The 72089-nt window shown below is 38.3% G+C and overlaps 1 protein-coding gene across 2 annotated transcripts; it reads right to left on the bottom strand.

Moving 5' to 3' along the window:
• Nucleotides 1-16184: 16184 nt before the first annotated feature.
• Nucleotides 16185-69800, bottom strand: NDUFS4 (NADH:ubiquinone oxidoreductase subunit S4). 2 transcript variants are annotated; one of them, XM_086629585.1, is made up of 5 exons: nt 69692-69800; nt 46567-46645; nt 25272-25444; nt 20954-21027; nt 16185-16391 (listed from the first exon to the last, which is right to left on the bottom strand). In XM_086629585.1, the coding sequence occupies exons 1-5, from the start codon at nt 69775-69777 to the stop codon at nt 16288-16290; spliced, it is 516 nt and encodes a 171-aa protein (XP_086485711.1). In that variant the 5' UTR covers nt 69778-69800; the 3' UTR covers nt 16185-16287. The 2 variants fall into 2 exon arrangements, with proteins under 2 accessions (XP_086485711.1, XP_086485710.1); XM_086629584.1 differs by lacking the exon at nt 16185-16391 and adding an exon at nt 20094-20290 and having other exon boundaries at nt 69692-69781.
• Nucleotides 69801-72089: the final 2289 nt, after the last annotated feature.

Genomic DNA, 72089 nt, shown 5'->3' with positions numbered 1-72089 from the left:
CTGTGTGAGTTTTAGTTGCTGGATCAGCCTGCCTAAAACCACGACAAAAGTGTTCAGTGTGAGTATCATGAAACTAAAAGTTTACTACCTTACATCTGTGATAAGCAACCACTTTAATTTCTTGACACAATTTTTTGAAAACATGCACACACAAACCAGAAGTGTTGCTAATACCATCTGATTGATTGGTAGTTTCCAAAACCACTTTAATGCCAGAACAAAAAGGAACTTCTTCTGACCATAGTCGAGTTTCAGCTCTTCACACACTTCCCTCTCCCCTTCCCTCATTTAACACAGAATATATATATATGTCTATCTCATCTGCCATCCTCCTCTGTAAAAAACCTACCCCTCATCATTACACTGCAATGCATTTAAAGGACTTATTCCTGAAAGCTGTTTTAGTAAAGCAACTAATTAAAATAGCTGTGTGCTATACAGTAACCTATTCAGTATACTGCTGTTGTCAGTTTTTGAGAAACAGCAAGTTCAAAGGATAAATTTTGCCATAGAACTTTCGAATTTCAAGTTAAAGCTCATACTCTGTTTGTCAGCCTGACAAAAGTGAACTTTGCTTGGATTCGGATAAAAATTGACTTTACTTACATTCTTTGCTTCTTTTAGAAGAAAATGTTGTTGTTAGTGTTGTGGAAGAAGCTAAAATCTTTATCCACTGGAAAAAGGCAGTTTGATAATTTAACTGAGTAGTTAATATTAATTTCATACAAACCTACAGATTTAGTTATGGTGTTCTTAGCTCTAAGATGAAGTTACAGTTCGTTTAGCTGCCTGATCAAGGCAATAACCTTTTGATGAAAGTTTACACTTTTTATAATAAACACTTCTTTCTTCATTCATTAAATAAGGAATAGAATAGTAAAGCTATCAAAGGAATATTTTAACACATTGTCTTTCCTAAACAATTTGAGCTTAGCAAATCAGCATTTGTTTCAGCAGTATACATTGACCACTGTCACACTGCAGTCTGCAGTCTTGATGAACAGCTTCCCTTTCTCCTTCATCTATCTTATTTGTGACTACACACAAAGAATCATCAGATTAGCAGCTGTGTTGCAAATGGAAGATAAATACTAGTAGTCCCATCACCACCATGGGCACTGTCACTCTAGTAAGAAAACAACTCCCATTTGCTGCTTGTTGACCATATTCAGCCGACTTTTTCCTTGTTGTTTTGAAGGTTGTAAGACAAAGTTTGCAGAGAGAGGTGATAACATTTTTAGGCCAACTGATGACAGAATTTTCTTTAAAAAACCCACCAAATCAACAAAGAAAGTGAATGGAGATCTACTTTTAATACTCTAAATTTCTCTCTGTGTTAAGATGAATTTCTTATTTTCCCACTTAATCTAATCTAGGTCCATGGAAATGTCTCCCATATAGAAATAAAATTACTAGATCCAATGTATTTCAGTGCTGTCAGAAGCCAGTTAAAAACTACTGGCTTAATCAATTCCATATTTGATTGCAACTTGTTAATGAGTTATAAGTAATTTCCTTGAATGCAACAGTAAAAATCAGAACAGTAATTTCTTTTTCCCAGTACTTATCTCAAAAGTTTCAGTTTCTGCATTCGATAGATTGACCAGACTGGTATTCCAGACTCCTTACAATGACAGTTCAGAATTTGATTTGTAAGTCACTGCCAACTTTCAGACATTTTCTACTCTGGAGAAAATTCTTAGGCTGTCATGTTTCATACTTACATTACCAAATGCCAGCTCGGGTTAACTGCACTTTGTGGCAGAAACAAGTTTCTTTCATTTCCAGAGCATCATCAACTCTAATGACAACAAACTAATTTCTGTTCCCATTCTGAATAATGTTTTGGCTTTGCATTGAGCATGATTTATGGATGAAAGGAAACTGGCTGAATAGAAACCTTCAGGTAAGCCTTTCCTTTATACTTTAAGTATAGGAAGAGGCTCATTCTTTATGTATGGCCCTGCAAAACACAAATGTTCTACAGATACATTTATCTTCTAACATTGCCTGGAGACAAAGCTATAGAGAAAACTCCTGTCAAAAGGAAAAAGCGCCAGTGGCTAAAATTGTGTATGCTTAACTTGGCGGTGCTTGTCTTGCTGCCTAGTAGACTCGCTGGTCTTAATAATATTGAAGACAACTATACTCTGCTGTGACATTATTAGTGCTCTGAAAGTGAACGGCATCAAAAGCTCTTACCACATATTTTAGGAAAAGAGTAATTTAACACAACAATGGCTACTAAAATGATTTGGGAAATGGCAAGCCATTGGCATGAGAGGAGATTAATGAAAGAGTTTGATGTGTTTAGTTTAGTAATCAAAGGCTAAAAAGGAATCTGATTAGTTACTTTAATTCAGAAAGCACTTACCAGAAAGGGAATATTGGCTCAATAAATGGAAAGGTGTATGAACTAGCTGTAAGTAAAACTAGTCTGGAAATAAGAATAGAAAAATCAGTATTTCAGGGATGAGCCGTTTGAGACTGGTCTTTGAAATGCAATAAGGACCACAAGGAATAAAATGTTTCATGCTAGCAACTCACAAGTATGTAAGTGGGATTTGATGACAGAAGTGATCCTGCTGTTGAAAATTAAAATTTGTGATTTGTATCTTTGCATCTTTGCGTGGTTAACTTCTTGTATCTGTAAGGGAGGCTTGAAAGGAGACTGCATTTCCATATACCTTTTTTTTCACCGTATTTTAAATACTTTAATCCTACCAGCTGTTTACCTTCAGGGGCCAGAGAGATTTACATTTGCCCTCAGTGCATAATTTGGCTTTTGGGGAATGAAGGTAAGCAATGTAACCTTCTTTTGAAGCATCAGATAATGGCCACAGAAAGTGAGGGGATATTGGGACAGAATTTGCTGGTATTTTCGTGATATTGAAAAAAAACTTTTCCTGCCTCTGCTCAATTGCTTAGGAAGACCTTGATTGTCAGGTTTGGATACACATAGATTCTCTCCCCAAATTCAGTGTGTTGTCAGAGTCTGTTATTAGACTTTTCTGTTATCTGCGTTTCTACATGGTGTTAGGCAGTGCTTTTTTTTCTAGGATTCCCTAGGCATTTTCTCTTCACAAATGCCCTGCTATTGCAAATGCCATGGTTGATACCTCATATTTAATTTTCCTATTTTATTTTTGCATATTATCCTCTGTGATGATTTTTTGTCTTTATACGGAATGTTTTGCGTTAGTTATAGAGGGACAGAAACTTTTATCCAAGGTTTTGAGGTTTCATGGGTAAGTGCATGGTTGCATACTTGGGGCAGTCAGAGGAGATATTTTTGTAGGCAGCTGTGGAGTATCTGTTCATGGCTGGCTGTGATTGATTCCAGGTCCCTCTGAAGACCTATGTTTCTTAGTATTTAAGTTCACCAAATAGTTGTTGAATTTCTGTGACTGTGACTAGTTGGAATATGTTTGATGCCCTAAAGAACATTAAATATTTGGAACTGTTCTGTATGTCCTTTACTTCAACATACCAAGAAAATGCAGTTTACAGTGGAGATGTGATTTTTTTTACATAATATAGGCGCTCTTGTAATAAAACCTCCTAGGCTCCGTTTTACCGGTTCATCAGCTAGAAGGGTAAGTTCTAGATTCTGGGGATGCAGGAATATAATAGACACTTCATCTAGGTTTCCATTCTAACTCTATCATGTAGGCAGGTTGACAACAGCAGGATTTAGTCTTTGGGTAGTGATGCTGATGATGTGATGTTAGAGTCATAGCCTTCTATGCCAGATAACACAAAAAACCTCTCTGCAACATACATGGCATTATTTTTGGTACCATTCCAAAAGCAGTGTAAAAGATTGGACAACCTACAGTAGAGACCTTGCTCAGCTTTGTAAGGTGTCACTTGTCACCTCCTACCCTCAGTCTGGACACTTGGAAAGGATAGGCCACTTTGTTTATTGCTTCCAGATGTAAAAAGTCAACCTCTGGATCTATAAGTAGATTTATGATAAGTGAGCTATTTTTTGAAGGAATAACTGTAACTCCTACTAACCCAGCTCATTCTAAGTGTTTATCTGCACCTTCATGGTGCTGCTGTGCACACAGCAACAGGAAACCCTGTTCTTCCTAGAACATAAGAAATTCTGGATAGGGCTTTTCCAATGTAGTATGAATTCTCTGTTAAGCATACTGACTGACCAAAACAGATCTGTTATTCAAGAAAGGATCGGTCTTGGAAAACCACCATGAATCACCCTGCTGGAGCTAATATGATATCCACTCACTGAGCAGAGTTGTGAAGATCCCCTGAAAGAAAAAGCATCTGTGTATCCTTATTGAATAAGTAGCATCTATTTGGAACTACAGCTCTGCTGTGGATAAAATGAGATGGGATGTAGAAAGAATACCCAGCACTGTTAACAGCATGCAGACATCAAACCAGTTGGATGCCCTTAGGGAAACATTTGAACATAAGCTAATTTGATTAAGCAGCACTTCAATCTTTATTTAGCTAGACGGAAAGCATCTCTTCCTCTCACTGGATTAGCATTTGCAAGGTACCAACAGTGAAATACATAAACACGTTCTCAAAGGAGACCAAACTGTTGCTCCTCCTATGGTTGCAGGCTTGTAAAATCTATTTGTGCAATAAATCTTCACCTGTTGTACATATGCCATAGATGCAGACTCAGAATACTTAATCCTGAGCTGTTAGATGGTCCCAGATATTTCCTTCACTTATAAATCTGGTAAAAGCTTTGTAACAGCAAAGTACTGAATACATGTATACAGCACGATGAACAGTTCGTTTGTGGAAATAATGCAAAGGAGAGAGAAAAGGTATCCTGTATTTCACTCTTGGACATGACTTCAGTGGCAGGAGGTAATTGCTTAGTGTCTGACTGAAGATTAAAGTACCACTTTATCAAAATAATCATACAACCCAGACTTGTCCCGCAGGGAGCAGTGTTTCATAAATGCATGAACAGGTGGCATAGCGCATACTCCAAAGATGGGAATACTTCCAAAAGAAGTTGCGGAAGCTTTTATGGAGTAAATCTTTATCTGACTGGGGAGAAGGTTCTCATTTAGCTATCTGTTAACGTAGAGTATTTGAGTTAGCAATCCATATGGATTCATTTTGGGAGAAAATCTGCAGCACTGCTTGCAAAATGGTTTCTCCTTTTACTCTTTCAACAAAGCCAGTCACCTCAATCAGGTTGTGGATGTTTTGGTAAGATGCAAGTCATCAAAAAGTGTTCTAATGCATACAGTGTATGAAGACCTTTTTAATAGTAATTAAGCAATTGACACGGAAAGCTACAACTATTTTAAGGAGAAATTTTGCTTGGGGATTAAGGTAAAGTGGACTTCTATTGGTTCTCAATAAGCAGAACTAAAATGCTCATAAAATGTCGTATATTCACACAAAGATAATTTAAGAAACAAAATTAATGAGTCAAAAAAACAGTCCCCATTCATTTCATCTATGATGCTAGAAAGGAAGGACTCAGTAACTGCAGAGTACACACAAGACAATTTTTTTGAGACTATAACAAGCTGAATGGATTGCTGCTAACTTAAGTACAAAGAAACCTTGATACTTGATCAGACTCCCCAGGTCTCAGGGAAAGAGGAGAGCTTATTTTGATGAACATAAGATTGCAAATATTTTTATCAGCATCACTGCAGGTGAAGGTTGTGAGAACAACCTTATATATACTGAAACAGAATCCTTCCTCCAGACATGCCTGAATGTTTCAGTCTCTGAATCAGGATGCCAGGCCAGAAATTCTTGCATATATAAGGCAAAATCTGGATTCAAGAGAAATAGATGTGCCCAATGGCACATGACTAAATATTCTCAGATTCAGGCTTATTACTGCCCAGGGATTTCTCTAAAACTGAAGTGAGTTTTACTGATTCCTGTTGATGCTCTGAAATCCAAAGTTTGCAAATTCTATTCTGCAAGATGGCATTAGAAATTATATTTCTTTTTCATTCTAAGCCAAAATTTGGCAGAGATTTGAGAGGCGGCATATTCTGTCTGTGATCTGGCAAAGAAGATACTCTAAATTAACTAGAAGTGGGTGGGGAAATATCACCCCTGAGGATCTTGCCTGGAAATAAAACCTGTAGCTTTTGAAGTTCCCTGCAAAGAAAAATAGAAAAGAGCAACAGAGAAACTAGAGCAAATAACAGTCACAGCAGCTACCTAGGAGACATAGAGCCAGACTTAAGTTCTGGCTCCAAATCAGACCTCAGGGCCTGGGTCATTTGCATATGAGATGAGTGTCCTAACAGTATCTAGAGTCCTTGCTTCAGTCACTTCTTTGGAGCAGTCCTATTTTGTGCAGATAACTGGGTGTTAGTCGGGTCATAAAAATGCGAGGAATTCCTTAGCCTAACAGTTAGGAATTCAGCTGAGATGTAGCAGCAGCAGGTGCCAGTCTCACAACTGTACCTTCCCAGGCATTGTACTTTCTCATGCAAGTTCAGTGGTTTTGATCTGAAGTTATGCCTGGCTGCAAAGTATTTAAAAAATAATGTTTACTTCAGCCAGAATTTTCTCACAAATCACAATGACTTCAACAACTCAACATTTCCCAATATTACTTAATTTTTTTAGAGAATATTTCCAAGCTGCCAAAATTCAGAGAACTTTTTGTGTTGTTGACAAATCAAACAGCAGGACTCTTAACAGGTTAAAAAAATTCAAAATGAGGCCTAAAAATAAAAGCTTTTTGAGCTAGCCTAGTGCTAGATTAATGATATGCCACAGATAAAAAGAGTTAAGCACCTAGACATGACTAGCAATTCTAATCACAGATGAGACAGTTGGCTACACTGCCATTTTATGCCCTCAGGAGATCGTGAAGGTCATTTAAGTGCACAGATGTGGGATGCTAGGCCTACTGGCCAAAAAAAGAAATTCCAAACTCCAGAAAACATAGCACCAGGATGGAGCACGCATAACCACATCACTCGAAGACTGACTGTGAATCTTTAAGGCAATGCCTATGGAAAAGAGTAAGAGGCCCAACAGGCGCCAGTAAGAACTGGATTTTTGTTTCTGTGACACCATTTGTTTTCTATTATGGATATTTGCGTCTTAGGTTAACATTCCTCTGAGATAAGACCTCATACCTGATAACATTCATCCCCAGGCCAGGCCATGGATCTATGTCCCTGGCACCATACAACTATTTCTGTCTGGAATCCAAAATACTCCCAAGAACCACATCACTTTGTTTTTAAGTTTGGGTGGTTTTTTTTGTTTGTTTTGTGGGTTTGTTGTTTTTTTTTTTTGTACGGAGACCTGATCAGAAAAATTGTCCGGGAAGAGAAAATAAATTGTGATCCTGGAAAGAGACCCTGAGCACGTATGAAAGACCATATGGTAATGATCAAAGTTGAGGAAAAACAAAAAGCTGCCTTCCACCTGCAAAACAGAATTGTCTGAAGATAGTGAAATGGGAATGCTTTGAAGATAAGCCATCATGTAGTGTGGGAAAAGGAGGCAAGAAGTGAAACCTGGTATTGAGACAATTTCCTACGGTGCACTCTGTGATTGGTGAGTGGGGGAGCCAGGTGCTGATTATTTTCTGCCCTGTTCTAACATGTAAAAGTCAGCAGAAGAAGTGCTAATTGTATTTGTTACCTGCTTTTCCTCATAACCTGCCTTCCAGTGGATAAAAAGCAGGCAGGGGAGGAACTGAAAATGATCTCGGCTCTTTCTTTCAAAATATTTCAGGCAGTAAGTCATCCGCCTTCCTGAAACGGGATTCCTATATTGTCTTCCACAGTCTTCTCCTGGCTCTCTTCAGGAAGATAAAGGCTTAAGTTCAAGCACGAGCTCTCCAATTTCTCTCTCCTGTGCTTCTTAATCAGTCTGAAATCCGAAAGTAGGCACTGATGGGAAGTGAGGATGCTATTTTTGAGGTCACATCAAGAGAAGTGAGTATACCTAACTCTCTCCACTCCTCTACTGCACTCACGGGTAGCATCTATGCCTCCTTCAGAAAGCATACGGAATCTTGAGACATAGACAGGACTTCAATATTGAACCAAACTACTAGTCTGGAGGAAAAAAGTTAAAAAGGCATTTCTTAGCCATTCTGTGTAGCAGTGGTGGATACTTTAGCCATCATGTTTAAAGGAGGCAGAAACAAACCTGAAGGAACTGGAGATAAAAAGTTGAGATAAACTTGAGATAAACTTGACAAAAAAAAAAAAAAAAGTAATTCAATCTTAAACTGTGTAAAGCAAGGAGATTCAGACACAGAGATATAAATTCAACAGTTTCAACATCGCTCAGTCAGATGACATTTCACTTATCAGAAATTAATTATCTCTCAGACATGAAGAGTGGTATTGATGGTTGAACTTCAGGTGTTTACAGTGGAAATGGCACTAGTTTAACTGGTCTCTGTTTATAGTCATGTAAGTGGTTACAAGAACATAAAGGTGGTTATGTCTAGCCCAGGTCCTGTTTCTGATGGGGAGCGAATGTAGACAGCTGTCTAGATCTGTAAGGATGCCTGCCAAGTCGTCTACCTTTGCATATTCTCACAGCATCCAGCCATTTGTACTTTAGGAACTTCTGTGATGGAGCAGGCTTCTATGTGTTTAATAACCCTTAATATTTTTTTCCCCAGTAACTTTTTTAGTCTCTCTTTTGAGACATGAACATTTAGCACTCACGTCACACCCATGGCAACAGACAAAAAGGTACTTCTAAAGCTCACTGCATCTTACCTTTTCAGATTTCTACACCAGCTAAGTGAATCAAAGCCCATCAGCTATTGAAGGAATCCAGTTTGAGCGTGGATCTCCACATTGTGGACGTATCACCTCACTTTAAAGCAGATACTGTAAGATGTTGGCATTTGCAGTTTTACACCAAGTTACAGTGATGGGCTGCAGTGAAGTTGTTTCCAATTTACTGTTATTTTTAAAATTTGGATTATATTCAGAGTGGCAGGTTTTGCTTTTTTTTATAGACTAGTTATTTAAAGTAATTTTGTTTAAATCATTTTACTTGCACAGATATTACACTTGAGCGAGTGTCGCTCGTGGTATCTAGTTACTGCACGTTCTCAGTGCTGTGGTTCAGTACTCCCTGTTGAGGCAAACGTACCTTTTGCTCCCAAGTTCTGTTTTACGTGTAGCTGCAAAGAGCAGTTGCGAACTAAGGATCGTGAAAGTGGAAAAAAAAAAAGTTATTTAGTTGAAGTGGTAAAATATTTAGTAGTTTCTTTTACAGTGTCTCAGTGAAGCTTCCTCATTTGTTATGAGATTTTATGTCTGTTCCAGTTATCAGGTATTTTATACATTTGAAGGCTATACTTTAGAATGATGACTGGTAAAGAAACTTTGGTGTCCATACTGCAATAATAAACTGGAAATCTGTCTTGCCAGAGAGAGAGAAAAAATGCCCCACCAGAAAGCTAAGACTTGAATGACCCATGCAACAGATCAGTGAATAAGACAGTGTGCAAGGTAAAGGGTACTGTAACTGCAGCATTTCCCCAGCCAAGTGTATCACTCAAAAATATTTTCTCAAACACTGTGCAGCCATCCCAAGTGAAGCAATAAAAGTGGTCAGGTGGGGGAAAGGGGAAGAAAGCAAAACCAAATTTCATTGCTGAGCAGCTTTGTAATTTTGGCAAAACACCGATTTGGCAACATCATCAGATCATATGTAAACCGCAATAGTGAAACATCCAAGAACTGATCAGAAAAGGTGCTGTCATAAGCAGAAAATTTATTAGACACTGCTTGTAATAAGTGGTATGTTCTCGTCTTAAATTTACAGTATTTCTCATTTTGATGTTTTACTTCCCTTAGCTTGTAAAGGCAGAAGGCAGCAATAAAGTTTTAGAAAAATCATCTCAGTAGACTGATTACAACTTTGCATACATATCCTTGTAACGGATAAACAAGGCAGGCTACAAGACAACTGCTTTACTTGACAGACATGCTAAGAATTTTCTCATTTACTCTACCCAATACAGGGAAATTAAAATATCTTTCAGTATTTATAGGAACAATACCAGAATTAAGAGTTTTCTTCACTTCTTCTGGCTACCTGATACCTCTTTAAGAATAATCGTACATATTTACCAAGTCAAGCCATTGTTTTACTGGGATGTTTTAGGAGGGTAAACTGTACATACAGTATGAAAATATTATATCTTCAATTAAATATTTCTGAAATCTTAGACAATAATTTTGAATCTGTGGAATTTAGCCACGCTTAGGTATCCTGAGTATGATAATCTGTTCTGAAAAATCTGATGATCACTGAAGATCATCAGGGTCAGCAGTAAATCTCATCAGCTTCGAAGGGGAAATTGTGTGGGGGCATTTCTTTGCTCTGAAGAATGTATTTAATTAATCACAAAACACTGACAAACACAAAAGCATGAAATGTTTGAACACCATACTGGCAAACAGTACGAAGAATGGCCATTCTGTGCCAGACCAGGATATCCACCTCAACAAACTCAGCTTTGGCAGTGGCTACTCGTGACTGCCGAAGAAGGAACATAAAAACAGGGCAACTCCAAGGATATACCTTCCCAGCTGTCAGCAGCCATTAGCTCAGGTATTTTTCTAAACAATATACTGTTTTATGTTTAATGTAAACTTTTATTGCATGCCTTTCCTGTGTTGAATTTGAGCTAGTGTAAAGTTAGCTTTGGTAGTCAAAAAGTTGCCAATGAATTTCAAAATTTGCTACGTGAAAATGTACTTGTTTATTTTTAAGCTACATCCTCACAAGTTTGTTGCTCTGCTGCCATATGAAAAGGAACAAATAATTATACACTATTCTCTGCACCACTTGTGATTTTAGAGGTCGCTACCATACTCATGCTCAGTTCTTTCTCCTGTAGACTGAAGAGCTAATTCCACCCTACAGATTTGCTCCTCAAACAAAAGATGCTTATGTCTTTAAGTACACTCTTGCCTCTCTCTGTAACTTGATAAGAGATGTTTTTGAAAGCGCTCTGTAAATCCAAATGGACTACTCGAATCACCTTATCTCCATATTCACCAGCTCCTCTGAAGAACACACAAGTGAATTACGTCTGAAATAGCCAAATTGACGCATCATTTTTATATCGTATCTGTTCACAGCACTATTTATAGAGACTTTTCTGGGGGGGGAACCCCTCTCCAAACCTCCCAAAAATCAAATAAACAAAATCTGTCACCTGTTTTGCAGGTAGAGATAGTTTTAAGCAAAACGTTTAAGCCACAGGTAATAGTTACACAGTTTCAAGTTTGAATTTCTTCAGGACTCTCGCAAGACTATTGTCTGACCTTTGTATTTATTCCGATGAACTTGTCTGAAAGGTTTTCATCAACATTTTCTGCGCAGGAAGGGCTCAAGACAGGGACCATTCTACCTTCCCTCATGATGAACATGGATGTGAAAAATCTGTATTTTAAATCCAACTGAAATCCATGTTTTAATAGAATTTCAAAGCAATTTGCCTTTTTTTTCTTTGTTGTTCTGTAAGTTGCTGTAGGGACATTTATTTCAGCAATCTTGTGATGCTGGTGATATATATACTCCAGCATTAATCAAGTACCAATTAAAAATAAATCCCTCTCAGAATGTAGGAATAACAACAAGGGCTTATCAAAGCAAGCTGCCTTACCAGACATACTATTACTTACTATACAACTGTCTAAAGTTTTTTTTTAAGGTTATTTCAGGTTTCTTTATTTGCAATTTTTTTCTTTTGAAATAAAAAAATATATTGGCATGCCCAGTAACCAAACATAAGGTCAGATAACCGTATCATCTCTGGCAAAACCAAACTACACAAGTTACTGGTGTGCAATTATAGGCAAAAGCTAAAAATTATTCCAAATTAGCTTTTCCTTTTCTACCACATGACAAAACTTTGCAGATAAGGGTAATTAAATTTTCCATTTCACAGTATCACTTAATAGTCTGATTTGTTTTAAATTATCCATCAAACTGCACAGTTAAGGAATACATTGCTAGAAATCTGAAACTGTGCTTTTAGTTTCCTGACAGTCTTTAGGTTCCATTACACCATCATGACTTTGAGAGTTGCAGGGCCTTTGTTATAACAAAAAAAAAAATTGATCTGTGGAATTACAAATGCTGCCAATCTTCAAAGTAACTTGGTATCCTGCAAATGTCATTTCATCACAACAGAACTATGCAAAATACATTGAAGTATTTGCAGGTATGCATCCACATTTTTTAGGGAGTCAGTCCTATACTGCAAAGAAGATACTGTTATCTGTAGTAAGCAACAGAATGGGGAACATTTACATCTAGCATTTCAGTTTGGCTTAGGTAAAAGAAATGTCATAAAATATAGAGATTAGGACTATTGTGAGCATTCAGAAGACAGCTAAACAGAGTTGGTTTAGGTTTTGTTTCTCTGTGGCTCATCACTGAATTGATGTAAACAGGCATACATTTAACAACAGAATTCATTGCAAGTAACTTCGGAGAAAAAGTGGCAGGAAGAGGGAAATGCAAACATAGGATTAAATAAAAATAGGGGGTTTATTAATAAAGTTAAATTTACAGCAATACATTCCTGCTTTTAAACAGAAATTTCCGCACTGGAGTAGCCAACCTTTCAAAACTCATGTATGAAGATTTTCATGTGGTCAAAAGACATATGTGCCACATACCTTGTGTAGCTGATGGGAGTAAAACTAGTAGCATATGGGAGGAAAAGGATTATGATGTTATGATTATTATGTTTTGTAAAAGAAGGAACTTTCACCCGGACTTGACAGCAATAACCCAAATCTCATTGGGACATTTAGCTGGCTGAGACAGCAAGGACAGATAATAAGCATTTTTCAGAAAACTGGTGATACTGTGGACTAATTTGCTAGAAGTGGGAAAGGACTTTGTCCTTTAGTAGCAGAGTTCTGCCTCCAGAACTTCACACAATGTATCGACACACTTCCAAGTGTAAACTACTTCAGATCAGCCCCTGTTAATTTTGTGCCTTTTCACACTTTTCACAATAATGGAAGCTACAAAACCATGAAGAAACCTCTTAAATCTACACAGCTCAATGACAGAATGTAAATGTAACATCTACATAAGGCTCGTCTGCAATGCTGGCATGCAATTATCTTGTAATTCGTAATCATTCAGGTTGGAAGAGACCTTGAAGATCATATATGGAGTCCAACTGCTAACCCAGCACTGCCAAGTCCACCACTAAACCATGTCCCCAAGAAGCATATCCACACATTTTTTAAATACCTCTAGGAATGGTGACTCAACCACTTCCCTGGGCAGCCTGTGTTCCAGTGCTTCACAACCCTTTTGGTGAAGAAATTTTTCCTAATATCTAATCTAAACCTCCCCAGCACCACTTGAGGCCTTTCCTCTTGTCCTGTCACTTGTTACTTGGGAGAAAAGACCAACACCCACCTTGCTGCGACCTCCTTTCAGGTAGTTGTAGAGAGCAGTAAGGTCTCCCCTCAGCCTCCCTTTCTCCAGGCTTAACAACCCCAGTTCCCGCAGCTGCTCCTCATAAGTCTTGTGCTCCAGACCCTTCACCAGCTTTGTTGCCCTTCTGTGGACACGCTCCAGCACCTCAATGTCTTTCTTGTAGTGAGGGACCCAAAACTAAACACAGCATTTGAGGTGCGACCTCACCAGTGCTGAGTACAGAGGGACAATCCCTTCCCTAGTCCTGCTGGCCACACTGCTTCTGATACAATTCTTTAATACTCTTTTGGTTGTTACTTCCATGTAAGGTGGTAAGATACCTCAGATGCATGCAAATCCCTCTGGGTAAAGAACATGTTCTATTTGTTTGAGAGCTTTAAACTTTTTCTTTCTCCATTAATGATTTTGATACTTACAGAGGTTTGAAATACTACTGACATGAAAAATTTTGATTAGTTGGATGCAGCACAGCTACATCTACCACCAAGATGAATCTTCAATCTCATCCAGCATTTGTATTAGCCTTCAGTTCTCAACATTTCTTCAGATTTCCATTTTCAGCTCAATGGTTGAGGATACTAAAAAATCTAGTAAAGGTAGTTTACCTATTGCGCCTTTTGTTTTGACGTATTCTAGATCTGGGAGCAATTTTACCTGTCATAACACACTGCAGAGTAGACAGAAGCTGGAGTTCACCAATGAAACATTCACTTTTGATGGTACTTAACTAAAGACAGTCGGATCATCTTGTACAATTTCAGTTCCAGCCTAGTGCTGTAGTACTCTATAAGTTAATGAAAGAGCAATGAAGTTAAGTATTGAGTAGGTTTTTTTGTTCTCTAAAATATATTCCTGTTGGCACTGGTCCTCTGCAAGCTCTTGCACTCAATTTCATTCAATTTCATCTCCAGAGTTTGAAGAATATAGTGATGATAATCTCTTCCACTGTCAGCATGCTCATTCTTAAGAAGCGATCCAATAGGAGAAAAAAAAGAAAACCAAGTCCTAGGAAAATGATCGGAGGAAAAGAAGGCCTGGGCTCACCTATGCACTGAAAAAAAAAAAAAAAAAGCTTTCTTCCTCAGCAAGGGAAGGGGACTTTCAAAAATTCTCATAATTGAATATTTCCATTATCTCAGCAGAAGAAAGAAAAAAAAGAAACTGTGCTGTATGTGAAACTGATTCTAGTTATGGGAAGAATAGATTTACATACAGCAATTTCATATATTAGGTGTCCACAGATAATGTTAGGTATCTACCATTTACCAGTCATTTCCCTGGACTACGTAATTTCAAAAATCAGGCTGTCCATCTGCTGCATTAGCTATCCGAGCACTTTTCAATTTTAATGTTGACAATCATATAAAGCTTGAAGACCAATAAATTAAGATCTTGCTGCTCTTCACTTATAAAAAACAGAAGAAAAAAAATGACTGGCTTTTCTTGTTACTGCCTCCTTAGTAAGATCAGCATATTAAGCTTAGCTGGTACAGAAAGAGATGCAGTAGATTCTGGACTGTTAAGATTCCAGTTATTCCAAATGAATTGGAATAACAGTTCGTGTCTGTGATAGGAAAATAGCGACATCGGCCAACTGGTTCATTACACTGAAACTGGGTCAAAAACAATGCTTTAAACAAATGTTAGCCAGCATATAGGGCAGCTGGTTAAAACTGAAACAAGAATATAATCAAATCTGGGCAACACAAGGTAGTTTTATGCCTTTTTTTAGCCAGAATTCAGTGCATAGCACTTCCCCCATTCTTTAGATCTATGTGGACAGAGCTGTCTCAACTGTTTCTTTTGTGACAGTTGGGATAAAACTCTCAGTTGCATATGAAAAAGCTGTATCCCCTCCCCCCCCTCCAATTTGTAATAGATTTAACTGATCACATGTTGGTATTTTGATTTGTTAAGTAGTTAAAGTGAATAAATCAAAAAACGTGGATATGTAACCAAGGATTTCAAACACAATATTGTGTATTATTAAAATTAATGATTTCATGCCATGTAAGACAAACTGAGTTTAGGCTACGTATTCAATTTTAAGGCTGAGTTGCTATCACCACATCTTTTGTTAGGCAACTGGAAACTTCAATGAAGATAAACATGTAACTAACAATAAAAAACCAGAATTATAATCATATAATCACTATATACTGATGCTGTGTGAGGCACTCGATGCTATTCTGACTTAATTTGTGAATATTTAACTGGCTTAGTTTCATTTTTGAAGAGCACCACAGAGATACCATTGCAATCTCAAATCTTTTGGACTAAACCTCCCCCATATCCAGCATAAAAACCAGTGCTTTCTATTCCAGTCATGAATACTTATGGAATATTGACAATATTAATTTGGGCAGAAAGGAGATTATATAGTAAACATTTATACAGAATAGTCTAAGTTATACTCTAATGTTAAGTTTTATATATTATACTTGGCTCCTTACTTGACAAACTTCTTTTGAATAGAAAGAAAAAACCCCAGCTTCTATTGAGAGAATTTGTATATGCAAGGCTGGTAAGTTTAAACAAGACAGTGAATATAGAATTACCATCAAAGATAAACCATAATCTTTAAAGTTGCAGATGATTTCGAACATTCCTTTTGATAGATTCCTAGTACAGCAATTTTTTAGAAGTATGAACACTCCAAATCTCCTCTATTTATAGGGAAGTTTGTAACAGGTTCAATTGGAGACATCAAAAACATTTTAAATAGACATCACAAGATGCATCTGTAGTTTAAAGGTCGAATTTATTAGGAGATTAAGAGATGTATTATACATGGACTATAAATACAGCACAGCTGACTTTATTCACAGTCAGACAGCCAATGCCAACCTATTTTGTAGACACCCTTGTTCTTTTGTTCCAAGAAAAGTTTGCACCATAAGACTTGGATTTAGGTTTTGGAATCTTCTTCTCTTCAACGTCATAGCTCCAGCCTGCAGGTTACAGGGGAAATGGTGGGGGGAGACAAGAAACAAAGACAATTCTAAATATTCTCAGCATACAATATAGCACAAATGCAACTTAAACCTTTTAACTTTATTTTTTTTCTCCATATAGGCATCCACTAGTTTTTTCCTTTGTAGTTGACAGCAGAGAATACTGAAATGCCATAGACGTGACACATGCCTGTTCACTCAGTTAGTAAGACTTCATCATACTATGTACCTCTATTTTCTTTACTCCTGCAAAAAACTTGACGGTTACCAGCGAAAAGCCCAACAGGTCCACTGACTGTCCTGTAGGGTTGGTTCCACAACTCCATAGCATCACAGAAGCACTAAGGCTCTGTATATGTCGGGACAGGAAATGAAAATAAAGATAAGGAAATATGGAAAAAATAGCATACAGAAGATCAATCCAAAAGGCTGGGAGAGAATGGAGATCTTGGAAAGCTGGAGAAAAAAGAAGGGTGGGAGGACCAAAGAAAGCAAGAGCAAAGAAAAAACTTCAGCATTAGAAAGGAGCTTAATACTTCACATTTTTATAAGAACATAAAAAATTAGGAGTAAAGAAAAGGGAATGAAGTGATAGAAGACAAGTAAATTATGGATAGTTAAGCAAGAGAAATGCTAAAAAATGTCAGAAAAGAGGAGGTGGAGACATTAGTGTTTATGTAAATCAAAATGCAAATTGGTTGCAGTCTCCAGGTGCCTGGAAAGTTGCCAGGGCAGCACTCAGTATTCCAAAGTTTGGTCTCTTTAGCTGCAACATTTCACTCAAAGTTGAGATACCTGAGTTAAAGCTAGAAGTGGTTAAGTATGTAGTTTTAACTGATACTAATAAGATAAAATTTTCTTCCTCAGTTTTAAAACAAAAACTTGCCACGTCCTAAAAGGTTTAACATATATCTGAATTTCTACATTTAAGATGTTCACAGAAAACACTCAAGATACATCTACACATCAAAACATGTTTCATAAGATACGTAAGCTGCCATGTCACTGGGCCTCAATTTTATGTATTCATAAATGTCACACAAACATTTTATTCATGTTTATTAGGCTGAACCAATCTTAATTTCCGAGCAAACTATTCTCCGTAAGAAATACTGGAATAAACATCTGTGAGAACACTGGCTTTTGTCTCCTGTTCTTATTAATAATATAAGCTTGAGTAAACAGCCAGAACTCGATCCAGAGACAGACTGTGGTATTGCGACATTCAACATAGTAACACCTAACTTTGAGGCACTTGGCTGCTGGAATGGAATCTACAGCCCCAAGTTATTGCTTCATCTTTTTATATGCTAGATAGAGAGGAGCCGAGTGCCTCCAAAAGAGATTTGCAACTGCCAGCACAATGACTTGGGCTGCCATAGCTATCCAAAATCCATCAAGTTAGTTACATCTAACTTCAGATTGCAGGAGGCCACCATATGTGATAAGGTTTCACGCTCTGGAGAAGTTTCCTTGAGTTAGGCACCTTCAGTTGCTCATGACAGGGTGCAGAGACCACCTTTAGAAAAATATCGCAATGGTGAGGGAGGTTATTCTTGCCCAGAACCTTGTCATACAAGCCACGTGGGTAGAAAGCAGATTTCATCGTCTCTGGAAGAACACCCTCATCACCCGACTAAAAGTTACTGTGGAGTAGAAAAACGCTCCATCTTTGTTACTAAAACTGTATTTTTTTAAAAACTGCCTTGGTGATGTCAGACAGGACAAAAAATAATTCAGATTGACGGGCTAAACTTTTAATTTCATCCAGTTACAAGTGTTTCCTTCTTGCCTCAATTTCAGACCATCCTCAGCTGTCATATTTTGGATTGAGATCTCTCCCATTACTGTATTGAGTGCTGTTATTCCTACATTAGAAAACACATCAGATGGGGCAGGCAGAAAGATAGCTTGCCTCAGGTTCCTGAAGTTCTTAGGTAAGAAAGAACTCTTAGACTTCCCAATCGCATCAAAATACCTGAAATATCTATGATTTGCAGAAATTAAACTCAAGATTCTTAAGGAATTTTGTAATGGAAAACCTGGCTGGTTCAAATGGGAAGGAAAGAGGTAAATATTTGTGTTTCTAGACTTAAGATGTGTTTCAACCACACGTCAGTTTAGAAGCTAAGTCCTATTGTAAATGTGAGCCTAAGTTTCTCGTTTCTGTCTAAAAGCAGAACAAAATATAGTAAAATTTGTATTTCCAGCTACATCTGACACTGAAGCCATGACCACTGAAAATGTTATGCACATACCACACACATAACACTACTCCACTTTAAATAAAAACAGAATAATAATTTGGGCAAGCCGGTATCCACAGAAAAGTCTGGTAAATCTCAATTATGGTAAAATTAAGGGTGCGACCTAAGTGAATATTGAACTAGTAATACTAAGTCACAGTCTTAGTTTAGTTGGTAGATTTTTTTTTGTAGTTTTCCCACACAATGGAGATTCATTACTAATTCAGTAAAAGCATAAACTTTCTACACTGAACAAATTAAGTATTTTACTTGAATCTGTCTTTTGAAAGGACAAAATATAACATGTCCAAAGAGATGACGTAAGTAGCTCATTAATATAGTGACATTTGGGCCAGGATTCAGTTTTTTTCTCTTACGGGCTGTATTTTCCAAGAAATAGAAATAGCATGAACAATGCAGAAGCATAAATAACACAACACCAGATCCCCCAAAATTTCGTATTTGTTCACAAAACATTACAAGATACTATTAAAATTGCACAGTAATTGGTATATCCAACGCAAGTATCATGATACTATTAATTTCTTCGTGAATACAATTTATTTTTCAATAAAATTAAGAATATTAACTTAAAAAAAAGAGACCCATTCAAACAGGAATAGAGGAATTAAATACAAGCTTTTACCTTAAAATGTGCAAATAAATTGCACATTAAATAGTTTAACATCTGAACTGTAAAAGTTAACGGACTTACCCTGTTTTTTGGGGCATACAATGTAAGCCATCTGACAACTTTGCACAATTCGGTCTGACCAAGAAACTTCACTATCTATTTACACAAGCTAAATATAGTTGAAAGCTGTAGACCACAGGGAAGGCATTATTTCTGGCTTTAACTCAGTGCAATCAATCTTTCTCACATCCATGAGCACTAAAGCATCAAGCCTAGCTCTTTAAGGAAAATGAAACTGATTTTAAAAAGACAAAAAAATCCACTGAGAAATTCATACCAACACATAAAAAGAATGCTGAATATTCAAAAGGCTATTATTATGGGTACTGCTTGCAGTATCATAGAATCATAGAATGGCATAGGCTGGAAGGGACCTCAGAGATCATCTAATCCAACCTCCCTGTCATGGGCAGGGACGCCTCTCAACTAGACCAGGCTACTCAAGGCTCCGTCCAACCTGGCCTTGAACACCTCCAGGGAGGGGGCATCCACAACTTCTCTGGGCAATTTATTCCAAAGTCTTACCACCCTCATACTGAAGAATTTCTTCCTAAGATCTAATCTAAATCTGTTCTCCTTCAACTTAAACCCATTTCTCCTTGTCCTATCAGTGGACACTCTTGTACAAAGTCCCTCCCCAGCCTTCCTATAGGTTGCCTTCAGGTATTGGAAGGCAGCTATTAGGTCCCCCCAAAGTCTTCTCTTTTCGAGGCTGAACAATCCCAACTCCTGCGACCTGTCCTCGTAGAAGAGGTGCTCCAGCCCCTGGATCATCTTTGTGTAGGAGAGGGGGAGGTGCTGATCTCCTCTCTCTGGTCACCAGTAATAGGACATGAGGAAACGAAACGAGGCTGCATCAGGGGAAGTTCAGGCTGGACATGAGGAAAAGGTTCTTCACCAAAAGGGTGGTCAGTCACTGAAAGAGGCTGCCCAGGGAGCTGGTCACGGCACCAAGCCTGTCAAAGTTCAAGGAGCATCTGGATGACGTTCTTGGTCATATGGTTTAGTTTTAGGTAGTCCTGCAAGAAGCAGGGAGTTGGACTAGTTGATCCTTATGGGTGCCTTCCAACTTGAGGTATTCTGTGATTCTATGATAAATTCATTCTTCAATGTGGCCAAAACTAAAGTCCAACAAGCTTACTTGGTAGTCACTGAATTTTCATTTTTCTGATTATCAAACATTCACAAGGGTTCTGATAGTCTTTCCTTAACTAGAATTCAGATCCTTATGTCAAGCCATAAGGCAAAAATCCCACTGCCATGTACCTGGGACTCCCAGCCAGCCTGAGATACTATGAAAGTACAAATATTAATTTTCCTCCAAGACTTGAGCAAGGCTCAGTTCTTATTCAAAACATGGATACTTGCAGAAGCATTGCAATAGTAGTGCTAAGAGGCTGGAACACTCTTCCAGAAAGTGGAAGGCCTAGATTCAACGTCTTCAGCACCCTGGGAAATATTCCCCCTCATTTTCCTCTTCCTCAAGTAGACCACTAATGGTCTACCAATTTTGTGGAGGGAAGGTACTTTATCCTGACCTTTTTCTGTTTTTAATACTTTGAGATCAAGATTGCCTATAGAAAGCTGAATCCCTTATGCCCAATATGTACAATACGTACCATTCTTTTCAGCAAAGGCAATGGCATCTTCTTTAGTAGAGAAAGTGAGAACCATGTTGGATAAAGGATCAGCTCTGAAATAAATCAGATGACAAATTTTAGGCACATTTGAAATAAAAAATACTTATATCTGTATCTCAAATGGTAGTCAAATGCTGTATTACACAACTTTTTGTAGTACACCACCTCACAGACCATTCAAAATCCCTTTATTTTTAATTATTTCCAGGATTAACACTTGCTTTCTACACAGTATTGTTTCACTCTCTCGGTCTGTTAAACTTCCCTGCCAACTCTTTGCAGAAATTAGTGTTTTAAGTTTTTTATTAGACAAACATGTCTCATCACCTGCTGAGGTTATAATAAGTGCTCTGTAACAATCTTTTTGATTTTTGAAGCTGTGTAGTCCCTCTCTTTTTGGAAGATCAGGAGGCTTATGGTAATTTTGAACATTTCAAGGAAACCAGGAGTCTGTAGAGCAGCTAGGGGAAGAATAATCATATACAGAAAAGAGCAGAATATCAAAGTAAGCAGAGCAGGAATTAACAGAGACTGAAAACTACATTAAAAAAACCTCAACAGTTCCTCTTTGGCTGAGGTCACATGACCTTCATGAATTATTCCAGTACAGCAAGCAGCTAGCAGGTCACCACTGAAAACGAAGCTCAGAAACGCAAACTGCTAGCTAACTAAATGCACAGTGGTTAGTTGTAGATGATCAGCTATTCGTCAACTGCATTTCTGAAAGGAACCAAACAGCAAAAAGCTTTTTGACACAAATTAAAATCTCAGTTAAAAAAACCAAACTGATTTATTTGTTCCTATAAAAGCTCAATTTAAGAATAATGACAAAAGATGAAAAAAAAAAAAGAGTTCTAAAAATTAATCTACAAACTTTTAGAGAAATAAGATACAGTTGTAGCAGCACAACGATTAGATAATGCTCCCCTGAGACAACACTGCACATGAGCCTGGGAGACAGCTGGAAAGACATGACCAAATAGCAACCATTGAAGGAGCTGCCTCTTAACTGTTCTCTCTTTGAAGCTAGAATGGTAAATGAAGAGAAAAAGCAACCAAAGATAACTGAACTCTCTACAATGAAGAACAAAGCCTGTGACTGGCAGAGGGGGAGGGTAAGAGGGGGAATCTAGCTTCCAGCAAAGGCAACAATGTAATTTTATCTGATGTACACATGGAAAAACGGAGTTCACTATATATCCAATATATTCCTCAATTAAAAAAAAAAACAACCAACCAAAGAGGATAAAGGTAGAAATTACACTTTCACAAGCCACTAAGATGGGCTCTCTTAAGACATTTCAAGATTCCTCTTATAAAGCCAGTAAGAAGAATTAGGAACTAACAATTAGTGCATGACGTGATCAGTGGAGAATCAAATGACCCCAAAATACCGCAATATTTGACTACTTTTTCTTATCATTCTCTTCCATGATTGGGGTTGTCTCAATACTACTAAGTGGGAACAAAGAAGTTTAAGCCTGAAGTGTAGCGAGGGATTGGTGCCTCCTCAGTACCACAAGTTTGGCAAAAACCTTCCAGAAGAGAGGCAGTTGGGAAATCAGGATTGCACAGAAATGGTTTGTTCTGATTTCACGTGTGATCATCTTTCACCCAATCTAAATACAGCTTCTTGATTTCCTTCCATAAAGGAACTATCCATGTGTCAAGTTTGTGATAATCTGTGAGCAACCTGGAGTTCAGGATGGCCAGTATGATGTCCTGATAGCATCAGCAACAGCAGTGCTGCAGGATTTCCTATGCCAGCCCTAAACTGTTTTACCGGTCACTACAAACTGGGATTCCACATTTTGTTCTCTTATGAGATCTACAATGGAAATCATGCGCTTCCCATGTTTTTTTGTTTACAGCTTTATATTAAAAGATGTACTCAAGAATGATGCATGTGCATTCCTGTAATGAAACCTCCCAATTAAAAAAAAAAATGTCATGAGTCCATTTTATTTAGGTCTACAACTAGGTAATTCTCACTGAATAAAAACTATATCCAAGAAACAACAAATGTAACAAAAAAAGCAAACAAGACTTTAAAATGACAGAAATATAGCAAAGACCTGCAGGTAATTAAGTATACTGAGTTCAGAGGAAAAGGGCTCTAATCCCTAGACTTTAAAGGGCTCTAATCCAGTAATCCCATTACATTATTCAAAAGAAAACAGGAAAAAATTCTAAGAACTGTTCTTCACAGAAATTAAACCTGAAGAGAATAAACTTCTTAGGAATTTCTGGGTGTTGAACAGTAATTTGAAATTACCAGAATGTCCACTAATGATTTTTGTGAGAATTTCTTAAAAAATGAAGAGATACACTAGTTTTCAAAACCCTTAACCTAGCAGTGTAAATTCTCAACGCAGTACTAGCTTTTGGCCTACCTGGAGCTTGCTTAGACAGGAAATATTCCTTTTGCTACACCAAAATAAAAATGCAAGCAGAGATGGATTAATTCAAAACAACCGTTCCTTTTTAAATGCCCACAATAAGCTCACTCCAGGACAAGCTAATGGACAGGCAAACTCTTAATACCAGATCTCATTTTTCTAGCTGGTTTATTTAGCACAAATGGTTATAACTGTCAGAAAGGTTAAAAGCCATTGTTTTGGCTGAGATCACGCAAAATCCCACCCAGAAAATAACTTGCCTGGGGAGGTTAAAGTCAGCTGAAAAGCAAAAGGAACGAGAAGGAAAGTTAAGTTGAGCCTGAACTAAAGCAGGTGTTACTGGCACCTGCTGCAATGTTATAATCTGTGCAGTGGTATAGATAGACCACCCTTTAGTGGGCAGACACTGGGGGGGCACACAAGACAGGAGGGAAAGGTGCATCCCTGGTCAACAGTCTATCACTTAAATAATTTAGGCCCTGTGAAACAACCTGGTCATTACTTGCTAAATGTCGTAGCTACTTGCAGTCGTCCAGTTACCCAAGGCATACTTGTACTCAATCATTGAAATCTTATCCTCTGAAACAGCAATTTAAATATGCTTAAGACAAAATGGTGAAAAACCCCAGGACGTGCTTAAGATGAGGTCATTGTTATATGCAGGCTTAAAGTTTTAAAATAGGTATTTTAACAGACTTCTAATACAATTAATATTTTAATTCATATTCAGTATTTTTTCTCATCTAACCATAGTTGAGCTTGGCTTCCGTAATGCTTTGCAATACCACTACAACCAAAATGTTACAGATGTGAGCCTCCTCAATTCTTTATGGGAAAACAACATAACATGAAGACTTGATTTTAGAGTTCTTTTAAACTAATATTTCTGGATACATTTATTGTATAAATAAATACAAAAAAGAAAAAATAACTTATTCTGTCACCAGATTTAAAATGTTAATAAATCTCAAAAAATGCATTCTCAAATTATTTCACATTTAAGGTTTTATTTTTTTTCATAGAATTTTGTGTTCTTTGATCGTAAGTACTAATATGACTGCAGCCAGACATTATTGAAACAACACACTTCAAGGCATCCTTTTTGAAGTTTCAAAAATAATCTCTAGTGGTTGATTTTTGTTTATGTAGAATAATTAACTTTTCTGAACATGCCTCAAACAAGACAGCCTCAAATCAAACTCACAATATTGTCAGAATTGCTGGCACAGTCCTCACAGTTTACAGGAATTCTAACCACACTGTAAAATGTAGGTAGTATATTTACATAGAGGAAAAAAAAAAGAAATTAGCTGCATCCAAGTTATACTTACATGTCCAAATTATAGCATATTTAGCTAAGATTAGCAGTTTTCTGGATTTTGGCATATTTAAGAGTTTTTACTACTACTATTAGCAACACAAACAGTGTAATATTTTAACAGGTTTGGTGGGTTTTTTTAATTAATTATGGCTCCTCATTTCAGATCTTCAGGATATTTATAAAACTTTATAAAAAAAAAATCCAGAAGCTAATTATTGTTATCTTATGTTTACCCAAATTTAAAAGATGCATCTGAGAAGGATTTACTGCTTCAGGTAACTAATAACCTTTTCTCCCTCATGCTGCCATACAGTAACGTGCCTATAAATGTAATTGTTGAAATTTCCGGTTGTTAACACTTTTTCCAAACTCTTCCAGATGATGTTGTGAGCCAAAATCTGCTTTTAAACATAACAAATGATTAATCATACAACTAATGAACCCAACCACTTACCGTAAATACTGTTAAAACACAAGTCGATTTACAGGTACAAGGGACATTTCAGACTTACAATTTACATGAATATTAAGAACCACAAGTAGAAGAAAAGTCTTTCCAAATTCAGAAACTACTCACGTAGATGCCCAGCCCATTAAAGGGTTCTCCCAGCGCTCCCTGTTATCAAATTCCATCTTCCATTTCTTTGTATTGTTAACTCCTGCCTGCATTGCATTACGTGCTGGAACAAAAATGTGAACTTTTCTGGTTTTGATGTGTTCTTCTGGAACACCAGTTAAAGCAGTGATATCCTATGAAAAACACAACGGAACTTGTTAAAAAAGGGTTCATGTAAAAGGCTTGTAAAATAATACTGCTTATGCTTTTAACATAATTTCATGCTTCATTTGTAAGTTACAAAAAAAGAAAAAAAAATAGCAGAAAAGTATGTTATGAGTCCAGCTGTATAAAAGTGAAGCTGATACATGTTGGGGCTGCTATCATCCTGCTTCCCCTGGCTGAGAATTCGCATGGATCAATTACCTGAACTCGCTCATCTCCCAGACAGACAACGGCTAGTGACAGACAAGGGACAGGACATTCCCTCCCATTCTCTGACTACAGCTGCAAAGTCAACACTGCTCCAACTTGCACCAACTAAAACCAATGTGGAAATGTATAAATTCTTCCTTCTCCCTTAAAGAAAATATTAGAGCGCAGATTGAAACATCGACAAATCTCAAAATTTTACATTACCATTAGGAGCCTAAACTTCCCATGAACAGGACTACTCGCCAAAACCCTAGCCAGCCAACTATGTACTGCAGCGCCAGTGCTTTCGCTTGGCTGAGGTCTGTATGTAACTAAGAGGCATCAACATCCACACGGACTCAAGAAGCTATGCTTAGCGTGAAGGATGAGGCAAGAGGTTATCTCTCCCACAAGAAGTGATTGATTGTTTGAGACTGCAGAGCAGGTACTAGAACTCAGCTCTCTTAATTCTCTATTAGTTATTACATACAATTGACCCCGTGTTTTTCAAGCTATGAATATCAACTTTTCAGAGTCAACTCTTCTGTTGATGTTCAAGATCAAGAGAGGAATATTTGGTACTGGTAAGGTTTCTTTGGTATTTTTCTGAAGGATAAAAGGGTTCAGGAGATTCCAACCTTCAAAGGAAAAAAAAACAGGCTTGTAACATTGTATACGGTCAGTAGTAGGATGCCCTCTACTAAGGCTTGGCTTGTCAGCCCCTCAACAAATAAACCTAACAAAGATAAAAACTGAAGAATCACAAAAATAGCCTAAAAATATTAACTGACTTTAACAAAGAATAAGATAGGGAAAAACCTCACAAGAACTGCTGTAAAAAAATTACACTCAGCAGCATCTGATACAATCAAAGTGAACTTTCTCTTTAAAAACTAAACAGTAATTACATAAAATTAACCTGTCAGTTCACCCTAGTAGAGCAAAGAGTGAAATCAAACATCAAATCCATCTCTAAGGATGCTGAACTACTCCTGTTCCTTACATACTTAAAAGGCCAGTGGGAGCTCAATGGTCTCCCCCTCCCTGCCCTCCCCTCCTCTCCTCTCTCCAGGAACAAACAGTACACTGGTAAAAGTCAAAAAAATTGCAGGAAAACTTTGGGCATATTGAACTCATCTCGCCAGTACCGCCATGACTTGAATTAAAAGGCAAACAAGTTTAAATAAAACACTGTGGCTTTACATGTCTGTAGCTACTAACTTTGTGGGATTTCATTTTGTGGCAAACTCAAAAGCTCTTGGTGCTGTCACCAGATCATCCTTTGAAATGAAGCAAGTCTCATTTTTCATTTTAGTTCAGAAAATAGATTTGGGGAGATCACTCCCTCAAAACTACACAAGGGAGCAAGTTTAAAGCATTTGACTCGTATTTGCAATTAGAACAGCAGGGGAAACAAACAAGCATGCACACTAATTTTCCAACTTCGGACATTTCTACCCAGACTACCAAAAGAAACTGTCAAAATATCTTAACAATTCCATTATATATGCTTTCATTAGGACCAAGTAATGTTTATTTTTAATACAAGTCCAGCAGTGATATGAAAAAGAAACACTACCAGTCACTGGAATGTTGCAACATGGATGTAAAACACCTCCTGACAGACTGGCGTTTCTGCCGGCTGAAAATTAAACCAAAGTTTTAGAAGGAAATAGCTTAAAGTTTTCTTATTCGAAATGGCAAAGTGCTTTGTTTAACAAAAAGCTTTTTTTACCTACAGTAAAGTTTGGTGGGGCTTCAACATTTCAGCCTGCCTACGTGTAGGAAAAGGCCACTATACTAGCCTTTATTTCTGTATTTAACAAACATGCCTACTGAGAAAACATAAGGATATTCACACAAAAAATCTCTTTTTCCCCACTGAAATAATCTGCTACATGCAAAAATTCTGGGTTTGTTATGATCAAATACCTCCAAATATGCAAGCTTCAAAATAGCTCAAAAATATGATTTTTTTTCACCATTATTAATCTCAGCAAATCGTATGTCCATTCTGAATTTTATGCTTCAGATTTAGAGGCTTTTGAATTGTTCTGGAATTATATGGAATTACTGAAGTAAGATACTATGTTAAATAACATGGATATATACAATTTCCTCTTTTGAAGCCTCCACACCAGGGAATCATAAAAATACTACACATTAGTGCATACAGAATGCAATCTAAAAAGAGTATTAAAAACCAGCAAATGCTATTTTTATGAGGTAACCGCAGAAAAGAAATGCCTAGACTTGTTCATCTGGATGAAAATAAAACCACCACTGGGCACTCAGTTGGCTCCCAATCAACGTTATTTCACTAATAATACAGGATTCATCCCATAAAAATATTTTCAAGGTGAAAATTAAAACCTGCCTACTTTCCAAAATGAAAATATACACATGGTGTTGCTAGCTCTTCATACTTTGATTCATTATAGCTAAAGTTTTCATGCCTTCTGGGAATCTAGCAATTGTTTATTGATATCTTCCCCATTTTAAAGCTGGCAATTGAACAGACAGTTGTTAGGACAATGAGTTTCTGGTTTCTGAAGCCCAAGTTGTCCTGACATAAAATCACTGTTTTTGCTTGCTGTAGACATGTAAGGTACTGTAGCATAGCCGAGCTGTTGCCAAAGATATGGAATAAAAAGGCTTGGCATCTATCACATACTTGACACCTAAAGAGCACAGAAGCTCTAAAATTCCTATTCCCTGTAGGCGCACTCTTAGTCTAGACAAACTGATTTCTCACACTTTTAAAATGCATTACAACACTCTATTGTGATCATTTCATCCACACAGCTCCAACTAGTGACAGAAGAACCTGTCCTTTAAGCGACATTTCAATGGGCTAAAGCTCCCGCTCCAAGATGCCATTAAAACAATATAATACTTGAAAAGAACTACGCTGCACTGGGTTGAACTCTTTACTGTGTCTTCAGTGCTTTGTTCTGAGTTCAAGTTCTCATTGAAACTACCTGTGAATCAACTTTCCAAAACAAAGATGTTTTTGACAGCTGGTTTCACATTAATATCTTTTTTTTTCAAGTGTTCCCTACTGAATTTTGCTATATTAGCATATTAAAATATTAGTGAGGTGTTCAGCATTCAAAATTCTAAATAATAAGGTGACAATATAAATTACTTGAGATTTGAACTGTATAGGTTTGCTTTATTAAAAATTAACACAGGCTATCATCTAAAAGGTGCATTCTGACATTCTGTTTTTCTTAATATATATAGAGAGGGTGGTTTTCTTAATAACAACAAATACTAATTCTGAGGCATTTTGGCTCTTCTTGGAATAAGCTGAGAGGAACAAAACACTTTTCCAAACAACAGAAATAACATCTAATTGCTTACAAATGAAGAAGAGGTTTTGTCTTTATTGTAACTCACACTATTTAAGAACACCTGTCATGACAGAAAGCCTGGTAAATTTGTTTGGGAAAGAGTAATAAGAAAGGATAAATGTCCTTTACAGCAGGGAGAAAAACTGATTCTCAGAGGCAGTATCAATGAAAGCATGAAGATGACTTTCAAAGGAAATGAGAATTTCCTGAAGTACTCCACTAATAGCACAAATTCCAAAAGGGACAAGAAATGGAAATCTGTAATTCAAGGGGAAGAGACAAAATGATTCAAAGTATCTCTGAGAACAAGTGGTTTTGAATAGATGGGTCAGGTGTGCATAAAGGTGTCCTGTTTCTCCTATGACACTTCTTTCCATACATAGACAAAAAAACCTGTACATAACTACTATCAACTATCCACTGTTTAGCACCCTCCCTCTCTTTTTTTTTTTTTCTTTTTTTTTTTTAATAAAGGAAACAGGGAACAAGCAATGGGAAGTTGATGTCAAAACATAGAAAAACCTCCCAGCAAGCTTCCAGCAACCACCCAGGATTTAGAGTCTTGCTAGCCGCTCTCTTTTCAATACCAGAATTTCACACATTTCAATGACCATTATGACTTCAAAGAATCAAATTTTCATCATTGTCCGTCATCTGCCGGTTGATTTGTATAAAGGAGTTCTTCTGCATGCACTCCAGACAAAGGGCTCCTTACTTTCGTGGCTATATATCAAGTTTAAAAGTTCTGTTTGTGACAGTTGTGTCTGTGGTAAATTAGGGTAACACTGACGGAGTGCAGCTGCTCTGCAGGAACCTCCTTTTTGGCATCATTTCACTTAAATAAAAACTGAATAATTAGCCTCTGCCTTTATTAAACCACAAAAATGCCACTGGCCTTAGTAATTACTTCCGGTTGCCCCACCTACTTAACCTCAATAGTTTACACTTGTTAGAAAGGAGGGAAAGTAGAAGTTTTCTGTACTTTATAGGAGTTTACAACAGCTTGCTCTCTTCCCCACCCCCAACATGTTTTACCAGACTAAGTGCATAAAGTTTTGCTATAAATTCATGTTGCAATACACTTTCTTTAGGAGCTGTTATATCAAAGCACAGAACATCTTGCATAATACCCATAAAATAGCTGCTGTGAAAGGAGCTTTTTATTTAGTGTGCTCAGCTGCTTAGGCTGTAAGTCAGGATGAGAACATTCATGTTTCTACACTTCAATACGGTATTTTTGAAACAAATGTAAGAGAACAGAATCTACTATGCAAATTGTAAGTGGAAAAATGGAGCAGAATGAACTAAACGTGGTCAGACAACATTTATCTAATAGCTACAGACATAACAAGGGGAAAAAAGCATATTTGCCCTCAGGAAACTCTGTATCACACAGAATACAGTTTTCTTTCAGGCTAAACAATCATTTTGCATTATCACAGTAATATGTGAACAACATGGTGTTACCCGTAACATGTTCTCCCGTCTAACCATCCTGTAGACGATTAATAAAGAAGTTGAGAAAAGCGGTGAAAGAACTGCATTGTAAAAAAGAAAACTGAACACTGTAAACAGGATTCAATAATAATGATTGCATGAAAGCTTCTATTTAAAGAAAATCTCTTTCCACAAGCAGTTTTGCAGAAAACATGAAAGAGCAACTGGATACGGAGAAAAGGGTATGATGAAAAATGGGTCTAAGAGAAACAGAAATCGTCACGTTACTGGAATCAATGAATCAAGTCCATTAAAATACTTTTCAGAATGACTGCCATAATGCAAAGGAGGTGTCAGCATCCAAAATAGTACAACATTTGTGAGTGCTGTTAGCTTCAGCAAGCTCTATCTGTCAGTTATTTCACAGCAGAGGAGATACTACTCTACCAGCCACGATGGCTAAGCATTTGCTGTTGTCACAAAACCTCCTTGACAACCTCTCTGTCGTACCATTGCACAAATGTTCACTCCACTTTCCCAATATTTTGCATCCCCAATATTATTCCATGCTGCTTGCATGAGATACTACAAATGTAATGGCATAACACATCCCACACACCATTAAGCTAACGTCACTCAGATTTTTTCAGAAAGAACATGATGAAAGAATAAACAGGAATGGATCGGACTTGTAAAAATCCCAGGTGCTCTCTACAAATTGGAACATGACTTCACACTAGTAAGTAGAAAATTTCCCCCTCATCAACCCTTCTTTCACTTTTTAAAACACTTTACTCCCAGTCTGCATTACATTCCCAAATTTTGTATTCACATTTGCCTCCTGCAAAAGTCATAGAGATTTTATTTATGAAAGCGATTAATGGTAAAAGTTATTGCAAAAGCTGCTGAGTTGTGCTTTTGTTAGTTTAAACCATAATACTAAAAATAAAAACAAAAATCTCAGATTTTGCACCTCTCAGTGCCCTGATAAGCCTCAAAACAGAGAGGCATTTTTCTTGACAAACATGCAAAAAATACCTATCATTCAGCCTGCATTCTTGATGGACAGGTAAACAACATTTTAGAAATTTAAAAATAAAACATTCAAAACACGTAAGTCCCACTTTCAGCACAGACGGGTATTTCATGCTCAGTATAGCTTTTCTGCCAAGAATGAATCAAAGAGTAAGACAAAATGATTATTTAATAATGTATTTTTTCCCCGTAACAGTACGTCTTAGTTTTGCAAATACTGTCTGGGTAAATATCAATTAAAGGGAAAGGGAATCAAATATCTTGGTTTACACTTTGTAGCTTCTCCACACGACTGAAATTAAGAAAACCATTATTAAATGGAGGAAAGTAAGGATGGTGAGGGAAGAAGACTGTAATTCATAAAAATAGATTGATGTTGCTACTAGCAGTCATCACAGACTTCAGTGTGGTCACAACATTCTTCAAACTGAAGAAACTATAAACAGCGTGCTTATCTCAAGGTGAGAAAAAAGTCTGAATTACTTACAGCAGATCTTGTAAATTACTTTTTCTTGTAACACAGCAAGATTTAGAGAGAGCATACTTTCCAGAACTTATTCAAAGCATATGCAAGCAAATCTTTTGCTTACACACACACAAGTGGCTAGGTTTTTTTAATTACCTGCGAGGCACTTCAAAATACAGAGTTTTCTACGGCACACAACTTTCAAGTATTCTACAAGAACTTCACAATCCTTAGATTAAAAAATGTGCAAAAAAAAATCAATTCGCTAACAATAAGACTACAGCAAAGTTTTTAGACCATAAACTTTCAAATAAAATGAGAGGCAATCTTAGTCTACCTGCATTTAGAAAAGAAGAGGATAACTGAAAAATTGAAATAATCTGATTTCTCTTAAGAGTAATTCACAGTTATGGCGACACTTGCCTGTTTTACTACCATAAGCAACTGCTCTTACAGATACTATTTCCCAGTCAGAAAACGAAAAAATGAGGCAGGAGGGAGCTTTAAAAGAAAGACAACAGAAGTACTAGCAGCTAGAGCCCACCTAAAATAGATAGCTTTGTACTGATTCCCCTGATTAGTTCAATTTCGTATTGAACTAATACAAATAAATAGTATATTGTAGTTCACTTGTAGTTCAGTCATGGTATATTCTTTCTAACAAAATTTACTCAGTTTGCAGTTCTGATTATTTATGCTATACTCCCAGCATAAGTCAAAATAAGCAGATTGGCTTGCAAAGATAAAAATAATATTTCAATAACTTCGCGAATTATTTACTAAAGATGACTCTTGAGCTTACAGTCTATAAAATGTAGTTGTTATCATCGTCATTGTCATCCAAAGCCCCAACCAGCAGCTCAAGGTGGAGTCTTCCGTATCTTAAGTAAGAGCTAAAATTCAGGCTATTCTTGCATATTGGGAATAATTTCTGTATTTTTTGTGTGTTTGTAATGACAGTTTAGTAAAGTCCTTATTTTTAACATTCATAGAATCATAGAATCATAGAATCATAGAATGGTTAGGGCTGGAAGGGACCTTCAAAGGTCATCTAGTCCAACCCCCCTGCAAGGAACAGGGATATCTCCAACTAGATCAGGTTGCTCAGGGCCTTGTCCAACCTGGCCTTGAACGTCTCCAGGGATGGAGCATCCACCACCTCTCTGGGCAACCTGTTCCAGTGTTCTACCACTCTCATGGTAAAAAATTTTTTCCTAATATCCAACCTGAACCTACCTCCCTCTATTTTAAAACCGTTACCCCTTGTCCTATCATAACTGGCCCTCCTGAACAGCCTCTCCCCATCTTTCCTGTAGGCCCCCTTGAGGTACTGGAAGACCGCTATAAGGTCACCCCGGAGCCTCCTCTTCTCCAGGCTGAACAGCCCCAACTCTTTCAGCCTGTCCTCATAGGAAAGGTGCTCCAGCCCTCTTATCATCTTCGTGGCCCTCCTCTGGATCCTCTCCAACTGGTCCATGTCCTTCTTATGTTGGGGACTCCAGAACTGGACGCAGTACTCCAAGTGAGGTCTCACGAGGGCAGAGTAGAGGGGGAGAATCACCTCCCTCGACCTGCTGGCCACGAAGTTACCTGTATTTACAAAATAAATCACAAGCATATGACTTAAGTGAATCTTATAAAGTTACTGTTTTTCAGGAATTCTGTCAGTAACAATAACAGTTCTGATCTGCTTTATGCCTGTTTGAAAAACTTACAAAGCTTCCTTTAAAGTACCCATTAGGAAATTTTCCAAATAAGGTAGAGTAAGAGAGAACTCAGGTAGACTTCCCAAATACAGGAATCACTTGTTTCATCACCTTCAGCCTTTGGAGGGGAAAGGGTCTAATCTGTGTTAAATGTGTGGTTGAGGTGCCTTTCCTCAGTTTTGTGGAAAGCTCCCTTACCAGGTCAAGCTGCAAAAGACCCAAGGAGCATGACATGACGTTCAAAGCCTAGCAGTGAACTGGAACACCTACACATGAGCAGTGCAATTGCTGCTGTGAAGCAGGAACACCTTGGTGAACTCATACTCTAATCTGGACAGCTAATATCCTAAGGTCTGAGCTACTGAGTTCAAATTTGGATGCACAACAAAGTCTTAAGACTTCATAACTCTAGTTAAGATTTCCTGTGATGAAGTCGTAAGAAAGATTATCACTACAGTATATGAAACACCATTATGGATTCAGTTTTAAGTACCTATCATTCTCCCTGGGCTGGAAACTAGTGCAAGGAATACAAAAATATTTTTTTTTAAATTTCATTACCCTGCACGCTGGTGTTCTTTTCCTTCCACCTCCCAACTACCTACTCATTTCCTATTTAATAGTAGCTGCGGAACACCATATAACTTTAAAGGTTAAAATCTAACAAACTATTTAGGCTTTTGTTTATTAAAAAAAGACATTCATCAAAGGTGGAGGTGGGGAAAAAAAAAAGCAAAACGCAGTGTTTTAAAGTTTAACTTGACAATAGTGCCACACTAATGCGTGGTCTCCTATTTAGAACAATATCAAGAAATCCTGAGTTCATGTAAACCAATGCCTGCCTTCACTATGATGCATGTTCTCTATTCTTTACACCTCCTTTATACAGAAACTGATTTCTGTAACAGATCTTTGCCACGTAGTAATAAGTGGTGTAAGGCATTGGAGAGAAAACCAGAAGCAAATCCCCAAACAAGGAATGCAAATTTTGAGCAAAATCCCTCTTGGTGCATGCTTTTTAGAAGAAAAGTTGCATTTAAGAAATTACAAGGAAGCCAGACCTGTTAAAAGCTGTCCCTTACCCTAATGCAAGACGTAATGACTCTATGTCATATGCATGGACTTTAGAAGTTTAAAGCAAGTGCTAAATAGTGTACCTACTTTCCTATACAGCGGATAGTGAAGCAAGGAATGAACTGACACAGTTACCCTCCTTAAAGAGATACACAATAGAGAACTGCTATGCAGTGTTAGCACACTTGAAGATCTATGCATCCGGGACGTTGCAGCTAGTAAGAGTTCAAAAACTCACTGTACTTTATTAATTACTGCATAGAGCTTTTGAGCCTTAAATATGTTTTAGAAGGTTCTTTTCTAACAGTAACACAGTCACTATTCCCTGATGGGGATGGGAAGGGTTGATGGGGCTTCAACTGTTGCAACATCATCAATAAAATACACAGCTTAATACCACCAGACAAAAATGGTTTCTTTAGTTAGTTAAAATGGAAGCTTTCTACAATCATTCTCTAAAAATCTGAATCATAACTAGAATTACATAACTAGTGTTACTTCACAAACTTTTTTTAGCTTGTTCTATCTAGAAGTCTACCCCTGTAATTTGTGCTTTGGCCTTTATATGCTTAGCATTTAAGGTTATTTACAGGACAGAAATCATGGTCTTATACTTCCTGATACAATAGAGAGAAATCCGTCATCAATTAAATTCAGCAATTCACCTTCATACACTACATCTTTCCTTTCAGTTTTCTATTAATGTGGGGAAAAAAATCAAAGAAGAATACAATGTACAATTATGTTTACTAAACAGTGATTAAAAAAGTAAGAATTCCTATTGGAAACAGACATTACAGAAGAAGATATTCAACTTCTGACTTATCAGAGAATCAGCATTAGTTGACCCAAGAATGCTTTCAAATGGAGCAGACATGGCAACAAAAATTTCCTAAGAAAATGCGCCTATGAAAAAAATACAAACCAGGAGAATATGGAATAAAATACTAAGGCAAACTACAATTTTAATCCTAAAAAAGCTTCGGCCTGTTTATCACTCTACTCTGTGAAAACTTTAAAATATACAACTTATGATGATGATGTTGGCCTACATAGAAAAATACTGTTATTTATTTTTATACGTGAATACATGTGCACATCAATAAAATGAATTTGTTAGGAAAACTTATCCACTTCTTCAAATGTTCGTAATCAGAATTACTCACCATAGTCTTATTTTTTTAAAAATGTTTGCAATATAATTATAACATCTTTTAAAAAATACTGTGTTTGGTATGTCTTAACAGCATTTTGTAGAAATTCCTTACAGCTCAGCTTCTTCTCAATTGTTAACTCAATTTTCAGGCTAACAGGTAAAAGGATAAAAGTTATTTCCCCAGCAAGCAAACATTTTCTTTTGCATTAAACTTAAGCCAATGGGCTTTATGGAGTGAACAGAAGTGAGTATGCCAAAAAGATACAAAAGAGATTGAGCAATTTCCCTACAGTGCATGCTTCACAACACGAGAACTAAATTGCATATTAAAACTCCGAATCTCAACATCAGATGCTCTCTCCACGGTCCCTGTCTCCACTTAACAGAGGTTAATATTCCTAATTTGAGAAAGCAGCCATGAAAGTAGTTCAAAGATACCTCATAAACAAGCCCTCAATAACTGCAAGAGCATCTAGATCCATTTCATCATTGATCTTCTGAGTAGAAAGAGGCAGTACTGAAGAAACAACAAGCTCTCTTGCAGCATGACTAAGATGTTCAAGGAATCCCACCGGATTACTGGGCTTTCCAGACAAGAAAAGCTTTTCCTTTCTTTCTAACTTGATAAAATGATTCAGCTAGAACTTCATGACTAGAAACAGCTTTCAAGTCTGTACATAGAACTTTGTTAATTAGGCTACTTTGTTAGTTAGTTGCGTCTTTAACCTGCAACATAGGTATACTAAAAAAAAATGCAGAAAGACACATTTGACTGGACAGAAAAGCAAGCACTCTACAAGGAATTGTGTATGCACTATTCCTGACAGGACAAGAAGAATTTATGTAATCTACAGAAACATTTCATAACAGGCGATACTAACTAAGGTGTTCTGGAAAAGGTTCAGATAGTGGTACTGTTTTTGAGAACATGAAAATACTATCTAGTCTTTAAAAAGGAAAACTATTAAACAAAACAGCTCTCAAAATGAAGTTATTTCTTACAACTTACTAGTTGATTACTAGACTGTATCAATGGCTTACTTTTATTCCTTCTAGCAGGTTAGAAACATTGCTTGCATATTTAGACTTACAAAGCCAAACAAGTATTTGCATGTTGAATAACCCTTTGGAAGTCAGACAAACTAAATATGGCACAATGATACTCCTTTAATTTGCTCTGAGCAGCCATCATAGCAAGCTCTTCAAAACCCGTATTCTTTTGATAGAAAATGAAATACTATGTAATGAAACAAACAAACAAAAAAATCACCTGCATACCCTTCAAAGAGACATATTCTTTGACCTAGTGCTCCAGACTAAAGCCTTGAAATTTTTGCACAAGAATGCTGCATGAAGGAAGCCCAGACAAAACAGACACTCGAGATGTTAGAAGGTTGTGTAACCTCAATCTCAGACACTCCTCCTTCCAATACTCAGCAGAGATAGCACTACCATGCACCAAAAGAAAACGTTCTCTGACAAAGAAATCAAAATCCTTTACCCTATCCTAAAGCCAAAGTAAACCTAGATAGCGATAAGAGGTTCTGGGCTACTTGCAAAATGTGTAGTTTTTCTACACTGAAAATCAAAATTATCTCAACCTGAAATTCAGTAATATAGCAATACTTATTGCTCTTAAAAGACAACTAAAGGTGATGGCAATCTCTTTACTGTCAAAGTTACAGAAAGCTTCTTTATCACGGGGAGTAACTTGTTGCCTGCAGACATTCTTAAGAGAAAACTGTTTATCAGTATCCAGCCAACTGGGTTTTCTAAACCACCACAAGCTTCATCAAACTACAACTGCTTACAAAAACAAGTTGTAGCAAGCAGTATAGGCTGAATTGAGCTACTGTATTCCAGCTGAAGAGGGATTTAATTCCCAAACAGCAAAATAAAGTGAATTTGCAGTATTGAAAATGTGTACGTAGCTAGATAATCTGGTAACTAACACACAGCTACACCTGAGCTTGTACTGTATTTAAGATTGCATGCAACTACCAGTCAAAACTATAAACAAGAAACTGCCAAATTATTTAAATTAAAAACAAAAAACCCCACTTTTTAGAAATAAATATATGCTCTGGCAGACCAGTGTGATGCACATGAAGTGAGAAGGATTATCATCATCCTCCAAATCATTAAAACCTTTAAATATTACATTTCACATTAGCTGCTTGACAAAGCTATCCAAGCCAGTTTTTTCCTCCCAGAGCAGTACTCCTTAGTCTTCACTGGGGGGGGGAGGGGGAGGGAGAGAAGGAAAAAAAAGAAATAGACCAAGAACTTTTTACTAGATTATTATTATTATTTACTAAGTATTGCATATGAAGTGCAATAAGAGCACAAGACACACTGTGGATACAAAAAGGCTAGAAGCAGAAATTTTCCAGCTACTGCAGCGTCCTGTGAAAGTTCTTTTTCCCATGCAGGCTAGCTGAGAAACAGTTTGAGGTTTTTGTAAACTAAGACTTTATCTTGCACCTGTAGCTTGTTATGCAGTCTTGTTTATGGCACACTGGGAAAGTTGTTTTGAAATGGGTGTTGTAGCATTTAGCCAATCACTCTGGGAGATGGATGGTCAAGCCACCAATTGCCTTGGCCATCCCTGTGAACCATGTTATATATATATACGGATTTGTAATTAATAAATGGCTGCTGCTGCTGCTGCCGCTGCTGATACTGCTGCTACTGCTCCTGCTGTTGGCGTTGGCATTTTCTCCTGCATCTGAATTCTGTGTCGTTCTTCTCTCCGTCCCCAAGACGGCAGCGACAAAACACTGTACCAAATATTTTATAAACCACCAGCAAACAGCTTTTATCTTAAATCCCAAGTAAAACACAGTTCAAATAAGCTGGTCACCTGTTTACTTGACAGAACTATGATAGAAGAAAGTACTTCTCCAAACCACAGGCTTCATATACAAGGCTATTCCGGCCACAGCTAGAAACTGTTACTCAAAACAAAGTAAAGGGTGGAAAAAACACTTTTATTAACCTCATTTTACATAACAAGTTTATTCATTTTTATTCCTTTTTCATTATTCTGAAGCAAAATGCAAGCTGCTGATCTGATTGAGAGAAAAAAAAAATAAACAGAAGGAATACAACCTACAAGAGAGACATCTGGGGCTAGAGGGAGAGAATGGGTAACTCCATGTGAAACCCTGCACAGATTTCCCTCCTGGTACCTTGTACCCTTTGAATATGACAACTCTCTAACACAGAGCCATACATATAAGGCACACAAAAATTTCTAAGTTACATTCCTCATCTAAAGAGAAATGCTGTACTGAACTGAATCCTTTACGATAACCAGTTGAATAAATACTGCAGCTAGAGTGGATTAAACAAAGAAAAGATTACTCTAAATTCTTTTATCCCGTTCAGTTACTTCAGGCACAGCTTGGATTCACCTGCAAGGAATAACCCAGAAGGGGTTAACAGCATTTTGAAAAACAAAAACATAGAACATCAACTATATCTTTATTATCTAACAGTAGTAATGCTTGGAGAATTCTTCACGGAATAGCAGTTTCAAGGAAAGGAAATCGAGTAAGCCTGTCTTTAATAAACGCATACTTTGCCAAGTGTTTCTCTTCACTGAGTCGCAAGAACAGCTCCTATACACAGTCTTCAAATGCAATGTCACACTGTCTCGCACATAATTTTATGACACATTACTGCTTTGCTTTTCACAGTAGAGTATATTATATACTCTTGGTACTTGGGAAAGGCTGCTAGCAATGATCACACTTCAAAAGCATGTTAAAGCTTGATTTGCTATGTCCTTTGTTTCACAGCGCTGTAGACTATCAGATTGAGATCTGAAGAAGTTTCACCATTCCAGGCTATTTTCACCTGTTTGTGTATTTCATTTTGAGCTGCAGTATTATCACTGCTCATTATTGTAAAGTCTATGCTTCTCTAATCAAATGAAGATTATACAATTCCACTAATTTCTAAGCCAGACAAAGTTGGGATTTCAATGAAGATGAATGAACTACGACTCAACCCCGAAAACACCATGTGATGTTTGCTAATAATGCAGTCTTCTAAAAAAAATGGACTGGAGTGTTTCTGCAACTTTTTTGCTGAAGAGGTTCATGTTCTGAGATTCCTACTAATACACTGATACACTTAAAACAGACACTAACTTTGGCCTCTGGACAGCCAAGAGAAAGCTGTTAAGATTCTTGATACCAATTTCACAATCGTTATTAGAATCACAGAATCATTCAGGCTGGAAAGCACCCTTAAGATCACCAAGTCCAACCGTTAACCTAACACTGCCAAGTCCACCACTAAACCATGTCTCTAAGAAGCACAACTACACATCTTTTAAATACCTCCAGGGATGGTGACTCAACCACTTCCCTGGGTAGCCTGTTCCAGTGCTTCACAACCCTTTTGGTGAAGTCATTTTCCTAATATCCAGTCTAAACCTCCTATGGCACAACTTGAGGACGTTTCCTCTTGCCCCATCCCTTGTTACTTGGGAGAAGAGACCCACACCCATCTCACTAAAACCTCCTTTCAGGTAGCAGTAGAGAGCAGCAAGGTCTCCCCTCAGCTTCCTTTTCTCCAGGCTAAACAACCCTAGTTCCCTCAGCTGCATCTCAGAAGACTTGTGCTCCAGATCCTTCACCAGCTTCACTGCCCTTCTTTGGACACGCTCCAGCACCTTCTGGTAGTGAGGGGCTCAAAACTGAACACAATATTCAAGGTGTGACCTCACCAGTGCTGAGCATAGGAGAACAATCCCTTCCCTAGTCCTGCTGGCCACACTATTTCTGATACAAGCCAGGATCCTACTGGTCTCCTTGGCCACCTGGGCACACTGCTGGCTCATACTCAGCCAGCCATCAACCAACACCCCCAAGTCCTTTTCCGCTGGGCAGCTTTCCAGTCACTCTTCCCCAAGCCCATAGCATTGCATGGGGTTGTTGGGACCCAAGTGCAGGACCCGGCAATTGACTTTGTTGAATCTCATACAATTGGCCTCAGCCCATCAATGCCACCCGGCTGATCCCTCTGCAAAACCTTCCTACCCTCAAGCAGATCAACACTCCCACCCAACTTGGTGTTGTCTGCAAACTCACTGAGAGTGCTCTCCATCCCCTCGTCCAGGTCATTGATAAAGATACTGAACAGAACTGGCCCCAACATGGAGCCCTGAGGAACACCACTTGTGACCAGCCACCAACTGGATTTACCTCCACTCACCACAACTCTTTGGGCCCGGCCATCCAGTCAGTTTTTTACCCAATGAAGGGTACCTCCATCCGAGCCATGAGCAGCCAGTTTCTCCAGAAGAACGCCATGGGAAACAGTGTCAAAGGCTTTACTAAACTGTAGATAGAAAACATCCACAGCCTTTCCCTCATCCACTAAGTCCATTTAATAATCCACTTTGGCCTAGGCTGCTGCAGTATACAGCATTTACTGCTCCTCTTGAACATAACCTGAAAAGTATCAACTGCTAATTCTCAAAAAGTTCAGATTTTCTGCACCCAATTTGGTGTGCGCAAGTTATCTTTAGTGAGTTATGTAGACTTTGTCTACAATCAGAAGGAAACTGGCCCTCTGCTGAGGTTCAGTACTGAGCCTTCTGAACTGGTTCTGAAAAAAAAGTTAATTAACCGTACGGACAAAACAAAACAATTTCAGGACAGGTGCTGAAATGTCAATAGCATCACTGTAGTTAGCCAGTCATGCTTGTAATAGAGTCCATCCCTACATGCTCTCACATTGCTGCAAGAACTACTTTAGTACCATTTCAATTGCACTTGATAGCACTGCTCTTGAATGCTTAACTCTGTGTAGCAACTCATCGTATTTTATCTTAGGCTGATACAGAATAAAGGTATCTGTGAGATGGCTGCAACTAATAGCCACAGCTATTCACCACAGCTCCACCATGTTTCTAGCATCTCCCCAGTGACCAAATCCTACAACTGCTCTTGCAGTAATTTTTGTTTGAACTACAGCATATGCATTATCAGCGGAATATTCAGCTTCAGAGATGCAAATAACATTTTCTGGCAGTTGTTCTAATTTTGAAACTTTTCATAGATTTCATAGATTTCTAGGTTGGAAAAGACCTTAGAGATCATCCAGTCCAACCGTCCCTAATCTCCCATTAAACCATATCCTTAAGTAGCTCATCCACTCTTTTCTTAAACACATCCAGGGATGGGGACTCAACCACCTCCCTGGGCAGCCTATTCCAGTGGCTGACAACCCCTTCAGAGAAGAAATACTTTCTAACATCCAACCTGAATCTGCCCTGACTAAGCTTATACCCATTTCCTCTTGTCCTATCACCCATCACTAATGTAAAGAGCCCTTCCCTCACCTCCCCACCATCCCTTCTCAAGTATTTGTAGGCTGTAATCAGGTCTCCCCTCAGCCTCCTCTTCTCCAGGCTAAACAGCCCCAACTCCCTCAGCCGCTCTCCATAAGTTTTATTTTCCAGCCCCTTGACCAGTTCAGTCGCCCTTCTTTGGACTCGCTCCAGGAGCTCAATATCTCTCTTAAAGCGAGGGGCCCAAAACTGGGCACAATATTCCAGGTGCGGCCTCACCAGTGCCGAGTACAGGGGCAGGATCACTTCCCTGCTCCTGCTGGTCACACTATTCTTGATACACGCCAGTATCCCATTGGCCTTTTTGGCCACCTGGGCACACTGCTGGCTCATATCAAGCCGGTAGTCAACCAACACTCCCAGGTCCTTCTCCGCCAGGCACCTCTCCAGCCACTCTTGCAATATTGGTAAAAAGTCTTTTTATTGGCAAATATTGAGGGGTACCTTCCAACTGCAGACAGCAACTTCCACCTAGCCTAGTAGAAACTCCAGGCTAGACACCCGCAATGCAGCGTTACCTGCTTAAAGCACGTGAGCTGAGCTGGACAACATTCAGCTACAACAAACAGTACTGATACACCCTACCTAGAACGACTGAAACAAGTCGCAGTAGTTTAAAACAGTCCAAACCCCTATTTTAGGCAAAATCACTGAAACTTTTTATAATGATGATGGAAGCTATGTTATTCCATATACCCAATCAGTTAAATCATTTGGAACGCTACCTGAGAGAGATTTGCTGCTGACAGCCTTTGTCCTCTATAGCCCAAATTTCCCAACACAAGTAGGGTCTTGAGAGACTACCTTTCACACAGCTTTTTGTCCAGACTCTTGGAATACGACCTAATTGGTGGCCAGAGATTCAAAATGTGACCCAAGAACTATATTTCTGTTTAGCTTTGTTCATTTTGTATGTTGTTTTCTTCAGATTTAACTGTTTGTTAAAAGTTATTTTATCCAATGTTCACTGAAAACAGCTGGTAGCTGAGACAAAGATTTCATTTCTTGGATGTGTTCTATACAAGCTGAGCATTTAACTCCTTTTGCATTTAAGAGTCCCTCTTTTTTCTAATATGAAGAATGAATGTGGCCTAAACTACTATGTTTTCTACTATTTCATCAAAACTCATTTTTCTGTTGTATTCAACACATGCTGGGCTGCAGTAAGAAGGTGACCTACTGCTGTTTAATAATTCAGGGTCAGGATGCTCTTCCCCTCTCTATTTCTTATAGCAGCTTTCCAGTACCTAAAGGGGGCCTAGAGGAAAGCTGGAGAGGGACTTTTTACAAGGGTGTGTAGTGATAGGACAAGGGGCAACGGATTTAAACTGAAAGAGGGCAGATTTAGGTTAGATATAAGAAAGAAATTCTTTACATTGAGGGTGGTGAGGTACTGGAACAGGTTGCCCAGAGAAGTTGTGGATGTCCCATCCCTGGCAGTGTTCAAGGCCAGGCTGGATGAGGCTTTGGGCAACCTGGTGTAGTGGAGGGTGTCCCTGCCCATGGCAGGGGGGTTGGAACTACATGATCTTTGAGGTCCCTTCCAACCCTAACCATTCTATGATTCTATGATTTCACTTGTGTTTCCCAAGACAAGGAATATTTTATTAGTTATGGAAACAAATGGGACTCTAGATTAAGGAATTCCAGCTGATCAAGTTCTAGTATATGCATGTACACATAGCAATACAAGGTCTACAAAAGCACTGGAAACAGACAGATTAATTCAATTACAATGTGCAGTTAAAAGTTTTCAATAACCACAGCATTACTTTACCAGCCTTGTAAACACCAACTCACAGAACAGTTCAGTTTCAAAATAAGTTACAAGAGGAGTAACACAAATAAGGATAACCATATCCTATTTTGCATCTGTTCTTACCTCTTCTTTCTGATATGCATGTATAAACCACCCATAAGGTGATGCTAGGCTTTAAAAAAATATAGTATGACAAAGCCAACAAATCCATCAAAATGATTTAATGATTTCTAACAATAAGATGCTTATATCTGGCAGTAACATGAGAGGAGAAGAGAGGAGGGATCTTTCTAAATTAAAAGTTAAGCATCAACTTCCAGAATACAGTTTAATTACAACTTCCATGGAAATAATAGTTTTATTATGCTCAGCAACATTATTTAAAAACCAGAAAATTCATGTAATGTGTTAAATTAGTTTTAACGGGTTGTAATTAATCCTACTTAAAATTAGGAAATACACTGCAACAACTTAAAATAAGTTAACACAGTACTCCATTTTTCCATGAAGTTTAACAGGTGTCTAGAGAACTTCTCCTAAACCTGAAAGAGTTGAAAACCAGATCAAACCTCTTTGTGAAGATTTTCCTTGCTAATGAGATACACATTTTTTGATATTTTATGTCATTACAGAATTGCCTCCAAAAACTTAACTAAATCTACAAATGAAAATTTAAAAAATAATATCGTAATTTTCTATCATTTTGTTTCAGGCCCTAAAATAATCAGGAAAAAAAAAAGGATTTGTGCATCTAGAACATGGACCTACGTGCACAGTACTGTAAGAAAATACTGTTCAGTCTGACAATTAACCTAATATATGAAAGAACTGAGGATAAAATAATCATTTAGATACATTATTAATTGTACATAATTTTGTACAATTTATTGTACAATATTATTAATACAATAATATTGTACAATATTATTAATACAAAATTAAACAAAATTTTTTTTATGGCTTCTACTTTGAGATCTCAAAAAAAAACCCCAGTAACTATGAGTGTCTTCAACTTGACGAGAACATATAATCAAACTAGAAATAACCACTTTACTTACAATTCCTTTACACTAAGAGAACAGTTGTATTTCAAATTAGTATCACTTTAACTCACCTGGAAGTATAAACTCTCATGGCTAGACAGGGTAATGTATAACCCTAACTTAGGATAACACACATTTAAATACAAAACAGAAGACATAAGAGTATTTATTTTATGGGTCTGTCTTCATACTGTAGTCTCTTTCAGATCTATGTATCCATTACCCAAGGTCTCAAATTCAGGCATTATAAAATCTCTATTTAGATTTTTTTTTTTTAATGTTAAAGAACAGTGCTACAATAATCAAATGCAATTCATAATCTGTTTAAGAAAATGTAGATCTATTGACTTGGTGACCATCTTATTTACATAGTGACTCACGAGCTCTTGTACATTAAATTAAATGTCTTGAAACCCAAGTTATGCAACTAGATTAGCAAGATAATCATGTTTGCTAGAATACGGTATTTTTTCCCCGATTTTTAAACCTAAAATTATACTATTACTTTTTAAATTAAGAAAAAGGTTTACAAAATAACTGAATTTTTTTAAAAGTGACGAAATTATTACGGCTACATCTGTCTGACAAGGCATGAGGAAAGAAAAGCCCTAAAGAGTTGTTAAAGTAGGTGTGTTTCATTCCAATAGCCTGTTAAACTCCAGCTCTTTCAACTTGCAGTTACCATTACGAATGTTCAATTTATAAATATAAATTCCAAATACTTCTTAAGTAGTTAATATACCTTCAGAGATACAAGAAAGTACATACAATATGAACTGTCTGGTGCATATGATGAGAATTTTTTTCCCCTGAAGACACAAAAGCAGTATGAAAACCAATCAAAAGCATGCTTCTGCTGTGACGCATTCTGCTCAGAAGTCTTACAAAAATTATACTATTGAATAATGTAAACATAAGTGTCAGGTTGCATCTAGAGTAACAGACCACACACTATGGAAGAACTTACAAGAAAAGATTGCCAAATTTCTGATCTGCTACTGATTAGCAGAAGAATGTTATGCATTTGTTCCTAGTTGTAATCTAACCTTCATGCATATTCAAAACCTAGAGTATATGTGCATAGTAACAATAATCTTGCATGATTCTTCTTTACACAGTTTCTTTAGTAATATGGGTCCTAACGAAGACAATTTCAGGAAGGTGGCAAATCCTGCATAATTTCACCACACAGAAAATCTACCCAGATTTCAAAAAGAACAAACTTGTTTTAAATTACAGCTCATGTGGTCCTTGGCCATAATATAATGATAATAAACAAGGTACTCATCATTTTATACTGCTTAACAGTTTGCACGCTGTATTTCCTTGACATACTTATGTCATACTACCGTTCCACTTTTAAAAATGTAGGAAGGATGGTTGCTTTGTAGCTCACATTTATACAGCTTTCCTAGAAGAACGCAGAACACCATACTGAACGTCTATTGTGCAGAAATAACCCTGAAGGCTGTATCATAGCGGTATGCAGTAGAAAACCCTTACCAATTTTTCATCAACTGTGATGAGTTGCGTGTCTCGAGTTTGGTCCTGTGCCAGCCGCCATGTGGAAGTGCTCAGTGACCTGCGGTGCAAGACTTGAAGTTAAAAAATGATTCATGCAATGAGAAAATAGAGGCAGACAAATCTTACATAAACAAGTTACTTTAACAATATCCGTCTTGTAAAAAAAATTGAAGAGGGAGAGATGAGGGCACAAAAATCCTTTTTCTCCCCAATTAGTTCTGTCTGCTGCGTTTTTGGCAGACTCCCACTTAGCAGTTCACAACAGGCTGCACTTTATGTCAGCCTACAGGCTCTCTGTCACAGAGAGACTGCCAGTGGCAAGGACTGTACTGCTCTATATGAATGTACAGTAGCTGGTTTGTCACGAACAGACAGAAAATACAAGGCTACTGAAGCATTCTGGAACTCTGATCCTTAAAATGATGGCATCAGAGGAAAAAAATCCTAAATCTATTTGTAATGGTAAAGCTCCATTTAACAACCGAATATTAACAATTTTTTTTTAAAAAAACACAAAACCAAAACACAACAAAACAAATCTTAAGATGATAATTCAAACAAAATTTTCTGTGTTTGAATGGGCAAAGCTCAGAACTATTTTCCTTCATTTCTAAATCAGTATGCGTCAGCTTATTTATTTCCAAGAAATGTGATTAATCTTCTCAAGAAATTACTAAACCTGTAAGATACAGATGGAAACACAGAACCCAATTCCACATCACTGAATTAAGAAGTACAATTTGCTGTTAATTTGTATTATGTCACTAATGTCAGGATTGGGCCCTTTGAGTACAAATCATCTTTTGGCAAAATAATGCAACAGCAAGTGAAACAAAGACAAAAAGCCCATTTCTCTGAGCTAAGAGTGTGCTTCACATTTAATTAAGGTCATTTTAAACAAATGAGGCACAAAAATGCAAGAATATAGACAACCGGAGACAGACTAAGCCACTTTAGTTTCAACTGTTCTTCAGAAGGTTAACTAATTTGGGAAGCCAGACATGCTTGCAGATGCAAATGAACTTTGAGATTTTGCCTATGGGATACTTACAACCATACTTCTAGTAATTTAACACTATTAGTAATGTTTACCTTATTATTGAGGAAACCATCCATAAGTGCCTTTTCAGAAAATACGTAAGGCTATCTCTGAACTAACCCTTCCCCATGTAAACTGTAACTGTTAAATAGTCAATAACATGAAAGGTGTCTCAGGACCAGATAAGTAAAGTACCACATTCTACTAAGCCTTGGATACATGGAAGACCGAACTGAGGGAATAATCTCCATAACACATGCAACTACTGTGTCTTCTAATCTCAAATCCCTCTCTAGTTTTTACCTATTCTGGTGAGAATGCATTTGAAGATATGAACTTGATCATTTAATTAATCTAGCTGCACTGGATTTAACACATTAACTAAACAAGCATTCAATTTTCAGACAATATTAACATGGTGAAGTTTTGAGGACGTAAAACCTACACTAGAAAGGAATTTGAAATTAGTGACTATAAAGAAAGCCACAAGAATCTTACAAAACTAAGCAACTGGAACAAAGTTCAGTTCAGTAATATTTCAAATGCAGATTCCCACATATCTATACTTCTAACACAGACTGCACTCTACTAAATTACTTTCCATTTGTCAATAACAACTTCAAAAATTCTCCACATCATGAGGAACAAACTGAAAGCACAAAGTTTATAGAATCACCCAACTTTGTGACAGGGAGAGACACACACATTCTTATTTAAAAAGACAAAATCTGACTGGAGGGGTACTTCGAAGAACAAGAGGAAGTTTTGAAGTGCAAGGGAGCACAGGAATTTCACGAACATCAAAATGCTAACTACTCTGTTAGCTTAAAATCTCTGCCCCAGAGAGCTTCTGGCTTAATACAGCTGTCATTTTTTAATTTGTACATATAAAACAATACATCATAGAAACAGTTTATACAGATACTGTACCACTCTACAAGAAATGGCTCTTTGATGGTCCTTATTCAAAGACACACCAAGAGAGAAGTTATCCTAAAAGCCTCAAGAACAGCAGCACTACACTTGAGTTCCAGCAGTAAGCAGCTGAAGCCATAAAATTTCCAACCTTAAGCAAAGCAAAAACATTGTAATAGGAAAATCAGTTCTCCCCCACTCCAGGAATTTTAGTATTTAAGTAGTATTCTGCAGATATTCTAGAATATCATGTGATACAGTGTTCACTACACTTCTTAATATATGGCCAAAGAAGGACATTGGATTATACAATCAAACTGGTCCTTTCTGGATAGAAAATAATCTAAACTATAAATCAAGAAGTTCTCTGAACTTTGCTCTGTGGAAAGGTCTGATGAATATGTAAAGATTGGAGTATGCCAGGATTTAATAATAAGGCTGATAAGAATCACACTTTTTCTTGTGATATAAATGTAATTTGGAACAAAATTAAGCACAATTCAGTTTGAATTTGGTTGGGTTTGTTTTTTTGTTACGTGTTTTTTTTTTAATTTGGAAAAGCGTTAATCAGCTTTGCAAAGTACAAATGTCATGCCCTTCTAAAATGATTTCCACTCAGCATTATGTCATTTGACATAATTTTTACTCAGACGATTGCTCATTTTGGAAATTTCTGCATTTGCAGAAAAAAAAAATCAAAAGAGATCTCATACTATTATAGTTAACAGGGAAGAGGAGGTTTAGATTAGAAGTGGGCAGAATCTCTCTCTGAGATGCCTCTACACCGCATACAGAAGAAATCCATTTTTTTGCACAAGATGTCTGTGTCAACTGGGATAAATGGCATCACACTTTACAGCTCTCCATGATGTTTTAGATCTTCTTCTACAAAAGTAAACAGATGGTTTACTAACCTAAGTCAACTTCTGCTCCTCTTCATCATTTTTCAAAGCCATTCTCTTGACTACACAATTCTGGAAAAAGCCCACCGTTACTGAAATTTGCAACCTTGTACACTTCTCAAATGCCCAGCCTTCTGCATTCCCTGGATTGTAATCAGTTGGAAAGCACGCATTTTCCTTAAGAACTTCCTATTTGAAAAGTGGTTGAAAACTGGCATTTGGACTACACTAGGAATGTGAACTGTAAGCCCATGGAGTTCTCTCCATGTAAAAATACGTAAAACACCAGTTTTGCTTTAAAGATGACAGGCTGTTGATATTTCCATTCGTTGCATCTCCCATAGGAAAGTAAATCGGAGCTTATAAATAACAGCAACTCTGAAATATCATGTGATCTGAAATACCACTATTTAAAAGATAATAGAAAGTGTTACTTGATTCCCAGAGCCCTTGTATAATTTTCAACAGGCGTCATTGCAAGTTTGTCCCTAATGTCAGGTGCTTAACTCAGGAGATAACCAGGAAACAGACCTTTTTCACACAATCCTCTCTCTTTTCAAACTCCCACAATGACAAGTATAATTTCATCACTCAAGCTTCCCCTTAGAAACTGCATAAAGTTTACAACATTTATTTTACCTTCAAATTAAAAGAATATGCAATCTAAACCACTTAAGTGAGCAGACAATTCAAATCTTTTATTCCGTCCTCAACAGTAAAATAATTCTCACAAAATAACCAATTAATAATTGCCTCTGCTCACACCCACCTTGACCTTTAGATAGTTTTTGTAACAGATAAACTAGCAGAACTATGAAACATAATTTTTACAGTTCCATTCTCACAAGGTTCTCCCCCTTTCTTCTACTACTGACCTCCAGAAAGGTAATATGCTTTCTTCCTTTCTTTGTAAGCAATAAGGGTCCACATTACCCCATTTTGCCTCTTTTGACTGCTCATGCATTTTTTTTTTCCCTGTTGAAACATCTTGGGATGAGGCCTTAGCAGCACGAAGTTCCGTTCCTTACCCTGTTCCAAGACGAATCAAACTCTGATTTAAAATTACTGTACATAGAATACTTTAAACAATAACAGACTAGCAATATAATTCTAAAGTTCAGAAAATATACATAAAGTTTTACACCTAATAGCTAGCAACAATAAATCCTGCTATCTTCTAATCTCATTACTGTCCCATTCAAAACACAGATCAGACAAACTTCCTCCACAGTTACTTTGTTACAAATAAACAAAGTGTGATGAGACTCCAAACTGGCCCTAGCTGCATTGTGGAACTGCTCAAATGTTTTTCTTACACTGAGCTCCCTAGTGATGAACAAACAAGCTTTTAAATCTAAAAGCCTGGGTTTATTAGAATAGTTACCTTTTTAAAACAAACACCCTTCAAAACTACAGACAAAAGTAAAATTAAGGTTCATAAAAAAAGTGACCAGTGTCCTTGGGTCTTGCAGATACTTTCCCACAGTAGCCCACATTAAGTGGCTAATCCAATCTGCAGTTTCTTGGATTATAACCAACCCTTCACAAGGTCTTCCAGTCCCTAAAAAGTTTTTCTTTCATCAAGAAGGCCTGGCTGTACGACTGGTGAAGATGGCACACTTAGTCCACAGGGACTCATACAGCAAAATTTTCCTGTTGTTGAGGTTTTGTCTTTCTGGTCCTCTTCCTTCAGATGCATCTGGCATCATACTACTCCTCCCAAGTATATTCCTGCTCTCAAATCTCCTAGTCACTCTCTTAACGGAAAATTCCTCCTTTGCTCTCTACATGTTAGTCACACAGATAAGGAAGTATCTTTGTGTTTCCACAAACATGGATAACTTGGCACGCAGCTCCTTTGGCTACAGAGATCACCACTCAAATTGTCATTTGGTTTGCAATTATTAAAGTGGCCCTTTCTCCCCACTCCATGTCACTGTCTTAGGCATTTAAATTCCTTGATCTATATGATCCTGTATCATTGTTTCACACTATTATCATTTAATAATTTCTATCATTTTTTATAATTTCATTATACTGATTTCTACAGTTCACTTAAAACATAACTTTGTATAATACAATTTTGTCTTTATCATTAATCTGATCATGGTCCAGCTTCAGCATGAACTCTGCTTTGATACCTGCTATAAAACAATACACTTTAATCATATTTCTGGGTTACAGTGTTAGAAATTTAAAAAAGGTTAATGTCACTTTTTCTTCCACAGTGCAAAGTTTGTTAGAGAGGCATTATAGACCTGAAATAGACAGGGTACAATTTGTTATTTTAGAATCTCACAGTAAATTTAAATGTCTTTTATACTGTGCAGAGAGACAAGAGTAGAAATTTGGCAAATATTACACTACACTGTCTTCTTATTAAATACGTGTAAAAATACTTTTATATTAGCTCAGTAACACTGAATGAATTAATGATGACTACAAGTGAATATGTGAATTTGTATAGTTCAAAAATTCCTATAGGTATCGTATATCCTGCAAGAACAACTGCCATGACCACCTAATCACGTGTCTTCCACGAGAAGCATGTACTCCTGTTCCACTGTCATCTGCTGTTCCAGCAAAGTCACAAATTGGTTCCACATTTCTGCTACATGAATGGAGGGGTCCATTGAGAAGCCATTGGAAGTTCTCCAGTCTTCACTACAATAGTCACACCAGTATCAGGTCTGATCATGACTATCTCATCCCACTGTGGCTAAGGATGTAGCAGAGTTCCTTGTTTCAGATGACACACTCATGTGTCCTCTTCTTACGTTAGAGGCCCCAGCTCCGTTGACACCATTAACCTGTTCTGTTGAACTGGAGAAACCAAACAGTCAAAAAATGGACAGTGAAAATCTTTCATGCTATCAGGATGAAGGATACTAAGGCATCTGACTTGAACATTTATCTCAGCTGTTCTGGATATCTGTATTCATCTCTAAAATTCAACAAATTTGAACTTCTTAAATATCTGCTAAGTAACCTATGCTTAACCCCTATATGTTTTTGGTTTTTTAATCACATAAATGGAAAAATAAATGGAAGTCTTATAGAAGAGAATGCCTGCCACAGAGCCTCTGGAAATGTCACGAAGAACCCTCCACAAGTCTAGAGGAAGGTGAGAAGCAGCCATATTTACAAAGCCTGAATTTGCCTTCCATGAAGAGCAATGCTGCGACTGGCATGTTACACAACACCCAGATGGAAAAATTTGTATTTACCTGATCTAATTCAGCAGCTGAGATTTAATTCATTGCACAAAAAAAGGCTCCTTAACCTCTTTATACAACACATCTGACTGTTTGATCTATTAGCACCCCCTTTTGGTCAACGGTTGGAGATATGTTAAAAAAAAAAACAGGTATCACAGCACAGGTAATCAGATCACAAGGTAGAGATGAAAGAAAGTCTTGAAGAAAACCTCGTGTGCCCGTGAAAAATGAAGGCAGTCATTAAGTAGTAAGTTTAAATTGTGTTTTAAGTATTTTGGTATTGAATGACCAGGGCACCAGAAGGTGTGAACACACAAATATGCAGAAGCAGAAGCCATGATGAACCATACAATACATTGAACAGATAATCATTCTTAGAAAAATAAACTTTTTTAATACTAGGGCATTTCAGGAATAATATAATCTTCACAGAAAAAGCCACCATAAAGACATTAACTTCTAAACAAAAAGAACATGGAAACACTGCCAGCTCAGAACTTCCACAGCATCCAACCTAGTCCCACACTGCAATTAAGCAGTCTAAAAACAAATTAGTATAATATTCTCTCGTATAAAACACAGACATTAATGACTGTCTGATATATGATGTCAAATACGTTACGGATCATAGTATTCAGGCTCAATATAGTTTGTAAAGTTGATCTTCTGAGAGATGAACTTAAATAGAGTGGGATAATACTTCCTTGGTATTAGATTCACTACAGTAATTGAAGCGATAAAAACTTAACACAGTCAATAGTATTTTATTTTTACCAGGATATATTCGCTGTTCTTATTACATCCCAACATAAACAAAATATGGAATATAATGCCCATCACTGATCGTGCAGACCATGTAGTTCTACTTCGTAGTATGAACTCCATGAGTAACTTTTGGGTTTAGAAGACAAGCGAGTTCCCCAGTTATAAATATTTACATTCTCAGACAATATTGCCACATCGTAATTACTCCTTTGCCTACAAAACAATGCTAAATTATAAACACAGAAAATTGTTTCTGAATGGATGAAAGGAATATCAATTTATTTTACCTAAACTACTGAAATTTATGTATTAAGTGTCAAAAAAGATCAAAATTGAAATAGAAATCTATAAACACTGTTTTTACTTGTTAAAAACTTCATATGCAAAATATATATATTTTCCAGGTGTGTCTTTCAAAAACAGGGCAGGAACTGATTGTGCTTTTCTGTTAGGCAAATATGCATTATGATGAGAAGCAACGGTCATATAAATGTACTGAACAAACATGAAAATAAATTCAAGCATTTGATTTGTGGCTTGTAACTTAGTGTGCATCTTCACAGCTAAATGTTAAGTTCACCTGTCTTTAGAAGCATTAAATGCATTAAATTTTCAAGTAGTAAATAATTAAGTGGAAAACAATGAAGTATTAGTTATTTTGGGTTTTACTTCAATTATCCCACAGATAAGGAAATGTTATTGACATATCTACAGACAATCAAGGTATCAGCTGCACGACAGCATTATGCAAATACAGCCATAGTCCTTCCAGAACTACTGTAAGATCACAGCACTATAGCTGGGCACTCCAGTTAAGTCTCCAGGACAAACGCCAGCTCTGTTAAGACACGGCTTGAGCTGGAGAGGGACTTTTTACAAGGGCGTGTAGTGATAGTACAAGGGGCAATGGCTTTAAACTGAAAGAGGGCAGATTTAGATTCGATATAAAGAAAAAAATTGTACAATGAGGGTGGTGAAACACTGGAACAGGTTGCCCAGAGAAGCTGCAGCTGCCCCATCCCTGGAGGTGTTCAAGACCAGGCTGGATGAAGCTTTGAGCAACCTATCTAGTGGAAGGTGTCCCTGCCTACAGCTGGGAGGCTGAAACTATATCATCTTTAAGGTCCCTTCCAACCCAAACCATGCTATGATTCTATGATTCTAAAATTCTAATTAGGTGGGTACATGCATGGTACAAGTACATACACAATGAAAATAGCTTAAGCTGAGGAATAGTTCAGGCAAAAATCCACAGAGCTAGCTTCGATTCAAGTCAGCATCAGCACACACTGGCAAGCCAGGGCTGCACATCCTGAAACACTTCTCTGCAAGTCCCAGGCTGACACCAGACTGTTTCTCGAAGTGCTTGGACATAAACTCACTTGCTATTTGCAACTAAACTTCTGAACAAAGTTGTGCCAGCGCTTCTAGACCCCAATACATACGCGACTCAAAGTATGCCAGTGGTCTCTCCCAGATTACAGCAGACTAGAAACATTTTTGAGAAAGGGGCTTAGCATGTTAAGAATAAAATGACTCAAAACTATTTAAATATTTTTGTAGTAGAAATCATAAAGCTCATTATGAAAGGAGATCTGGTGCACTACTTTTACAGTAATAGAACAGAATACATAATTTATAAGATGTCACCAACTGCTGTCTGGTGACAGGAGCTCTGCACTACTGTCACTTGTACAATTTCTGATCAGCGATTTCATTACACACTACTCTCCAAATCAGAAGACCTAATCTTAGAAATTAACCTCAGATCACAATCTGAGAACATCAGGTTCCCTGTGAACCAGTGGAAAACCCTCGCAGGCAAGTCAGCCGAAAGGCAAACACTAGGAATGCCACACAGCCCATATCAACTGTCAACAGAATTTTACATTATGTAGTTAGAAAGCCTAATAATGTTAAAAAGGAAGAGGGAAAAGTTATGTAGGGAGTAAAGACAAAATACACAGGTGACATATTTGTTCTGTTTGTACTTTCTAAATGTCAGACTTCTCCCCACACATAGACATCCAGGCATTCACACAACTAGACAATAACTAAAAACTGTACTCTCTTTATAGTAAGAACAACAAAAGTCAAAGGGTTTAATTCCAAAACTGTGAGGAATGAAACTAACGTTCCACAACCCACCTCTGTCTTAGGAAAGTTTATGCATTTTGAACAAGAGCCTTTGAATCATGTAAAATTAAACAAAAAAGTAAGTAAAGATTTCTCTGCATTTGCAAACTTGTTTATGGCACAGCATGGTCCTGTTTTTCATCCCTATCCTTTCTTCTTCATTTAGCCTTTCTATTTGACTGCGCTTACAGGCTTAAGTAATACTTATTCTCATAATCTAGGCTAATAGCAAAGTCTGTAAAACATGGCATATAAATAAAGGCAACTTCTTTCTTATTTAATATCCTCAAACACTTGAACTGTAAACTACTGAACTAAACTTATAGTACAAAAAAGAATCCTATAAAGTGTTACTGGAAAACTACATCTCGGTTTATAATGGTTCACAAGAGTCAACGGAGCTATTTGGCGAGTAAGCTTCAGTTGTTGGGCAGCTATAAAAAAACGTATTTAAGAGCTATACATTTATGTTTGTAGTACTTCGTAAAAGCCACTTAGAGACAGCCAAATGCCTCACAAATAGAATGCGACATACAGAAGCAGGTCACTTTTCAGAACTGTATGCTCTCAGCAGTTGTTCTAGACAAGAATGGCATAACCAGGCTAATATTACTGCATACGATTTTATTTCAGCCTTGCTTTGTCAACTTTGCCTTGTCTCAGCCACCCTACTTTTCCACTTCCTTCCTGACATCAGGCTTTTGCCCTCAACTCCTGTTTGAACTGCTGCCATTCCGCAGTTATCGGGTACCTTAGCTACTCTTCATTGTATCAGACACACCTGAATCAGGCCACAGCCCATTTTTCAGTTCTTCTGCCTGTCAACATCATTCCTTTGTTGACATATTTCCAACTTCCTTTCACACATCTCTGAGTAGAACAACTCCCATGATATTTCATTAAATCTTTGCCTACTAAGTTACATGCAGAGAAGATAGACCAATTGTACCATATTACATGGAGGAATGTAATTTGAGTTTTCAAGTCAGCTTGTGCTCTAATTTTAACAGTCTGAAGATTAAGTCTGTCAGACCATCCTTTAGGACCCTAAGGGCACTAACAGGTCTTAATGGCCATGACCAGCCACACCCAGGCTCCTCACCTACTCCATGAACAACCTCTGCTTGTGGCCCTGGAGCTCAATTTAAGCTCAGCTCTGGGTCTTCAGCCCTTGCCTGAGCAACATTAAGCGTACTCACCTCCAGCTTTGGCTCTGGCTCCTATCTACAAGCCTGGCTAGACCCCTCACCCAAGCTGACTCTAGTCCTGTTCAGATCCTGTTGCCTAAATGGACTTCAGACACAAGTTGCAGCCTGTCTCCAAACTCATCTCTGGTTCCTTGCACTCCTGACTGGACTTCCCGGTTGGACCTTGGCCCTTGCTCATGACTTCGCTGTGTGTGGGACTGTCTATGGACTCTTACCAGCACTCAGTTCTCCTCATGTATAGATGCTGTAGGACTGTGCCCTGGCTTCCAGCTTGCCTTGTCTTCAGGAGCAGCCAGTCCTTGCTGCTTCCTGACACTTTGCTAGTCATTAATTCCTATCAAATTCATTTTTTTCCAGTGTATGCAATATATTTGCACTTGTTTCTCAACCTCATCACTTTGCAACCAAAGCACAGGACTTAATTTTTATGACCAACTTTAAATCTTATCTCTTTAAAAAGATACTAAACACACAGTTTTTTTGTTGCGAGTACCAGTGTGATTAACTAGCTTCTATAATACACATCTGTCTTTAGCTAAAACAAACGGTTGGCTGCAACGTAAGCAACCCATGTGAGTGTCTCCAGCAGAAGGTTTTAAAAAAATTATCACATTAAAATTTTAACTGCTATTCTACATGCAAGTGCAAGTATCAATTACATGGCACTAGCTTAGAGACGAAAAAAAAAAGTCCCTTCTGCTATAGAGTAGTGTATCAGCATCTGCAGTTTTGGGACAACAACTCTTTACACCGATGAAGGATAAATTATTGTATTACAAAAGTAATGAAACTGCCAAGTATTTAAATGAAGCCTACTTTAAATGAGACCTTAAGTGCCCTGTTGTTCCATAGCGATCTTCCTTAATTTTCTCTCCATTTACCACTATTTATTAATGTAAACACACCTTACAAGTCTTTTTGGAGAACTCACCTTTGAGAATAAAAATAATCTCATCAGCTACCCTGTTTGTGTGTTCTCTTGTACTCTTACTTATACACTGACCCTCTTCTCCACCGGTACTATTCTTTCCTTTTGCTAGTCTCTTTTCATATTCTTACTATCTGAGCAGCTATTAGCTCTCTGAAAGGAGACTGCTAGCCTTGCTATTGCCCACTCTAGAATTCTAAAGTGGAATAAACCCTTGAGGCAAAACTAGTGCTTCAAAGGCAAATCTTATTCTTGAATTCCAGTTCAGACAACAACATTCAGATTATTTGTCTCTTTCTGTGGTAGGCACAATCAACACTGACGTATGACAAAACATCAGTGCTGCAGGATTTCCCTTCAGATAACTTACGCAGCATATACAAATACTCCTTGGATACATGACAGAACAGTCAAAGCTACTGCATGAAGAGCGCTGCGTTTTCCTCCTTCATGTAAAATACAGCAGTTCTACTGAAAGTAGTAAGCCACTTGTTTATTCTTGTGTCTTTGAATAGCCACAAAATACATCTCTGGTTTTATAATGAAAGACGGTACTTCTGAACATTATTGACATCAGATGCAATATCCATAAAAATCTCTACTTAAAAATACATAGAAAAGATTAAACATTAAACAGTTATCCTCTGCAACAAATTTTTCGTTTGGACTCCAATACAAATGGCATCACTAACATTTAGTAGAACCTTACTTCATTAGACTGATGGTAAATAACAACATCAGAAGAAGTATTTACATATAGAGTATACATTCATAAGAGACAGATCTTCAAATATTTTTATATAAAGACATCAAATCTGATTTTCAAAAATAATGAATAGATTCTGTTTACGAAATCTTCCATGTTAACACACCAAGAATAAGCAGCTGCAAGAATTGTTTGCCCACACACATTCTAGAGCTGCCTACAGTCTGTCTAGTTGAGTCAAAACTCAATTTATTTCCTCAACATCCATCACAGGTCAAGGGAAGATTAAGACAGACAGAAATTACTGCAGCTAGAAAGTGGCTTGTTAACAAAACAGTACCTAAACACAGTGTTATACTGCCAGAAGGGAACAACTGCACTTTGAAACTGAGACAGAAATATGCCATTCATTTCTTAGGAAACATGGAAATATGCATTATAAAGAAGGTAATGTTAACTGTTCAGCTTGCCTCCTGCTAGTTTAACAGTATCTTTTATTAGAAACAATAAAGGATGTGATCTTAAGACACTCTGGAGGTATACTGTACTGTAACACACTCAGAATCAAATTCTTACAAAAGAATTTTAAAAGCTTGTAAAAATCTACTGTATTGTCATGAAAATGAAAACATGTATATGAATAAAACATACAAAACAATAAGCTCTTAAGGATTACACAAATTTACTGAAACTACTAGTATAGAGAAGATTATTTTTTTTTAACGTAGGGTTTTTTTAAAATATTTGTGAGTAGGTTCAAGCTTCCCTGCTAAGTATATAAGCCTCTCAGCATTTCTATCTCTTACAATAGACAATTTCATCTAGGATAGACAATTTGGTCAACAGCAGAAAAACCAATAGATGCCTATGGCAGAGTAGGACATGTTTAATTTCCAGTTTTTTCTCAAATACTAAAAATTAAATTTCAGGCCCTGCAAGCAGACATGGTTCACCCTCAAAGAATTGAAAATGTACAAGTTTAAGAATAGATATGTTCTTGCATCACAAAAAAAAATCACAAAAAACATAATAACTATGAACAAGACTGTGATTTAGTCCCAAACAGAACTCAATAGTGATATTGCCTTTGTATCTACAGAAATTTACCTTATGTCTAACACTGTTTTCAAGCATGCTTAAAATTCACAAATTCCTTTAAAAAAAAAAAATTATAATAAACAGTCACAAGGTTGAGGATGATGAGAAATTTTTGCTATACTGATGATTTGTCCATAGAGTAAATTATACAAAGATGTCCACAAAAACAACATTCAAAACGGAGAATGCAGATAAAAGTTAGAAATACCAAACATATTAACCGTAATTAGTGTTTTCATCCTCACTACTCATCAACACGTGCTTAACAATAGGCGAGATTTACAGTGCCACAGGGAAGACCTATTACATTGGTCTAACACACTAAAAGCTATACATTGGTCTAATAATTCCTACTGTTGATTTGACTAGCATTTTGAGAATCTAATGAAGTTCAACAAGGCCAAGTGCAAGGTCCTGCACGTGGGTCGAGGCAATCCCAAGCACAAGTACAGGCTGGGCGGAGAATGGATTGAGAGCAGCCCTGAGGAAAAGGACTTGGGAGTGCTGGTGGATGAGAAGCTCAACATGAGCCAGCAATGTGTGCTGGCAGCCCAGAAAGCCAACAGTATCCTGGGCTGCATCCAAAGAAGCATGGCCAGCAGGACGAGGGAGGAGATTCTGCCCCTCTACTCTGCTCTCGTGAGACCCCCACCTGGAATACTGTGTTCAGCTCTGGAGTCTGCAACACAAGAAGGACATGGAGCTGCTGGAGCAAGTGCAGAGGAGGGCCACGAAGATGATCTGAGGGCTGGAGCACCTCTGCTATGAAGACAGGCTGAGAGAGTTGGGGCTGTTCAGCCTGGAGAAGAGAAGGCTCCGGGGTGATCTTATTGCAGCCTTCCAGTACTTAAAGGGGGCCTACAGGAAAGCTGGAGAGGGACTTATGACAAGGGCATGTAGTGATAAGACAAGGGGTAATGGCTTTAAACTGAAATAGGGGAGATTTTGATTAGATATAAGGAAGAAATGTTTCACTCTGAGGGTGGTGAGGCAGTGGAACAGGTTGCCCAGAGAAGCTGTAGATGCCCCATCCCTGGATGTGTTCAAGACCAGGCTGGATGAGGCTTTGGGCAATCAGGTGTAGTGGAGGGTGTCTCTGCCCATGGCAGAGGGGCTGGAACTAGATGATATTCAAGGTCCCTTCCAACGCGAATCATTCTAGGATTCTATGATTCTATTTATTTCCTCTCAAAAAAAGAAATATCAGATACTGATTTGGCTTGTGTCTAGTTGTGAGTGAAAGGTCAAAGCAGCAAGTTATTGAGGTAGATGGTATCAAATAAATTCTCATGTTGCTTTGGGTTTTGGAACTTAACTACTTCTGTATCTCACTGGCACATTTTGATAGTGCCTGTTTTTGTGAAGAACAGCTTTCCAAGTGACAGTTCCTATCAGTCAGAAATACAACTCGACCCACCTGTCTTCTGGGCTTTTTCAATCATATATCAATATTGCATCAAGTTGAAATGTATAATCGAATAACAAGGTTAATTGAGTCATAATACTCAAATCTACATTAAGGCAAGATCAAGGCAATTTTTGTAACCCAAAAAGTAGCATTTTTCCAGTACGAGTTAAATCTGCTGAACAGTGTGCTGGGTTTATGTGATGGTGGGGTTTTGGTAGCACAGGAGGGGCTGCGGAAACAGCCCCTGTAAGTAGCTGTGAAAAGCTTCCCCGGCTCCAAAACTGGTCAGGCCACCTCTGGCCAGGTGAGACCCACCATCCTCTCAGGCCGGAGATGAGGCAAACAGTACCTCTGCGAATGCTGTATTTAAGACAGGGACAAAGGAGCCCCAAACTAGGGCTGGACTTATACTGAAGAGAGGGGGGAGGCCGGAAGCTGGGGGCTGCTCCCTCGGCCTCCCAGATGGGTGGCTGCCCATGCTGGGCCACCGCTGCCCGACTGGAGATGGCTGCAGTGGCACCGCTGGGAGAGCTCCGAAGCGCCCAGGGCACATGCTGGGAGGAGTTCATCCTGGCGGGACTGCTGAGGTTTGTTGAAAGGACTGAGACCTGAGAGAAACAGCTGTGCAGACACCAAGGACAGTGAATATGGAGTGGGAGGAGGTGTGCCAGAGCTGACATTCCCCTGCAGCCTGTGGTGAGACAGCAGCAGCCCCACTGCAGCCCATGGAGATTAACTGTGGAGCAGAGATCCACTCGCAGCTCCTGGAGAAGCCCACGCTGGAGCAGAGATGCCTGTGCCTGAAGGGGGTCATAGAGAATGGTCTCCATGAGCTGCTAGAGGCTGATGATGAGGCAGAGAGGCATCTGAAGCCCATGAAGAACCCCATGCCAGAGTGGGCAGCAACTCCCTAAGAAGCTATGACTCTGTGGGGAAGAAGCACATGCTGAAGCAATCTGATGGGTAAGGATGGCATCCTGTGAGAAGGACTCACATTGGAGAAGTTTGTGGACTGTCCCATGAGGAGGCGATCCATTGGAGCTGGGGAAAAGAGTGTAAGGAGTCCTCCTTCTTTAAGAAAGGAGCATTAGAAACAAGGTGTTATGAACTGATCTGCAACCCACTCATTCTCAATCCCCCTGCGCTGCTGGGGTAGGAGGTAGAGTTGGGAAGAAGGGAGGGGTGAGGGGAAGGTGTTTTTAAGATCTGGCTTTGTTTCTTGTTATCCTCTCTGAACACACCATTAACAAATTAAATTGATTTGTCCCAAATCTGAGACCGTTTTGCCCAGGGCCATGGTCAGTGGGTAATCCCTCCCTGTTCTTATCTCAACCCTCAGTCCTTCTGTTACATTCTTCTCCTCTCCACCTCACTGAGGGGGAGGAGTGAGCAGCCTCCTCCTGGCCCAGCTGCCAGCTGGGCTAAACCATGACAAACGGTATATTCTAAACCACCACCACTAAAGCAAATTTTATTATTTTGTTAATATAGATTTGAAATTCTACCTATTGACAGCTGGCATTTGAATTCCCCTTCTCCATGTATCCATATGACATTTCACAATCTATACATCTATTTGACAAAAAAATATGACTGAAGTAATTGTATGAAGTTCTACAAATACTTTTCTCTCAAACTTCAAGATACCAAGTATTTGATATTAGGAAATACTAACATGAAAGTCGTTCCATAAAAAAAGTTTGAGGTTTTGTTTTGAAAACAAAGTGTCATTTTCAAACACAGTGTCAGAAACTATTTTAAATTGTTTAGTCCCTGAAGGAAAGTACTATTTCTGTTCTACTATTTCTACTACTATTTCATTCTGTTTCAGGATGTTAGTGCAAAAAACTTCACCTCTACCCTCTAAAGCTTTTTTGGGGTTTTTTTGTTTGTTTGTTTGTTTTGGTAGGGTTTTGGGTTTTTATTCCTATCTCCACTCCTCTTCAAATCTTCAAAGTAGAGAGAAGATTATTAGGTTCTCAGATCAGAAGATTTAGGGAAAAAGTTATTCTAGCATGTAATAATAGTTTTTTTAAACATATGCCAAAGTTTAGGTAAGTGACCTGTGGTTCTGAGCCCACAATGAATAGTTGCCATAGAGCTAGTAAGAAAAGGTTGCAGCTGTTCTAGTGCAGAAGCAAGCACATCGCTAGCTTACTAGTTATCTTTCAACACAAACATACCTTAAACGTCTGTCTGCTTGTCTCTATTAAACCTTCTCTTGCTGAAAAGGCTGTCATTCCTCCCCCTTTGGGTTTCTAATTCCAAAAGTGAAGGAACGTAATTAAAATAAGTCACTTCAAGTTATATGCCCAATAATGAACAGCAATTTAAGAAGCCTCATCAGGAACATTGTGCTGCCATAATGCCTGCTCTAACTACTTCTCCATAATTACATCAGAAAAATAGACATTTCCAGAACAACGCATCTTTCTCTTGCCCCCATTCTCAAAGTCTGGCTATCCCAACTTCCTTTCCCCTTCTGCCCCTCTTACTTTCACGTCTTTCTACTCATCCTCTTCCTCAGCTAGTCCAATACTGAAAGTACTTGAACTTTTAGAAACATTATGGGAATCCCATACAACTTTAAGAACAAGAATGGTCTTGATCTTAGCTCACTAAGAGACAGGTTGTGCATTAGAAGGCAGCTAAACTACATGATGCACGGCATTGTTCACTGTTTCACTTCTTTAACCTGTAACAGAATTCTACACTTTGACAGCAGCATCTTACTGCTCTAATGCTTTGTTACATCCAACATCACCTTTCCTCCATGAGGGCTTTCCAAAGCTTCCTCTTTCCATTTTAAAGGAAACAGGGAGTGCTCCTACACCCTACTTCCCATAATGCCACAGAAGTCAAAAGCAGGAAATCTAAAACACCATTCTGAGCTTCACTGGAGCCACTCTGACCTCGTAATAAAGCTGCATATCCATGAACAACACACCAGTCATGCATAAGACAGTATGTTGCTGTCCCATCAACTCTTACAGGACAGAAGCAAGTAGCAATGGTTTAGCAACTTTGAAATCCTACATAAAGCACTGCAAAGAGACTCAAGCAATCCTGCTTGTCAGAAATCTCCTCCTCTCTCCCTCAAAGCATGCAAAACTGATGTGGAAAGAGGGCCTTCCTTCACAAGAGCCAGACACCAGAACATCATCAAAGGACAGGTGACTATAAAAAATAATTACTGATTATGCTTTCAGTCACAGTGAGTAGGTAAGACTTGGCTGCTAGACCCTCTCTTATCCACACAATCATTATTTGAACACTTGACAAGTCAAAGGGAATGGGTTTTAAATGAATTATACACTTTGATATACGGAACATCTACTTCTCCCAAACTACTACTTCAGGTTGTCTGCAAGATCAGACAAACACTCCCTGCTGCCTCAAGTCTTATTTTTAAACTTATGCTCATTAAGTGTACAAATTGCAGTGTTTTTCATCTTTTTGTCCCCTCGCTATGTCCATTTATCTCTCTACATCTTTCACCTTGAGTCTACTCCAAAACTCCACATCACCACAATCTTATGACCAAAGAACTCCCTACAGATTTATTCTGCGTTTCAGTTTACAGTTGTACTATTGTAAGATAGTCTGATTCACTCTACTTTCTCTGATATGTATTAAAATCAAAATAGATATTCAAGATTAATTTCTAAAACTCAAGTTAAACACGTATTTCATAAGGTCTCTTTCTCCTATGAATAAACAAAACAAAACTATGTATAAACACCACTTATACAGCAAGGGCAAGTCCTGAAAGAATTTTTTCCCCTGGTCTTATCTTGAAATATTATTACAGGCACTGTTTGCAGATGCAGTTAGCCACTGGAATTACTTTTGATCCAGTTAAATGCTGCTGAAATATTTTTTTTTTATTAATGAAAACCACAGCTTCTGATGTGTCTGAACAACACGACACGTACGTTATCCTGCACAGTATATGAGAGGAAGTAGCAGACACACATTACAGCTGGATGAAATAATCAGTAATACAACTGCTGCAACATGCTACTTATTTCAAACTTGACAAAAAATAGAATCCTAGAATGGTTAGGGTTGGAAGGGACCTCAAAGATCATCCAGTTCCAACTCCCCTGCCATGGGCAGGGACACCCTCCACTACACCAGGCTGCCCAAAGCCTCATCCACTCTGGCCTTGAACATTTCCATGGATGGGGCATCCACAACTTCTCTGGGCAACCTGTTCCAGTGCCTCACCACCCTGGGAGTGAAGAATTTCTTCCTTATATCTAATCTAAATCTGCCCTCTTTCAGTTTAAAGCCATTGCCCCTTGTCCTATCACTACACGCCCTTGTAAAAAGTCCATCTCCAGCTTTCCTGTAGGCCCCCTTTAAGTACTGGAAGGCTGCAAATGTCACATTGGCTAGCACTAACACTGGCTAAATAGTGTTTCTATTAACCAGACACAGTCAGAGCTTCGTGCATCTTTGTGTAGCTCTCTGGTCTGCCCAGATCTAGATCTGGGAAGTCTACTAAGCCCTATTTTAACATATGGCTTAGTATGAACATGCAACAAAAAAGTCAACACTGTTTTGAAGAAAGAAAAAAATACACAAAACAAATAATAACACGAAAGAGTAAGCTAGTTATCTTGAGGTAGAAAGCCTTTTTTGAAAAGTTAATAAACATTTTGTCTATGATTCATGAAAGAGCAAGACAGAAAATGAAACAGGTTTGTGCTATATTTTATAAGTTCTTTATTTTCTTACAAAATTGGCTTCCCCTTCTTTTTACTGAGGGCCAAGCTTCCTTATGCATATGATAATTGAAGAATAAGATTTAAATGGCACCCCAGGTTTCCTCATTCTCTTCAGAATATAGCATAAATTGAACAACAGGCTTTCTACTACACAAATGTCCATAATTATTTGCTTCATAACCTCAGGTATCCATTTATGATGAGGTAGCAAAACATTTGCAATCATGCTCGAGAGTCTTCACAACAGAATTACAAAAGCAAGGTAATACATTTTATTGTACTGTAATAAGAACCATCACCTATCACTGAAAAGTTACAAGAAGAATCCATTATCATGAAATGTAGGGACTGTGTGGCCAGGCATTACAACTGCACACACAAAATACTCCACTTCTGCTACCTTCTGAAATAAAGGGAGTCTCTGAAATACCAAGTGGTTTTCGAACAAACAGCTGATTCCTAGTTTAGTAGAAATTTGTTTGAATTTTTCTTTCCAAGGTCCATCTATCCATATTTTCTAATGAAAGGAGACACCGCGCTCTTTCCCAAGACAAAGACATGTAAGAGTCCCTCCTCTGATTTCCTCCAATTCACATGAAACTTAAAGAAAACTAATTCTATTATTTAAATTATACCCTTTAATAAAATTCTGGCTGCAGACAACTAAGAGGTAAAATTTGAAGTCATTAGGCAAGATAGACAAAGTACATCTTTCTTCCCGAAGAGGTCAAACTCAGAAGAGCTCATAATTTCAGGCCCCTGAAACCTTGACAGATCTCACAGCATGAAAGCTTCAAAACTGTGATCTAAGTAAAAGAGGCACTTCTACTTTCTGTATCAGCTCAAGTCATCTGATGATGGTCTATTAGGCTCATCACCAGACAGCACAATAATGGACTCAGTAATCACTGCTTCAGTGATTTAAACTAGGCACACAGAACTTCCTAAAGATATGAGGAATGTTGCTGCATGTTCTCTTAACTTCAGATCGAACACTTATTTCTGTGTTGTGTTACCAGTAATCAATTCAGAGTCATGAAGCAGCTTGGGCAGGCATTTGTTGAAATGCTTAAATATGTACTGACAAATTCAATCTTTGGTTAGCGGATGTCATAATATTTGTGAGCACTAAATTTAACTCATGGAACTCAGAACAAAATCTCTCGTGACTACCGGAAAGAAACCTTGATAATTGTTTCCAAAATCAGACGGCAGTTATATTATTCTGTAATTGAAGCTCTGAAAACTGGAGAACTATCAGAAGTTTCACATGAACAAATCTGCAAAAACCACTGCAAGTAAAACTACTGCTTGAACATTTTAACTCTAATCTTACAGTGCTCAAACAGTAAGCCATATCACTGTCATAACCTCATTTAGGTAAATAATATGAAAGTGTAATTTAACCAAGTTGTACCAAACTTGACCAAACCTTACTCTGAATCTGGGTATACAAAAGCATAGTACTGAAGTGGCATCATTCAAATGCCATCACAGTTGACAATTCCAGCACCTTCTTCAGACATCTCCTAAGAACAGTGTTAATATTCATTGTTAGTAATTTTAACACCTATATTTACTTTAAGACACACATCTAGCATACTGGTATAGCACATTCTTTCTACAGATTGACAAATACACAGATTGCTCCAATAATAAATTACACAAAGATTTTAAATATACTCTGAATCTGTTGTAACAAAGAAGCTACCTGCATCAAACTGTATCTGTCAAAATACTTTTCTGAAAGGAAATCAGTATCGCAAGATCTATATATTCAATTGCAAGATATGCTGCAAACCATCGGCTTCTCAAAGAAGTAGGAGCTGCTGACCACTGCAACTGGAAAATGAGCTTAAGTGGTTTGTATTATGAGACTATTTACAATTCTGTGAGACAGGGAAGTTCCTTTACCCACTTTTTACGAAATGAGATATGAGATACTAATGCTGGAAATGGGGCTTGTATGCTGTCAAGCTTTGAGGTATCTACCTGTCTACTGAAATTTATGATATTGGAGACACCTACATTTCTGGTAAAATACGAAGTATTATATGGTATATAAGAAAGTTATCCACACAGGAAAACGAACCAAATAGCTGCTTTCAAGAAGCAATAGAAGGTACAGAAGCAAAAGATACACTTTCTCCCTTGCACCTGTCTTACTTTACTTCTTCACTATGAGCTGCACATCTTGAACTTAAAATTTAGAGCCCTGAATCCTCTTCTGTAATTATGTAACTTGAGTCTCCCTTCCAAGCAGGGAGACTGCAGAGGCTGCTTAACAATATTTTTCATATAAAACAATAATTGAGAAGAGGAAAGATGTATGTTGCAGTGCCAACTTCATCAAGAAAATAATTACCACTTTACAAAAGTTATGCAATGAATGACAGCCTTAACTGTTTCTTCACACTACCAAAACAATCTTATTCTGAAACATCTTTTCCTTGTTCCAAGGAAAATTTTATTCTCACTTCCAACAAGCAATGATTGCAAAGATATGTAAAACTTCAAATAAGAGAGATTCGTAGTTTTCTTTCCTGCCTCTTCTCCAGGAAACCTGCCTGAGTTCCAGCCCTCTCTCAGGAAAATATCTTCTATTTTCCTCTTATTGAAAACATTAAGGGACACTAATTCTTCAGTCTCTTTCTGTGGCAGAGAAGGAATCTAAGGCACTATTTCAAAGAAGAAATTTTCTGGAAGAAATGCCAACCTATTTGTACCTACCTCACATCTCCATGCTGCTCATCACCACCCCTGCTAAATCCTACTATTTGTTCTGGAATAACAGCTTAAAAGATAGACTGGTAAAACCTCACAACAAACAACAAAATTATTTTTAAGCTGAACCAGTTGACTGATCCAATTTACCACATGGCAGAGGCAATAGTTGTTTCAACACCACGGAGGACTAAAAGAAGGGCAGAAACAAGCAGTCAAACATGAACAGTAAGTTTCTGCATTAGCATAGGGGAATTCCTCAATTCATATTCACAGATTCCAAAGCATTTTTATGAGGCTGAGGATTAATCTTCTGCATTGCAAAACAGGTGCCATTTTAAAAGACAGGAAGCAGCATTAACCAACGGGACAGCGAAGAGCATAAAATGTGGGAAATACCATTACGGACATAGTCCTTTTTTTCCTGTGTGTATGTATAGGTTTTGGCATCTGTTTTCACATATATACATAAAAAACCCCACAGATTTTAAAAAATGAAACTATCTTGTCTGTATGTTTATACCTAAAGATGTTTGTAGCATGGAAAAACAAACCCTCCAAATCATATCAAACAGCATTGAACTCTGTTTTTTCTCCTGACTAGAAGAGAGTCTTACGAAAACACAAGTTCTGTGACAGACTCAGAAGTAAACACATGTACATGTCTTCAACCAGAGGTTGGGTCACGTGCTGGACTTTCAATACAGGTCTCTGCGCTAAAGAAACAAAACATCAAAGTGGCACCAAAAATTATAAAGTGGTTTCCAGCATTATTTAAAGGAATCAGCAAATGAGAAGCTACGTGCTCCCTGAAAAAAGTAAAAGATCTTGGGGAGGGGATGGAAAGGAAAAGCTAGAGGGTACAGAATAGGGCAAAGGGGTGCAAATCCCCGGGAAGACTGCGGTGGCGACGGAAGGAGCCACTGCCCGCCCGGCTCCCTGACAGCGGGGCGAAAGCCGCCCGCCCCGCCGGGCACGGCGGGGCTCCTCTGCCGTTCGACCAGCTCCCGACCTCCGGGCGCCGCAAGGACACCGGGGGGGCGGTCACAGCGACGAGGGCAGCGAGGACTCACAGAGCCGGACGCGCCGAGCCCCAGGGAAAGGCCGGGGCCAGGCGCCCCCCGGCTGCCCGGCCGCCCCGCGCTGGCGGCCGGGCCCTGGCGGCCCCCGGCCCGGCGCCCGAGGCGGCCGCGGCGAAGCTCTAGGCCCAAGTCACCCGCCTCGGGAGCGCGGCCGCCCCCGCGGGCCGCTGCCGGCGCCGGCGGGCCGCTGGCTGCGGCGGTGCCGCCCGGCCGGCTGGCGGAGCGCCCGCGGTGCCCGTTACCTGGCCGGCCACAGGCGGGCCGCGGCAGCCCCGCTCCTCGCGACAAGCTGCCTCAGAGTCGCTGACATTGAGAGAGCCGCCGCCATGACGCTCGCTGCAGCCGCTGGGAGACGGCGGCGTCGCAGGGCCAAACCTCCTCCGCCCAGACAGGAAACGCGAAGGCGACGGCGGAAAGAGGGAGCGGGAGGGGCAGGGAAGGAGGGGGATAGGTGCGATGGAGAGAGGGCGAGGGAAGGGAAGAAGGGAAGGGGTGGCGTTCTGCTGCCCCCCCAACCCCCCGCCAGCAGTGAGGAGGGTCAGCTTAGGACGCGATGCCGCCTTATCCATGGCAGGGGACGATCCCCCGGGACGGACGGCTCGTTCCCCCGGGACGGACGGCTCAGGCCTGCGGGCCCAGCGGCCTCGCCGTGCCGCTGGCCGGGCGGCGGGGCGGGCCGGAGTGCGTGCCCGCAGGGGCGAGCGCGGCGGAGAGCGTACTGCGGCCGCCCAGCCCAGGTGCCCGGCGGCCGGAGCCCCTCCTGCTCGGGCACGAAAGCTGTAGGATGGGTATTTTTGGCTCCGTTCTTTCCCATCGCGTGTCACAGACAAAATGGTGCACGCCATGCAAAGACATCAAAGCTTTGCTACGTCTTCTTGCACCTGTTTTTTAACATATTTCTTGGCTTCACCAGCTAAAATCGATCCACGTTCGTGGTTCACTGAGATACGCAAGTCTCTAACATACTGTGGTACTTGCAGGAGCTCTGTTTTGGTTTTAATCCAATTTTCCCCTTATTTCCTTATTCAAGCCAGGAAGACTGGCAGGTAGATTTAGATTAGATATAAGGAATAAATTTTTCACTCAGAGGGTTGTGAGGCAGTGGAACAGATTGCCCAGAGAGGTTGTAGATGCCCCATCCCTGGCAGTGTTCAAGGCCAGGCTGGATGAGGCTTTGAGCAACCTGGTGTAGTGGAGGGTGTCCCTGCCCATGGCAGGGAGGTTGGAACTGGATGATCTTTGAGGTCCCTTCCAACCCGAACCATTCCATGGTTCTATGATTCTATGACCCCTGTTCTCTTAAAGCAGAGTCGTATTTTCAATGCCTTAACTGTAAAAGGGAACTAAATAGCAGTACTTATGCCCTGGAAATGTTATGGTGCTGTGTTCATGGTTAAAGACATTGCTATAAATCAAGACTCGAAGATACGACAGTGTTCAGTGCCAAAACCTCAAATGACATAAAAGTTTCTGGAAATACGTGGTGCAAAAGAACAGTGTTATAGCAGGATCTGTAATACAGTGAAAGACCAAAAAGGTTTTGGTTCTGGGGGAAGAAAAAGGCGATACTCTTAAAATTACTCTAATTATTTTTATATTAAAAGTCTATTGATATTGTGAAAAAAGCTTGGCTGAAGTTTCAGCTTCAATTTTACTGAAAAACTCAAAAATTATTTAGAAGTTTGTTAAAAAAAGGGATGAAATTCCTACAGGAGGAGTTGTTGATTTTAACTAACTGTTTCTGCATTTCTCCAGGAGAAGCCAGCCGCCTTCTCAATTTTGACAGCACAGTTTGACAGGGTCAGATATAAAAATTCTGCACAAGCAAGTGAATTCAGCATTTTCCTGCCCTAAATAAAGGAAGACGGAAGAAGAATAGTTCTAATGAAAAGTTAAACTTTCAACGAACGTCTTCTGCAGTTATCAAATCAACAGAGCATTAATTTCCAATGACAACAAACAAGTAACAGCCTTGTATTATATAATCCTAATTAAATGTCAGACCTAGAGCCATTATTTCATAGTCTTTGTATTAGGCAAAGGTTGCAAAATACTTTCTATTGTAAATCATCCTATTAGAACTTTCCAGGCTCTAATATGTAATTTTCTGTGCTTTCTTCCCATCAGATATTTCTGAATCGTGGGGAGAGTGTAATGCTTTTCCATTTCAAAACAGCAACAACGCTGCAGAAAAAGAAGAAAAGTGAAAAATCATTCTTGGCGGAATAGTACAGAGACACAGTAAGGACAGTGATTTACAAATTGAGAGGTTTTACCGATAGGAGTATTTAAATTATTTTTTCAGTCATTAGTGAGTATGTTCAGTGTCAGATGTAGCAAGAGAGACAGCAGGAGTAATTTTGTAGCAATGATGAATTGAAATGGCTTATATGGGGAGGTGATATCCTTTGTTAAATGCCAGGTGGGAAAATACTAGTTTTTGTTCAAGGGTTTTGAGAGAAAGACTTGAAAAACTCTGTTCCCCAGAGTTTTTTGTGATTTTTTTTTCCAACTCTATCAGTTATCAGCCTAATAACACGTTACCTCTCGCAGCAAACCTTCAGTCACATGCAGATAGACGTAATAAGAATACCTGCATCTTAGGAAATTAATGAATTTTTCTCTTTTCCAAAATCTTTT

This window comes from Tauraco erythrolophus, chromosome Z (genome assembly GCF_009769465.1).
Source record: "Tauraco erythrolophus isolate bTauEry1 chromosome Z, bTauEry1.pri, whole genome shotgun sequence".
Classification (NCBI taxonomy): Eukaryota; Metazoa; Chordata; class Aves; order Musophagiformes; family Musophagidae; genus Tauraco; species Tauraco erythrolophus.
This window is presented reverse-complemented; position numbering and strand designations above follow the sequence as displayed.

Bases quoted from the DNA above. Each gene is read 5' to 3' on its own strand.
- NDUFS4 (XM_086629585.1), bottom strand. From the start codon at position 69,777: ATGGCGGCGGCTCTCTCAATGTCAGCGACTCTGAGGCAGCTTGTCGCG. The intron at 46,646-69,691 runs GTAACGGGCACC...CTTGCACCGCAG, and splicing joins GCCCGCCTGTGGCCGGCCAG to GTCACTGAGCACTTCCACAT. The intron at 21,028-25,271 runs GTGAGTAGTTTC...GATTTATTTCAG, and splicing joins TTAATGGGCTGGGCATCTAC to AGCTGATCCTTTATCCAACA.